General features: G+C 32.6%; 1 protein-coding gene and 1 pseudogene across 2 annotated transcripts; one reads left to right on the forward strand and one right to left on the reverse strand.

Annotated features, from left to right (window-relative positions):
- The first annotated feature begins 5,170 nt into the window (after window positions 1-5,170).
- On the forward strand, window positions 5,171-7,574 carry LOC120177118 (gluconokinase). 2 transcript variants are annotated; one of them, XM_039183352.1, is made up of 4 exons: window positions 5,171-5,298; window positions 5,384-5,426; window positions 6,926-7,005; window positions 7,135-7,574. In XM_039183352.1, the coding sequence occupies exons 1-4, from the start codon at window positions 5,280-5,282 to the stop codon at window positions 7,557-7,559; spliced, it is 567 nt and encodes a 188-aa protein (XP_039039283.1). In that variant the 5' UTR covers window positions 5,171-5,279; the 3' UTR covers window positions 7,560-7,574. The 2 variants fall into 2 exon arrangements, with proteins under 2 accessions (XP_039039283.1, XP_039039282.1); XM_039183351.1 differs by having other exon boundaries at window positions 5,197-5,298; window positions 7,105-7,574.
- A 2,464-nt stretch (window positions 7,575-10,038) lies between these two features.
- On the reverse strand, window positions 10,039-56,388 carry LOC120177117 (annotated as a pseudogene).
- Between the last annotated feature and the right edge of the window lie 15,701 nt (window positions 56,389-72,089).

Below are 72,089 nucleotides of genomic sequence, written 5' to 3' on the forward strand. Positions count from 1 at the left end.
CTTTTCATTTTTGTAGGTTTTCTTTATCCCGATTTCCTAAAAATGTCCAAACATCCTTCACTTCCCGAGCTCAACCTTCCCGAGCACCTCATTCTTCCATTCCTAATCCTAACCCAAATCTGGACCTTCATGAACTAACTATCCAAAACTCATGTTTTAACGAATCAAGTCGCCCATAATATTTTTCAGCGTTATTCCGAAGATTTTGAGTCTTATCCCCTTGGGGGTAAGCGTATGCCCACTTTCTCCGCAATGCCTGCCCTCAAATTCAAATATCTTCTTTTATTAGAAAGTGAAAATTAGACAACACTTTTAAAATTAAACCCATTGTCTATCAACAGTTGATACACATTTTCTATTCTAATGCGACCTGTCTCTAGAATGAAGCTAGAACCCATACCAAGAGTATTCGCTCTTATATTATGAGGTAATTCATCACCATTGATGTTTTTACCATAGCTAGAGACCTTGGTCTAGGCCTTATAGGGATTGATAATGAGCGTAAAATCGTTACCTCTTTCCTTCAAACTAACTTGAGTGCTAGTCTCCTTGACATTCATGAACGTTTCCATCATTTGTTTATCTCTTGGTGGTTTCAACCATCTGGAGGTAAATATTCTACCATCTGCAACATTGACATTTGGTGGCTTTATTGTTTCCAAAATAATAAGTGGATAAACTTTGCTCAGATTTTATTTGGGGAACTTGTTGGCACCGTCAACAATATTCCTTCAAAGTGAGTTGAATCCCTTGTCTATGGTTACCTTTTGAACCATATGCTTATCAAAGCTAATATCGATGTTTCCCTTGATCATGTGATTCCCTTAACCTCCTTCACTGACCTTAAATCTCTTCGAAAATCGAGATGGGAAGAAGTCAGAAACAAGTGAAAATGAAAAGAGAAGTAAGCTATTGGTTCTTCCTCTAGAGCAACCCAACCTCAGGATGACAATCTGATACACGATGTAGATGATCCGGTAAATCGTGTTCCTGTCGATCCCCCTTGAGTCGGTGGTGAGGATACGAGTGATGTTCTTCCTTACTTCTAGACATTCATGGAGATGATGAATATGATGTTTTCCACCATAGAGTCTCACTTCACAGCTTTGGGGACTCAGGTTTCTGATATTGGTGCTAGACAGTTATCTTTGGAGGCGATGTATGTGGATTCCCGAAGTGACTTTCATGCTAGATTTGACAAGATGACAGATAGGATCGACGCTGTTTCTTGCGACTTTGCTTCCTTCCATGCTCCTTCTTCGGATTATGATCCTCCTTTGTTGGATGCCTGATTGCTTTTCCTTGATTGAATGTTTTCTATTTGCTCATGCTCGGTCTTGCATTTTGACTATTTAGATTCCTTTACGCTTTTGGATAATATGCTTTGATACTTTGATGCTCGAATATTTGGATGATTTTGGATTTGGATGTTATTTTTCCTACTTTGCTTTTGGATTTGGATGTTATTTTTTCTACTTTGCTTTTGGATTTTAATATTTTATGTACATAAATGATTTTTATTTAATATTTATGTTATTTTGGATTTTTATTATGGTTTATAATGTTTGATGTTTGAGACATGTTTTACTTTATGACCATTATAATTGCGTAAGAATATTATTTGTGTTGAATAATCTCTTTTGGCATATTTAATCTTCACCGCTTGTGTTTATATTCTGTTTAAACTTTTTGATTTAACAAAAAGGGGGAGAAATGTTAGAGTAAGGGGGAGTACATTTTAAAAATCTTAAAATTTTTCAAAGGTTTTGTTATATAAAAAAAAGGGAAGATTATTGAACCATGCTTTGAAATTTTGATATACCAAAAGTAAATAAGTTTAAAGAAATTTTAAGATTATTTTTAAATTCAAATTTTCAAGCTTATATTTGATTTAACCATTCGAATATAAAAATTCCTTTTAAAGTCAAGAACTTCATCTTTACTCCTTACTTTTTTTTTTTTGAAAAACTCAAGTCATATACTGTAAATAATTTTCAAACATTTTACAAAGGGTTTCGGATCTTAATCGAGTCAAAAATCAATTTTTAACTCTAGAGTACCGATACTAATATGTAAAATGTAATATAGTATTGATACTGGTGCCGATACCAATGTGTAAAATTACACCTAAGTATCGATACTGGTACCGATAATTCCTTTATGGTTTTGAAAAACATGATTCCAATAGACTATTTTCGTACTAATACTCTCGGAGTATCGTTACTCTAAGTGGGTATTGATACTCTGCTCTCACCAATAACTAGATTTTTGTAATTAATGCAGGTAGTACCGATACTCCAAGCCCAATTATCGGCGTTCAAGGCGTATGGGCAACATCTATTGCGGGAAAATTTATCCCAAACGACTCTATTAACTACCAAAACAACCCACACTACTAGAATTGAATGAAGGGGGTATAAAAACAAGATTCCAAGTCATACGTGAAGACAAAATATCATAGAGAAAGGCAAACCAATCATATTGGGCCAAAATCAAGTCAACATTCTTTAATATTCTTTTTACTTTCAAAGAACAATTTTGTACTCATTTGTTTCATTTTGTCGAGTGTTCTTATTTGTTCTTGAATTGTGCAAACACATTCCTAGTGAGGTTTTTATAAATTTGTTATTTGTAATTTATTCTTAGGAAGGTTTGTGCACTTGAGACTTTGGGGTATAAGACTAGGTGTGTTGTAAGGTTACACATTGTCCTAAAAGGTTTGAACAAATTAGTGAATTTGTTCAAATCCTTAGTGTGAAAGCTAAGGTAGTGGATGTAAACTTCATTGAAGAAGTTGAAGCACTCTAAAATTGCTTGTGTCACTTTTCTTAATTTTCTTGCAAAAAGCTTCCATCAAATTTTATTTGCCAATTCACCCCCATCTTGGCTATTTCATTGGTTTGATTGACTCAACAAATATCCTTGTGTTTTTGTGGTGGGTTTACTTATCGTTAGATTAAAATTCGTAATTGTGGTCATATATGTATAATATATAATATTATCATAAAATATGACATAAAATTAAATCATTAATTATGTTATATGTATCATAAGTATTAAAGTGTAGATATAATAAATTGTATTTGTAATTTGATGATGGATATAATAATAAATACTAAATAGAATGATCTAATATCCATTATTTATAAAGAGGTAGTGTTCCCCAAAAAATAAGTTAACTTGCATTACTCTTATCTCCGTCAAAGAATTTAACGGTAAGTAGGGCCGACCCTGGACCAAGGCAGGAGGGGTGCCTGCCCAGAGTCCATAAATTAAAAAATTCTTAGTATAATATTTTCTCTTATTTTCTAATAATAAATTTAAAAAACTATAAATAAAATATTGTGCTTATAAGTTTATTAAAATTTCAATTTTTCATTATTGAATTCTTATATTAATGTTAATAAAATGTTGAACTTCTCATAAAACTCTAATTTAATATTTCTTTTCTAAAATAAAAAAAAATCAATTGAATCTCTTTAATTTTGATTTTTTTTCAAATTCCCACTATTAATTAACCAAATCTCTTTCCCGATTTTATATATCAATAGTAAAATTTTATTAACGCTGTTTTTTTCTCTTAAAAACTCATTGAGTGGAGAAAATAAGTATGATTAGCACGATTCTTTTCTCTTCCATATTTCACAATTCATCTAAAAAAATTATTATTCTTACTTTTTAATTTTTCATATTTCTTACAAACACAAAGTCACAATTGTTTATCATCAATTGTGGTCCTTGAATCATGTTAAAGAATATTCTTAAAATTCTAGGTAAGATCATGTTTTTAAATTCGTCTTTTGATTTTTTATATATTTTCAAATTCTAGATATCATCTTTCTTTTATTTTCAAATGTTATGTATTAAGAAAAATATGTTGGAAATCATTGATGTTGACACTATCATCAATTATTTTGCATCAAAAATACTTAAACGTAATGTTTTTTTATAAGTATTTATATGCTTAAATATATTTTTGACATTTTTTATATTATAATAAATTACTATTTGTTTAATTTAATAAAATATTATGATAGAAATTTTATATTACATATTTTTTAAATTTCTTTTGAATTATGTGTCCATTTTTTATTTTCGTCCCAAGACAAAAAATAGTCAAGATCGACCCTGACGGCAAGAGCAAATTTATCTTCTTGGAATAACACAACCAAAGAGATACTCAAGAATTTCAACCTATCGATTAATTAAGATATGTTTTCACATCAATTTTTTATTTTTAACAATTTGAATTGATTTGATCATAATTATTTTCATATTTTCTGTAACCTGATTCTAAAATTTATATGTTAGTATGAAGGACTTAACATTAAGGATTTTTTTTTATGGATTTGTGTTTATGCCCTTTTCTTTTTTAGCATGCATCTTCTAGTATCTCAATTGATTGATTTAAAATAATAATTACCAACCCCTCGGGCACTCTCATTTGTGAGCATGACAATTTTTAAAGGTACAATGTTAAAAAATATTCATATCATTTAACTAAATAATAATTTTAATATTTATTATTTTTAGATTATATTAGTTTAACATTTTATTTTAAATTAGAAAGATCTCTAACGTTTGATTAAATATTTACCATAATATTTGTATTCTTTTTGGAGTAATTTGACGTCTTAACGTTTCATTTTAAGACAAAAATCCTAATGTTAAAGCGTTAGTCGTTTGTTGACTATTAATTTTCTTTTATAAAATTATTTTTATCTCAAAATAAAACATTAAAACTAAAATACTCTAATAAAAAACAAAAACAACTATATAATCAGACCTTAAAAATATTTATTTATCAGTATGCCTTTCTTAATTAAAATTTCCATCCTTTCTCCCCAATAACGTCCTCTGTTTCTTAAAATTTTGTTTCTCTAACTGGGCTTTAGTTGAAGAGTACTGCAAGACCAACTCCCATATTTTTTGGGTATTAGGAGGCCTGCTTCCAGTCGTGGTGGATCGCAATGGGGAGTTGACTTGGATTCAAATGCATGTGTGACGCTATTGGAATTTCGAACCCTCGTGGGCTACTTTTCTTGTGCCGACCTCGGTTGTTAGCTCGTGATCCGTTACACATGTCTCCAACCAACCTTGTTTTTCACGACTACTGCATTATACCTGTTTTCTTCTATTAGTATTCTTCCCCACCTTTTCATCGTCAAACTGTGTTTGGGTTTATTTTGAATTTTCTTTTCCGACTCAAAAAATAGTTTAATTCATCCCCTCTTGCAGATAGCATTGAAGGCCAGATCGTATCTTATCTTTGACTTAATATGGCTATTGATCGCAAAGGTAATCCCTCTCGGATTCGCCTTCTAGTTTCCATTGTTTTCTTTTTAGCCTTCATTAGCGGTTTATATTTCCTGTCTTTTTGTAGGAAGAGCTGTCGTGATTATGGGAGTTAGTGGCGCTGGCAAAACGTAAGCCCCCCTTGTTTTCGCTTTGTAATTTCTCATTCATGATTGAAAGCTGAATCTAGGAATTATTCTTTTTTTTCTTCTTTTCTTTTCAAGTATATGTGGAATAGAAAAGGTTATATATTGATTTAGTCCATTTTTATCTTCAATTTTTTTTGGTGGAATAGCATCTTAACTCTGTTAATTTAAATATTAGTCAAAGAAGTCCATTCTCATCTAATTTTCAGATTTAGATACTTAATAAACCTCTCAATAATTGATCCTAACTTCATCTCGGTTCTTATGCACTGTTTTCCTGTCTTAGCTTTCCGGTAAATTTAGGAAAGGCAAGAAATACCATCGTTTTTATGATACATCTTGTTTTACTTGTTTATAACTTTTCATCTCTTCACCAGATCAAAAGAACCCTCTATACTCTTCACCCAATTTCACATCATTTCCCCTACAGGTGTACCTTTTTATCAACTTAGAAGAGGTATGAATAGAGTGCATTATAGGTGAAGTAGACATACATTCTTGTACCAGGACGGACGCAGTATCTTATTTTAGGGGATGAAGTTCTAAAATTTTAAGAGGGAGCAAATTTATAAAATTCTAGAAGAGCGAAAACACATTATCAATTAGAAATTCAAAACATATCTAAAATATATATTAATTTAGAATTTTCAGGGACAACTACCCCGATCCATCTATGCTCTTGTTAATTATTCACGGCTATGTCCGATTAGCTTGTTTCTTCAAAAAAAAAAAAAGCATCTCTTGAGATAATAATTAACCATTATGAGGCGAACAATTGTCTATTTCCATCTTTGATAAAAAGCTCAAGAGAATGTATTGTATTGAGCATCTTAAGGTGCAGATCTGGAATGGCATTAATGTTGCCCGTCATTCTATCACCATATTATTATTTTCATTTATGGGGTTTTAAGATGTTCATGTTAGCAATCATTGGTCTAACTGTTGTTTGAATTGATCATGTGGAGTTGATAGTTTTATTATTGATGGAGAATGGCATTACCATGTTATGCAGTAAAAAGGTTTTGCTTTGATTCAGTCTTTCAACTAGAACTTTTCCAAAAGTTTGATTATTTCTTGGTATTGCTCTTATTTTAACTTGATTCCCCTATGCCATTTTTGATGATGTTGTAGTTCATGTAATATACATATACATATACATATACATATACATATACATATACATATACATATACATATACATATACATATACATATACATATACATACATATACATATACATATACATATACATATACATATACATATACATATACATATACATATACATATACATATACATATACATATACATACATATACATATACATATACATATACATATACATATACATATACATATACATATACATATACATTTTGATGTTGATTTTAGTGGAATCTCTCACACCTATGTCCGAGTAGCATAGATACTTTGTACAGGTAACAATATGATCAACCTCTTCTACTTCGTGTGTATAACCAGCACAATAGGTGACATGTTGGCCAAAGTTTTGAACTGTAGCTTTCTTGATGCTGATGATTTCCATCCACTGTCAAACAAAGGTAAGTTTAGACATGGCTATTGAGCATGAATCACAGTTTTTCTCTTCATATATTAAATTTGTTACTGCCTTTAACATTTATATCCATTTAAATACACAGAAAAGATGAGGCAAGGTATTCCCCTCTCAGATGAGGATCGAATTCCTTGGCTAGAAATGCTACGGGATGTCCTAAAAGATAAATTAGAAGATGGAAAAACTGTGATACTTGGGTGTTCTTCACTGCAGAAACATTACAGAGAAATTCTAAGATCCGCCGATGCGGATTACGTTCTTGGGAGCTATGCTGGTAGGGTGCAGTTTGTTCTATTGGATGCGCAGGCCAATGTTCTTGCTGCTCGGCTCGAGAAACGAGCCGCGGAAGGGAAACATTTCATGCCGGCAGCACTTCTGCAATCACAACTAGAGTTGCTTAACATAGATGAAGGTGAAGGGATATTCAAAGTCGACGCCACCTTAAGCCCTCTGGTGATCGTAAGCAAAATACAAGCATTTTTGCACTCTAATTCTGATCAAATCATCGATGAACAGTCCACCGGGAATAAGGATTTTTAAAGAAGTTGAGAATTTCTTGAGTTGCAATTGCATCATAATTCACAGTGCAATAACAAATGTAATTTATTAAAAATACTATAGTTACTATTATCCATTTTTTTTCATGTTACCAAATGTTAAATAATTAAAAATGTAATGTCTGGAATTTTTATTAAAGAAAAATTAATATTAAACTAAAATAATTAATAAAATACTTTACTATTATAAATAATTTATTCTGTTTTCCTCAAGTTTCTTTTCACGCAATATTATAAATTTGATATAAACTAAAATAAATTTGATAAAAATATTATAATTATTTCATTAAATAAAAAATTAGAAACACTCCCTCCCCTTCTTCAACATTTAAACTTACTTTAAAAACCATCAATTGAAATTTTAATGTTTCAATTTATCACCAATCGAACATTTTAGGATGGATTTGAGCACTGGAAATGCTGTTAAATGTCAATTAAATTAGTTATACTAGCCCCGAGTATTTTGTTTCATCCTCGATTTAACGATGTTGATCGTATCATAATAATTATGAAGATCCATTCCAACGATACCAACCAGTAAATTGATGAAAAATCCAGTTTTGTTTGACAGAAAGAGCAAACACGGTTCCACTGTCATCATCTCTGATCAAAATCTAGAAAACTTATTAGTTTCTATAATTTTCTACTCTCCTTTAGATATATATATATAATTCATTTTTTATTAGAAAAATAAAGATCTAATTAAAAAAATTTAACATAAAAGCAAATATTATTATATTTATCCTTAAATATATAAAAAATAGTCATAATATTATGTCGGGTTAGATTGAGTTAGATTTTTTTCATCCTAAACTCGATCCAAACTAGAATTTGCCATATGCTCCATCTCAACTAGACAGGTAAACGAGCTGAACGTTCAACGAACTGTTCGATGAGAAGTTCGTTTATTTATTAAATGAACAAACATGAACAATATTTTATGTTTGTTTAATTAAATAAACGAATCCAAACAAAGGGCTTGTTCGTTCATTTATATTCGTGAATGTTCGATAATTCATTCGTTTATTTTTGTTCATTTACGATCGTAAGCGTTCAATAATTCGTTTGTTTATATTCATTCATTTATATTCTTTTATATTCGTTTATTTAAGTTCATTTATGTTCGCTCATTTATATTTAGCTCAATCTTTAGACATGTTTAAACTATTAAAACATAATAAATTTTAACCTTAAATCCATTAATATTTTAAAACTTAATTAACTTTAAACCCAAATAAAAAAAATACTCAAACCTAGTCAGGAAAATATAAATCCTAAAATTATTTGGAAAAAAATATCTTCTCAAATATAAACCCAATTAATTTTATGTTAGTTCGTTTATGTTCGTTCGTTTGTGTTCGCTTATGTTTGTTTATCATTTTAACGAACAAACATGAATAAACAAGAACAATGACAGATCCATTGAGAGTTGAGGGTGGGCATGTGCCCACCTTAAAATCTGAATTTTCTTTGATTAGTTACATATTTTACTGATGGTGCCTGCTTTGAAATTTTATTGTACCCACCCTGAAATCTGAATTTTCTTATTAGTGACTTATTTTATTGATAGTGTCAACACTGAAATTTTATTTATACCTAGCTCATTTAAAAATTTTATATTGTTAACATGTTTGTGTCCACCCTCAAAAATATTTTTGGATCCCCCACTGAACACGAATAAGCTACATTTATTAATGAATGGACATGAACAAGAAATTTTATTCGTTTAGTTGTTCGTGTCGTTCGTTTATTCGATTGAAATTAAACAAATGAACATACCCTCATTCGTGTTCGCTCGTCCACAGACAATCTCAATGTTAAATGTTCTCTATTTTAATGCATTATTATTTTTTCACCATAGAGTATTTTACATTTTCTTCATATTATATAACTGTATCTAATATTTTCAACCCTTACAGAACTAATGAAATCTTAGAAATATCTGCTAGGAAACTCGATCTTATTCTTCCACAAATTTATCCTTCTTCCTCAATTTGAGCATTACCCATTCAATCTGTCTGCAAAGATTTTATAGGAAAGCTTAATTATAATGAAATGTGCAGAGATTCCTACCCTACCTGGACCTGGTTTACATAGTAATTGGGGGAAACAGATAATAAAAGAAAGAACTGAGAACATGTGCCAACTTTGTATATGATTTCATACAAGAAAATGTGTTATAAACACAAAAGGGAAATGGTTTGGTTTTAGTCAGTGTAATGAAAATAATACAAGTTTCTGTTGGTTGTGTAATCATGTAAGGTTTAGATGATTCATATTTCATAAGGCACCGCAACAGCAATACCATACCTGTCCCAAACACATGCGCTTCCACTGCTGCTTTGAAGCAGAGCACAATGTCCCCATCTGCTCTTCCTGTGATATGAAAATGTCCGCCAACGGTTATTGTGAAATCTTCTCCATAAACTACGCCATTGATTCATATCAGTAAGCAAAAATAGTTAGCATTACCTCTTGTGAACACAGTTTTGCGACTTCCTCTACTCACACTTGATACAGCGGTAAATGTGACGAACAAAAAACAGAGATGCAAGGAAGCCAATGGCACCAAGCACGAGGAAGAAGCCATAGCAAATGCAAGCCATGTAGCCAAAGAAGAATGAGGTTTGCATGAAGCCTGACATGTCTGATCGCTCATAGTAGTAAAATAAACGGTAGGCATATATGAACAACCCAATTGACCCACCACAAAGGAAGGACCTAAAATACCAACGAAAATGTAAGTTTAAGACCAGCCGATTAATGAAAAAGGTGGTGTGCCATACACGGTACATGAATGTCAATTAATGATAAAAAAATTCATATTAATAATTCTACAAATGACACAAGATTGACAGAAAATGATAACTTGTTGTTTGTAACATTATTTGCACGTGTCTTTGCATAAAATACATGTTGAAAACAGTGGCGGATCTAGAAATTAAAAAATAGGGGTCCAAAATTTTAATGCTCATATTCTAAAAATTTTGGGTATGCAATTTTTTTTTATTTTTTTCTATTTTCATTAACAAATTAAATTAAATTTAACACTTTTATCAAAATAATAGGTGTGCAATGGCTCCCTAGGGAGCCATATACATCCGCCCCTGGTTGGAAAGAACTCGGATTCCAGAAACAAACTCCTGTGAAGTTATGACGAGCGTGATAATCAAGCAGCCAGAACATTTCGTTGATTCAAAGTAGGATGCCACATTTTAGAAATAACCACTGTGATTCATACACAAGAAGCGAGGACAGTGGAAAACTGAAATAGTTGTTCGGTGACTAACTGATTCTAGAGTTGGGTACATCTATCACAAGCTTGGCAAGCATGATATCCATGTTCTATCATTAATGGGAGTGATAAATCAAGTATGGCATAAGCCCTTATGAACCTACTCATATTAATGCTTCACTAATTTATGTACTTGTTTTTCTAACATAAATCCAGTAGAACCACAAAGGTATATTTTCTCAAGTCCCATTGCCTCAGTCTCTCGGGTACAACCCCTTCTCTCCCTTAAGTATGAATCTATTTGGGTGCATGCATGCAAATGTGCACTTATGTTTGCAACAATTGCATGCAACAATGTGCACCTATGTGTGGGTGAGAGAGTGAGGAGGAGAGAACAAGCTAACAGGGAGAGCTTCGACATTGTTGCCTGACATAAGAGGTTTTCTAAGGCATATTGTTATGCCAACCATATTAGTATTTTTGTTCTTCCAAATTGGGCTTCAAACAAGTGGTGTGGTTTAAGGAGAACACCAAGAAGAGTTTTACCTTAGAAAATCCATTGAACTAGGAGTTCACTGAACCAGAAATTTCTAATCAAAATTTGGCTTAACAATTTGTATCAAAAGAATAAAATTTTTTGGCTTAACAAATTCTACTTGCCTATTAGCAGATCATACACCTAACTTCAATTAAACGGCTTAAACCCTTTCAAGAAAAAAGTATATAAAATTCATACTAAATAAACATGGATTTGCTCAAGGAAAGCTTTAAAAGGAAAGAATCTAATTCATATTCTTAAACTTTTCATTACATTATCAGAAAGTAGCTTGCTATATCTGTATCATACTTAGTATGATAGTATCAGTACTCTGGAGACCAATTGCATATGTACAAAAAGCTTATCAACTACATAGTAGACAATTGCATCACTTAAACTCTTGCAACTTCAGTTGGGTTTCTTATACATTGTTTCAAATTGTACAAATGGGAAAAAAAGGTCAATTATTAAAAGGGTATCAACATTGGCCCATATATCACAAGAAATTATGCATGCAATAGATGAAACACAAATATGGCACACATGCATCAACAAACAAACCAAGAATACTTGAGCTCATCAGAGCAACAATATGGAAATAAAATATTCTTCAACCAACCATGCATATATATTCATATATTATTTTTGTGCCCACTTGTGAATGCATGAATTTTTTTATATATGCAATGTTAGAACCCAAAAACAACATACCTCCCCCACCATTCATGGTCTTCAGTAGCAAGTTGAAAATAAGTTAAAGCCACAGTAATAAAAGCAATGACAATCAAGAGAATGATAAAGAAAATAAGCAGGATGTTGTAAATGGTGTAGATTCTATGTCCCCACACGCTTAATACATAATAAAGCTCAAAATAGATGGCACTGAAAGACAAGAACCCTGCCATTGCCATCTGAGGAAGAGTTCTCCTGTACCAAGGCAACTGTGGGATCTCTCTAGGACACCTTATGGTGTGACACGGGGCTTCAAACTCTGCCTTGCTATTCTTTCCAACAATACCTCATAATACTAATAAAGGACATGTAGCCAGACCCCATATAAGAAAAATCACTACAATGGTTCCAAATGGCAATGCTGCAGTGACTTTATAAGCAATTACGACGGTGTTAATGTTGGGAAATAAACCTAGTACAAGTAATTTCCTTATAACTAGATTAATGAGAATGTGAAATAAAAGCGGAAAAATAATACCCGAAATTGATAACGGAGTTCAGCCAATTGTGCTTACGTCTCCGGACTGCTGTAGATATTTTACTAAGAGAGAAAATTTACAGGTGTTTACAAAACACTCACTACTCACAAGAAAGCTCTCTAGTATTGGGAGAAAGAAATGATTTTTGGGATGGATTTGAAGCTAAATGAGCTAGGGTATTTAAAGTTGAAACTTAAGGACTTAATCTTGTAAATACCCTAAAGTCTAGGGATTAATTGTGATTATCCCATTATCATTTTTCAACAAACATCTACCAAACTTTAAAAAACTATTTTTCAAAGAAACATTTACCAAACTTTGAAAACCATTTTCAAATAAACATTTACCAAACTTTGAAAACCAATTTTTCAAAGTTGGTTGCCAAACTTGAAAACCATTTTTAACAATACTTTCAACAATCTCCCACTTGAAGACTGATTTTTATCTGTCTTCACACCTTGATCAATGCAGCAGCATTTCTGGTCTTGTTAGTCTAGCATACCAAGTGAAGCTGAACATAACTTCAGTTTGTCTGTGGTTACCGTCTTTGTCAACATGTCTGTCGGATTTTGAGCTCCACTAATCTTTTCAAGTTTCAAAATCCCATCTTCTAGAAGAGACCGGATAAAATGATATCGCAATTGTATGTGCTTCATTCTGGAATGAAAAGACGGATTCTTTGCTATATGGATAGCACTTTGACTGTCACAATACAAGACATTGTTTTCTTGTTTCTTGCCTAACTCTTCCAAGAAACTTTGGAGCCAAACCATCTCCTTACTAGCTTCCGTAACAGCGACATATTCTGCTTCAGTTGTGGAGAGAGCAACTATCTTCTGTAGTTGAGAAACCCAACTCACTGCAGTACCTCCTAGAGTATAGACATACCCTGTAGTGCTCCTTCTGATGTCAACATTTCCAGCTAAGTCAGCATCTACATAACCTGTCAGTATCGTATCTCCACCTTTGAAACAAAGTGCTTTGTTTGTAGTACCGCACATATATCTAAGGATCCATTTGACTGCTTCCCAGTGTACCTTGCCTGGATTATTCATGTACCTGCTAACAACTCCCACTGCATGAGCAATATCTGGTCTGGTACAAACCATGGCATACATTAGACTTCCAATTGCTGAGGCATACAACACCTTCACCATGTGTGCACGTTCTTCCTCCGTCTTTGGTGACTGTTCTTTGGAGAGTCTAAAATGAACACTTAAAGGTGTACTTACTGGTTTAGCATCTTGCATGTTGAACCTGGAGAGTACTTTGTTGATGTGCTCAGCCTGTGATAACATCAAAGTCCCCGACTTTGTGTCTCTCTTAATCTTCATCCCAAGAATCTGCTTTGCATCACCCAGATCCTTCATAGCAAACTGCTTCGACAATTTTTGCTTCAAGTTTATAATCTCTTGCATGTCTGAGCCTGCAATGAGCATGTCATCAACGTACAATAATAAAATAATGAAGCTATTGTCGAACCTCTTGATGTAGCAACAATGATCTGCTTGGCATCTGGTAAAACCACTGCTACTCATGAAGCTATCGAACTTCTTGTACCATTGTCTAGGAGCTTGTTTTAAACCATACAAGCTCTTCTTCAACCTGCATACCAGGTTTTTCTTGCTTGTCTCTATGAAGCCTTCTGGCTGCCTCATATAGATTTCTTTCTCCAAATCACCATGAAGGAAAGCTGTCTTTACATTTAACTGCTCAAGATGTAAATTCTCTGCAGCTACAATTTTCAACACCAGTCTGATTGTGAACAGTTTTACAACTGGAGAGAAAATTTCATTGTAGTCAATACCTTCTTTTTGCTGAAAACCTTTGACATCCAATATTGCTTTGTAGCGTTTACTCTCATCATGCTCTTCTTTGATCCTGTAAATCCACTTGTTGTGGAGCGCTTTCTTGCCTGGTGATAATTCAGCTAATTCCCACGTCTGATTTGACATAAGTGAGTCCATCTCATCTTTCATGGAAGACTCCCACTTGACTGAATCCTCCATTTGCATTGCTACATCATAGCACTCTGGTTCACCATTTTCAGTCAGCAACAAGTAGTAAAAAAAAGGAGAATACCGTTGGGTTGGTTTAGGAATTCTGGAGGAGCGTCTTAGTTCCGGTGTGCCTGGTTCTTCTTGAACTTCTTCAAGATTGATCTGAACATCATTTCCAGAAATCTCCTCGAGCTCAGTAAATTCCTTTGTTTCATCTTCGATGTTTGAGCTACTTGATTCTATGGTTGATCTGTTTTTGTACATCACATTCTCATTGAAAATGACATCTCTGCTTCTGATAATCTTCCGATTTTCGTAGTCCCAAAACCGGTAACCGAACTCATCACCACCATAACCAACAAAGACACATTTGTTGGACTTGGCATCAAGTTTACTTCTTTCAGCAGAGTTTATGTGTATATAAGAAATACAACCAAACACTCTTAAGTGTGAAAGGTTTATTTCTTTCTTGCTCCAAACTTCCTCTGGTATTCTACCATCCAAAGGAACCGAGGGCCCATGGTTGATCAAGTAAGCTGCAGTGTTGATAGCTTCAGCCCATAGAAATTTGGGTAATCCGACATATATCCTCATGCTTCTGGCACGTTCATTCAAAGTTTTGTTCATGCGCTCTGCTACGCCATTCTGCTGCGGTGTCATGGGGACTGTTGTCTCAATCTTGATCTCATTGTTTGCGTAGAAATCTCTGAATCTACGATTTATGTACTCTCCTCCATTGTCAGACCTCAACCGCTTGACTTTCAAACCAGTCTCATTTTCCACCATGGCCTTCCATTTTCTGAAGGTATCAAAGACTTCTGAATTCTTCTTCAGAAAATAAACCCACACCTTCCTTGTAGAATCATCGATGAAGGTGACATAATATAATGAGCCTGCAAGAGATGGAACTGGAGATGGTCCCCATACATCAGTATGAACCAACTCTAACTTTTCAGCCTTGGGTGTCTTACCAATCTTTGCAAAGCTGACTTTCTTTTGTTTGCCAAAGATGCAATCCTCGCATAGTCCGACATCTACATTCTTTAGATCCGGCAACTTCCCCTTTGAAAAAAAGTGTCTTCATCCCTTTCTCGCTCATATGGCCAAGCCTTTGGTGACATAGGTTTGATTTTCCATCAGCATCTGCTACTGTAATGATATTCTCTAAATTTGAGGTTATATAGAGAGTACCAGTTTTCTTACCACGAGAAATGACGAGTGCTCCTTTGGTAATCTTCCATTCACAGCCTGAAAAGGTTGTACTATATCCTTCTCCATCAAGCTGTCCTACAGAAATCAAATTCCTTTTGAGGCCAGGAATATGTCTCACTCCTGTCAGCTTCCAGGTGGTCTAGTTTGGCAGCTTTAATCGGATGTCTCCTTTTCCGACGATCTTCAAGGTTTCATCATCAGCTAGATAAACCCTCCCAAAATCACCACTGACATAGTTCTCCATGATTTCTCGGCATGGGGTGGAGTGGAAAGATGCTCCTGAATCCAAGATCCATGATTCAATCGGACTGTTGATGCTTAGAATCATGGCATCACCTGTATCCTCTATCACGTTGGCAGATTCCTGTGCGCCGATATTTTTCTTCGGTGCTCGGTAATACTTTTTAAAGTGGCCCTTCTTGCCGCAGTTATAACAGGTAAAATATTTCTTTCCCGTTCTTGATTTTCCCGTTCTGGATTTGGATCTTCCACGATTTGAGTTTCTTTCTGATGTTCTCCCTCTGGACTCCGTGTGCAAGGCTGAGGAGGTTGATACTTCACCCGATTCTCTCCGTCGAATTTCTTCACTCAATACCAGATCCCGAACATCGTCGAATTTTAATTTGCTATTTCTTGACGAGTTGCTGACTGCTGTAACAATATCATTCCAACTGTCTGGTAGAGACGATAAGAGAATTAAAGCTAGAACTTCATCATCGAATTCAATTTCCACGGAACTCAGTTGGGTTGTGATTGTGTTGAGCTCATTTAGGTGTTGAGCCACTGATGCCCCTTCCGCCATCCGCAAATTGAATAATCGCCTCATCAAATGAACTTTGTTTGAGGCCGATGGTTTCTCATACATACTGGAGAGAGCCGCCATAAGACCCGCCGTGGTCTTTTCCTTTGCTATGTTGAAAGCAACATTTCGGGACAACGTCAGTCGGATAACTCCGAGGTCTTGTCTGTCGAGAAGAGCCTAGTCTTTATTCTTCATGCCCTCTGGTTGTTTTCCTGAGAGGGGTTGATATAGATTTTTCTGGTACAAAAAATCTTCAATATGCATCTTCCAAAAGCCAAAGTCCGCACCATCAAACTTTTCAATTTTCACATTCCCTTCGTCTGCAGCCATCGCTCCCACTCAAATCTGGCTTCGTTTTGATCTTTTCTGACAATTCTTGCGAACCACCGTGTATTAGAACACCTCCGTCGACAAATTCGTATCGCCGAAAAAAATTTTTACTATTCACTATTTACGTAAATAGTAATGAATAGTAACATCGCAAAAAAAATTGACAAAATTCACAACCAAAAGCTTTGATGCCATTTGTAGGGAAATAAACCGAGTACAAGTAATTTCCCTATAACCAGATTAGTGAGAATGCGAAATAAAAGCGGAAAAATAATACCCGAAATTGATAACGGAGTTCAGCCAACTGTGCTTACGTCTCCGGACTGCTGCAGATCTTTTACTAAGAGAGAAAATTTACAGGTGTTTACAAAACACTCACTACTCACAAGAAAGCTCTCTAGTATTGGGAGAAAGAAATGATTTTTGTGATGGATTTGAAGCTAAATGAGCTAGGGTATTTATAGTTGAAACTTAAGGACTTAATCTTGTAAATACCCTAAAGTCTAGGGATTAATTGTGAAATTCTCATTATCATTTTTCAACAAACATCTACCAAACTTTGAAAAACTATTTTTCAAAGAAACATTTACCAAACTTTGAAAACCATTTTCAAAGAAACATTTACCAAACTTTGAAAACTAATTTTTCAAAGTTGGTTGCCAAACTTGAAAACCATTTTTAACAATACTTTCAACAGTTAAGAAAGCAAAATGTAACAAAAAGAGGTCCACAAAACAAGCTTCCCGTCAGTAATAAGTTTCTCACCTGCCATGAGAAAAGGGTAAAATAATTATAATTGACCAATAATATATAAACATTTTAGTTACCATTTTCTGCTTTGGTTCTAAGTTCCCACATTTTTTCATTGAGACTTGGCAGGCAAGAATGCATAGGGTTAAGATGTGGGAAGCTGCTGTGATTAAAAAGTTATTAGAAAAGGAGTTTTTGTTTATCTTAAAGTATAATTCCAATGGTAATTTACTTATACTTTATGATTAGATTTTATCTTTTTAGAAGATAAGATTTTTAGGAGATAAATGTCAGGAAAAAAATACCTAGTTAAACTTTACTTTTGCAATTCTCAGCCTATAAAAGCAGGTTGATTTTTATTTTTTCCAGCAACAATTCAAACAGAACTTATGTTCTTTCTTCATTCGAATTTTCACTTTCTTTCTTCTTAGAATATTTACATAAGATAAAGACTCAAGCTATCCCACCCAAAGTCAGTATTCCTAAGGAGGAAAATTGGAAAAGTTATATCTCCATTTTGGGAAGATAACAGTGTTTCGAAATATCCTAAAATTGTAACATGGACATTCCATTTGGAAGAAAAGTTATATTCTCACCTCTTTCTCTCTTCTCAAAACTACTAAACACTTCATACATCAGAAACAGGAACAGAGATCAGTATTACATACCCAACTTGTTCCTTCTAGCTGACAATAGAAAGAAGCTGCAGTGTAGCCAGCAATTCCAGATGTAAGGGCATACATGACCCCAAACACATGGTAAAATGAAAATTGTACTGGAAAACAACGCAAATAAGAAAGTCACCAGATTGCTCATGAATATAAGCAAAAAATAACTTAAATCGAAGGCCAATACTCACATGGTAAAGAGTTGGGTGCCAGAGCCAAGAGCTGCCAAATAAAGACTTATGCTTTGGGTACCTGAACGCATCACCATAAATGAATTCATATTTTTGGCTATGACTGATATTTTAGTGGATTAGTTGAAATAAAATCTCGCAAAAGTAACATCTTCTGTGTAAACTGATTTATTTAAAATAGCAAAATGATTATGTGTTTATTGTGATTCATGCATTTATTAATTGGCATAAAAGAAAGTTAATATTTGGTCAGATTACAAGAGACACTTGTGGTAATAACATGTGACATTATAATGTTTTTATTTTATTTTATGTGAGCCTTACATTAGTACAAAGATTAGCCTTTTGTTCAGTATAACTTATTGTCAATGTTTGATTACTACAATAAGAGTATTGTTTATTGTTAATATTATTGACCAAAGACTTGATATTGATGTAGTGTTTGATATCTTGTGATGGGAATTAGTCATTATTTTGAATTTATTATTTGCTTATGTGAGCTTGTTATTTATTTATTCATCTAGTTCTTTATTGTCATAGTTTCTGCTAATATCAATTTTATTCTCATGATTAATGAGACGAATTTCAAGTACTAGAAAAATTATTAGGATTTATGGTGTTCCATCATTCAACTAAAGAAGTGCTAAGAGGGGGTGAATTGGTTAAATAAATTTTGGGAGTACGAATAGAAAAGATAGGAAAATTGCATAACAATTTATAGTCGCTCAACTTCCTTAATGAAGTTTACATCCACTACCTTAGATCCACACTAAGGATTTCTAGCAAATTCACTATTTTCTTTTTTCTTTTTCTAAGCTTAAGAGTAGCCTTTTGCAACTCTCTAGTTTTTAATGGCTAAACTAGAACCATACTCCTTTTACCAAAGGATAAAAAGAATGTAAACAACAAACCTGTCACGCTCCAAAATCGAGGTTAATATTTTTATCTTCATAGTTTAGGATTTATATTGGCTTTAATTTCGATTTTGGAACTAAATTGAATAAGTGTTAGTTTTAAAGAATTTTCTGAAAATCTTAAGTTTAAGGGCTTGCTTGATAATTTAACCAACGAGATCTTAACAATTTCATATTCTCCCTATTATTGGATTTAATATTTGATTTTAAAAGAGTTTTAACTTATATTGGCATCTAATTATATTACTTGAACTATCTATTCTAAAATGGAATATTGGATAACGTTTTTTTTTTAATTTCTTAGTTTAATTGGAGTATATCATCTTATAAAACATTATTTATAATCCTAAACCTAAGATTCTGCCAACAAATCCCTCAAATTTTGTTGTTGTTCAATATTTTGATTTCTTGGAGCTTTCCCTTGCGCTTCTTCAGGCCTTTGGCCCTAAGTTTTAATCCATTCAAATTTTGAATCATCGGAGGCAAGAAAGATAATTGAATATGGCTTAGTGGTTATGGGTTTGGTTCATGTCAATTGAGTTTTGCAGTATTTGGTCGTAGTTAATCACAGGTTCAGTAAATCATTTAATTCGAATCGTTATATTAGTGCGTATCTTATCATGCTACAATCGTTTTAAATTATGTTTGTTAATTAAATATGATCGATGTCATAGGTTGTATTTGAATCGGTGTGTCTTTAACTGTTTCATTGTGATTTGTGTTCAGAATTGCATAATTTATTGATTGGTTATCAAATATATTTTTGAATTATCTGTGAGATGTTCGAACCGTTTATTTCTGAATTATCTGTGAGATGTTCGAACCGTTTATTTCTGAATTATTCATGAGATGTTCAAACATACTTCTAAATAACTATGGGAGATATGAACAATATGTTTCCTGAACTATTACTGTCTGAGCAATTTGTTTTATGAACTGTGACTGTCTGAACGATATTTTTTTACTATGACTGTTCGTATTTGTGAGTGCTTTTGAAAGTAATCTGAGTTTTATATCACATGTATGGTGTTGTCATGTAATTTTTATAAGCATGCCACTTGTCTAGTTTTATTGGTTGGGATGTGAAGGAGGAAGTTTAGTAGTCCACCGCTCCTGTTTTAGCAGTTTATTGCTCCTGGTGGTGTAACTATTATACAGTTCCCACAAATTGTTTTCTGTATTTTAGCGGTTACCACTCTTGTTTATGCCATTCATCGCATCATGTTTGGCATTCAGTTGATTACGGGTTTTGGGGAACTCGTCCTGTGAAGCTTAGTGGATGATTGGGTAGTTAGGAGCTTACTAGCTCGTGTCTGCATTCTGGGTTGTCTATGTTAATGAATCTGTTGTATATACTCGTTTGAATTTCTAAATATTTTGTTAGTCCGCACATTTTGACCGCACTGAGCTCTATAGCTTACTCCATTTATTTTCCCCTTTCAAATATTTCAGGACGCCAGGATCGGATCGACAACTTGGAGAACGGAATATTGATTTTTAATTTACTTTTTATTAAATTATTTTCTGTTAACATGATAAAAGTTGAATAAATTATTTGAAAACTTGATTTTATGACTACTAAAACTTTTTAATTGATTTTTGGATCACTCAGTGATCAATGTAATCTATGGGACTCGGTCGTAACGTATAGGTCGGGTCTAAGGGTTACAAAACCTCTCAAAGGAAGGTGCTTACACAATTAAGCTCACTGAAACACTCTATTTACAAGAGAAAACAAATACTAAAGAATGAAAGATTTTCTCTTGATGATCGATGCATGGATATGTGTTGAGTAACTTCTTCAAGTGTCCTCAACTTATTTTTTATATGTTATAATGAGTTTCTAGTTGTTTCTAGTCGTTCAGGACTTGAAAGCTGCAAAATAAAATTGCCTAGACCAGGGAGTATCGATACTCGGGCTTGGAGTATCAGTAACGCAGTAATAAAAACTAGTTGTATTTTGACCGTTAGGCTGGGAGTATCGATACTAGGGTTTACGATATCGATAAAGTAGTGTCGATAATCCTTTCACTATCGGTACCAAAAAAGCCTACTATAGAACACCTTTAAAAACAATAGGCAATATCTGTACTGTCACATGAGTATCTATACTTCTCTTGCCTCCGGTATCGATACTACTAGAACAATATCGGTACTTTTCATATCGTATTGATACTACAAGAACAATATCAGTACTGCTTTGCTAGAAAATTGTTCTTGTGTTCAAATTTATGTTTCATGGACTTTGATTTTTTTTTGAAAGCATTGAATAAATTCAATCAAGTCTAAAAATATTTTGCCCTAAATTTGTTATATCAAAATAGGTTCAACAATCTCCCCTTTTTGATATAACAAAACATTTGAAAAATGACTGGCAAAACTCCCCCTTAATATAACATTTAATGAAAAAGAAAGTATTTTGGAAAATATTTAAGCTCCCCTTTTCATTCTTGAAATTGAATTTTTCAAACATATACTTCTCCCATTTTTGTTATATAAAAAATAATTCAAACTTTTAAGTTCAAAGCAACAATGGATAATAAGTAGAAATTTTATCATAAAAATCATTTGAAAAATAAAAAATCTCACCCTTTACAAATGCATTAACAAAATTACTTTAAAAGCTTGACACTTAAAAAATGTTGAATTTCAACAAAGATAAACAAACATGTTAATAACACATGAAATTCAATAAATTTAAGTTTAGTCTACTTTACGAAATATTAACATGGGACATTAAAGTTCATATGCATAAATGTCAAAAATGGCACTTTGGGGGAAAAGTCGACTAATTGCAACGATGTGGTTTTTTAAATATTTTTGAAATGAAAAGTTTCGAGTCACCACTAAATCATGTTTAAAGTGCGACTAGAACACCAAAAAATCAGGTAATTTTAATAAAACATTTTATTTTATCAAAAATATCAAGTTTAAGTATACGAAAACTATAATCAGGTTCGGGAGTCGGTTACGCGTGGGGAAGTGTCAGCATCCCCATAGCGCCCAGAAATTTGTACCAATAATATTCACCTTAAAGCATTTAGGCGAAAGCTCAATTATTAACCCCAACAAACAAACATTGCCTTAAAGATTAAGAAATTGTGACATGGGGTTTTGAAAAAGGATGTCGATTTACTTCAGGAATTACCAGTGGTCACCCCAGATCATGACGCAGAGGATACACCATTAACTCATTGATAAATGAACATTGCATTGTTATTTCGAAATCGAAATACAATCATACAACCTTTCAAAGGCCTAATTATGCTGGGTGGGTTAATTAAGACTTTCCTAACTTAAAGTGTCAAATTATAAAAATTAAATAACTTAATGGACTAAACCTGAAAATGGAGTCTCTAATATTGATCCTAACTTATTTTAACTCATTATTTAATTGAATAATCGATTTAAACAATTGGGCATCTAAATGCGAAAGCCCAAATCACATTATTCCTAAATTAAAGGACTAGGGTGAAATTAAATAAAAAATGGAGGCACTAATTATTAACCTAATCAATTATGTTGAAAGAATATCTAATTTAAAAATTTAAGGACTAAATTGAAAGGAATCTAAAGTTGAGGCTCTAATTATTAACCTAATTAATTAACCAATTATGGAATCGAAAAATCGATTTGAATAATCAAGCATCTTAATGCGAAAGTCCAAATCGAATTATTTCCTAAATTTAAAGACTAAATGTGGGAAGTCTAAATCTAATATTAATCCTAAAAAAAACTTATAACTTTTAAACTCAAGGAAAATAAAGAACAACCATGCATTAGAAAAATTCACATTACACAAAGTTAATAAATTAATTACTTACAAATTCCACATTAATTATTGGACAAGAATTAATTTTAAGTCTACTTAACAAAATACTAATCTAAGGATCAAATTAAAACAAACAGAATAAGCCAAGGACCAATTTGAAACTAATTATTTCCCTGACGAACAGCCCCCTAAAGCGATCTTTATAGCTCTGGTGAACACTCAAACTGACTATGGTAAACCCTATATACCTCTTCTTTACTTTTAGTTTTGAAAATATGGGAAACACGCTCATATCGAGAAGGAAAACCCAGAAAAATACTTTGAAAATTATTGGTTTCTATTGATTTGTGAATGTTACCCGTTAGGGTTTTACAATTTTTACTTTGGGTTATATATCCCTTTTTTGTTACAGAGAATTACTCTAGTAAAATGAAGAAAAAATAACCAGCTTTCCTTTATTTCTTATCTCATGTGATGACTAGATGAGAACAGATTAATGACTGGGCGTACAGATGTGGATGAGTTACTGGCACAGTTGGCTCCTTCGGGAAGATTCTGGAAGGAAGACGGCGGTTGGCTTGGTGGTAATTGGGGTCGAAACCCTAATACCCTTTTGGAGTGATCTGGACCTTTGATGGGTCCTGATCTAAGGGTTCAACCTTGCCGGCGCAAAACCCTAGCACCTGTTTGCTGATTTGAACCTAGATCGTTGGATTGGTTCAGGTCCACAGTTCTGGTTTGGTGGCGACAGGGAATGATTAGAAACCCTAGAAAATATGTAATTGTGATTGTTGATCAATCCTGGATCTAACGGTGCAGCGACTGCGGCGCGAGATGTGGTTTGTATAACCCTAATTTCTAATGAATCTGCTCCGTCCAATACTTTTCATCTCACGGTCTATGCCTGGCGGCGCCCACAAAATGCTAAACCCTAACTTGAAACGTGCAGGCCTACACGTTTGATCTTTGTGGCTCATTGGGCTCGAAATGAAAATCTATTGGACTTGAACTTTAACCTGGACTGTAATGGACTTATTATGAAAATAAAAAAAATATATGAAATAATAATAATATCAATCAGAATAATAAAATAAAATAAAAATAATATATAATAAAAGAAAAGAAGAAGAAAAAAAACATAATACTAATATATGATACATACTAGTACTTACTATTATTATTATTTATAATCTATTATTGTTTTTTTAAAAACTATATATATAATATAACATTTTCAAAACTATATAATATAGTATGATATTTTTAAAACTATATATATAATATAATATTTTCAAAACTATATAATATAGTATGATATTTTTAAAACTACATAATATAATATTTTTAAAACTATATACATATAATGTACTATTTTTAAAACTACATAATATAATATTTTCAAAACTATATAATATAATATAATATTTTATAATGTACTGCTTTTAAATCTATATAATATAATAAATATTTAATATATGTAATACTGTGTACAAGGCAAATAATAAATCAAGGCAACCCGAACGAAAAAGGGTGTCTATACAAAAGCTTTTAAAAAGAATGTTATGCATTTTAAAAACTTGATATCAATTGTTAGATAGATATCATTTTCAATCAAAAACATATGCATAAACATTTAAATTGAAAGTCAAAAATAAAATTTTGTACAAACAAAACATTAAAAGTAAATTTTACCAAAAATCATTATGAAGAACTAAAAATTCAATAAAAATCATTAAAACTTTAAAATGTTCACCATAACACATTTTAACATACATGATAAAAAGTTATCATTTATGCTTAAAACTCATGCATGCATAATTCAAAATAGGCAACCAATATATAGAAACAAAAACATTAAGTCTAGAGGTTACCCATTCATTTCTTTGTGTGGCTAGAGCTTTTGAATTTCTTCACTTATGTCACCATTGCTCACACACACCTATAAGAGACATTTATTTAGATTTTGGTATCCAAATTGCTTTGGATCCTTGAATGTTAGTACAAAAGTCTCTTGTTTCTAAGTTTTAAAGGACAAGTATGTTCCATGTGACCATGGAAATGACAATGTAAGCATTTTGCCATTTTTAAACATGATGAATTGTTTGAGAAATTATTTCTTTATTTTTTTTGTTAAGCATTCAAGCTTAACTTTTAAATTAAGATTTTCTTTTTCAAAATCATTTTTCAAAATTTCATTTTGTTTTCAAAATTCATTTTTGATTTCAAATGAAAATCATTTTCAACTTTAAATTTTGAAATTAATTTCTCATATTCAAATTCCAAATACAATTCATCATAGACATCTTGTAACTCTTTAAATGAATAAGAATTTAAATCACAAGAGTTAGAAGTTACCATTGAATATTCTTCGATGGCCATGAGACATAGGTTGGCAACTTCATCTTTATCATTGGAGTATTCTTCATCACTCCAAACCGTCATAAATGTCTTCTTTTTGTTTGATCCCTTATTCTTTAATAGAGGACATTCATATTTGACATGTCCCGTTCTTTGGCACTCAAAGCACACCAGGGGATCATTCGTCTTACTTGGTTCATGCTTCACTTCCTTTCCTTTGGAAGACATGAATCTTGTGGATCTTTTGAAGAGTTTGGTCATCTAGTCATCTTCATCCACCTCTTCATTTGAGTCTTGATTACTTCATTGATGGATTTGAAGGCGATTCCCACATCTTTCTTTTTCTTGTTGTTCTCTTTTTCTTCTTCCATATTCTTTTGGAATTTCACCTCATGAGTGAGTAGAGAACCAATAATCTCATCAAGGGTGTACAACTCCAAGTCCTTGGCTTATTCAATGACGATTTCTTTTCCTTCCAAGAAATAGGCAATGAGGCAAACATCTTTCTCACTATTTAGTCATTGGGATAAACCTTCCCAAAATTCTTCAATTCGTTTAAGATTGAAGTGAACCGATCGTACATCATTTTTATGTCTTCATCGGGCTTCATCTTGAAGTTCTTGTAATTGAGAGTGAGAATGCCAATCTTGGACTTCTTCACTTGGCTTGTTCCTTCATGAGTCACTTCCAACTTATCCCAAATCTCCTTAGCATTAGAGTATGAAGACACTCCACTATATGCGTTTGGGCCAATAGCATAAAAGAGAATGTGCATGGCTTTGGAATTGAATTGGGCAAGCTTCTTATCTTTACTTGTATATTCCAATTGATTCCTTAGAGGAACGGGAGAACTATCGACAATGACATTCCAAACTGTAAGCTTGGTGGCTTGGATGAACATCATCCTATTCTTCCAATAGAAATCATTTGATCCATTGAAGTAGGAAGACCTATGGATGGAGTGAGAGTCCTCAAGGTAGTACGTGTGGGATGTGAATGTCATCTTCTCGGTAGTGTCGGGAATTGATAGAGAGCTTCAAAGATCTTTACAAGGTTGTTAAATTATCGATTTGTGACCCGCTCTGATACCGATTGTTAGGATTTATGATGCTCCATTAATCAATTGAAAAGTACCAAGAGGGGGTGGATTGTCCAAATAAATTTTAGGAATATGAAGAGAAAAGATAGGAAAAATTACACAATGATTTATAGTGGTTCAATTTTCTTAATAAAGTTTAATCTTCTACCTTAGCTCAACACTAAGGATTTCTAACAAATTCACTAATTTGTTCTTTATTTTTCTAGGCTCAAGAGTAACTTTTTACAATTCCCTAGTTTTTAATGGCTAAACTAAAACCAAACCCCTTTTACAAAAAGATAAAAAGAATGAAAACTTCTCTTGATGATCAATGCTTGGATAGGTGTTGTGTAACTTTCTTCAAGTGTCATCAACTTGTTTTTATATTTTTTTAATAAGTTTCTAGCCATTTCTAGTCGTTGGGAACTTAAAAGTTGCAAAATAGAACTTCCTAGATCATGGAGTATCGATACTCATGCTTGGAGTATCGATACCACACTAATAAAAACAATTTTTTTGAATGTTGGGCTAGGAGTATCAATATTAGGGTTTACGGTATCAATACTACTATACAAAGTAGTATTGATACTCTTTTGAGTATCGGTACCAAAAAAGCCTATTGTAATCTAAACAACCTTAAAAACAATAGCCAATATCGATACTACCACATGAGTATCGATACTTGTCTTGCCTTTGGTATCGATATTACTAGAACAATATTGGTGTTGTTCATGTGGTATCGATACTACCAGAACAATATCGATATTGTTCATGTGGTATCGATACTACAAGAACAATATCGGTATTGCTTTGCCAGAAAAATGTTCTTGTGTTCAAATTCATGTTTCATGGACTTTGAATTATTTTTTAAAGCATTGAATAAATTCAATCAAATACAAAAACATTTTGCCCTAAATTTGTTATATCAAAATAGGTTCAACAGAAATGCACTTACTATGGTTTTGGTTCTATGAACATAAACTTTGCGTCAAAGAAAGAATAATTTCCACCTCTCATGAGGATATCATCCTTAATTGGTATAAGAGATTTTGCTAGGTGAATTTTTTTTTTCAAATTACATGAGTCTAATGGTCATAAAGCACAATATTTTAGAAGCCTTTAGGGGCACATAATCTAAAAAGATTACTTAGGTCAATGGTTTGCTTGACGAATTTGAGAATTTTTTTTTTCAAAAACAATAAGATTTAAATGACATCATTTTTTATTTCTTTGATGTCTATAAAGTATAAGGGTAAAGGAAATGTGATGGAGTGAATTATGTGTTAGTTATAGATTATATTAGTTAGAGATCACAAAATAGTAGTTTGCTAGTTTTAGTGTTTTAAATTTTAAATTAACTTGTTAGAGTTATCTGTTGTAGAGTCCTATAGTAAGAATAATCTTTACTTTGTAAAAGGAGTGAAAAGAGAATAAAATTCTAAAGTCAGTTTAGTTTCTCTAAAACTCACATGGTATCAGTCTAGGATTATCGTTCCTATATCTCTTCGATGGCTCCATCCTCTTCCTCGAAAATTAATTCTAGCAGCGACAGTCTTCCTAGAAGCGATGTCCTTGCTGATTCTTCTACCTCTATAACAGTACACAAATTGTTGGGCCATAATTACCTTCAATGGTCCCAATCAGTGAAGATGTACATCACTTGGAGAGGCAAACTTGGCTACATCGCAGGCGGCATTACAAAACCTATTGAATCCGATCCTGGTTATGAAAATGGCTTCAAGAAAACAATTTGGTTATGTCCTAGTTAATCAATACAATGTCTCTTGGAATTGGCGAAATATTTTTACTCTATCACACTGCTCGTGAAATCTGGAGTGTTGTCAAAAAGACATATTCTAGTGCAAATAATATTTTTGAGTTATTTGGTATTGAAAGTAAAGTCTTTGACTTGAAGCAAGAATATCTTAGTGTTACTCACTATTATAACACGTTGAACAGGTATTAAAAACAAATCGATTTGTATGAAGCTCATGCGTGGACTTGGTGACCAATGTTGCCCCTCTACAAGACGATAAACCAAAATGTATTTTTCAGTTTATCAAGGGATTGCATAAGAGTTTGGATGTTGTTCGAGGTCGAATTCTCAGTACCAAACCTCTCACTTCCATTGGTGAGGTGTTTTCCGAGGTTCGTAGTGAAAAAAGTCGTCAGACACTAAGGATGATCGAATCTTCTCCAATAGAAGCTTTTGCTCTGCTCACACATTCTGCCACTTCCAGAAAACAAAAAAATGGTAAGTAGTGTTGTGATCATTATCGCTGGATGGGCCATCTAAAGGAGAATTGCTGGAAACTACATGGTCGACCTACTTATTGGAAACCTCAAAGCCAACGGCCAAAGCAGACTCTTTTTACCAATGTTGCGCAATAAGACCCACCTCTCAATTTCAATCAGCAATAGCTTGAAGAATTAAACGAGCTGATTTGACGAAATTTTTCTTGTGTTGACCAAACTCATGCAACCATGAATCCATCTGGTAGTGCTTTCTTCTTAACCAATACTTCTTTGTTTCCTTGGATTGTGGACTCGGGTGATATTGATCATATTAAAGGAAATCGAAACTTGTTCGTCGATTTCAAGCAACCTACGGTTCAACCATTTGTTAAGACTGTTGATGGCTCCTTTACAGCTGTGGAAGGCACTGGCACAGTGGTCGTGACCAAGAATAATGTGCTCCCATATGTTTTATATGTTCCTAAACTGCATTGCAACCTATTGTTTGTTAATAAATTGTACGCTGATTTGAATTGCCTCACTAATTTCAGTTCTCATGGCTGTGATTTGTAGGAAATGGACTCGGAAAGGGTGATTGGCAGTGTTGAACTGTGTAGTGGTCTATATATTCTTGAAGGTTGTTCTTATCCTTTATGACAAGCTCAATCAGATTGTGCTTCCACTTCTTCCTCTGTTTTTTCTCTTCCACTTTACCATCTTTAAATTCGAATAACATTATGCTATGGCATTTTTGCCTTGGTCACCCGAACTTTCATTTCATGCAAAAGTTGTTCCCTTCATTATTTATTAATAAAAAATAGCTTCTTTTACTTGTGATGTCTTCCAACTTGTAAAACATAAATGATCTTTTTCATCTTTAATTTATCAACCGTCCCAACCTTTCTCACTTATTCATACTGATATTTGGGGTCCCTCGCCTGTTCCTAACGTAGCAGGGGTTATATGGTTTGTGTTCTTCATTGATGATCAAACTCGAACAACTTGGACATATTTAATGAAAACCAAATTTGAAACTGAATGCATTTTTCAAACCTTTTATCATATGGTTTGAACCCAATTTGATAGCCCCATCAAAATCCTTAAGAGTGACAATGGCAGTGAGTTTTTTTACCAACACCTTGGGTTCCTTTCTTCATGAAAAAAGGCATTATTCACATTAGCTATTGTTTTGATACTTCCCAAAAAAAATGGGGTGGCAGAGAGGAAAAACAAGCACCTTCTAGAGGGTGCACTACGGAATTGATTATCAAGAAACTTTTGTACAAGTTACAAAACTCGACACCGTTCGCATATTGTTGTCTCTTGTAGCAAATTTAGATTGGCCACTTCATTATCTTGATGTTAAACACACTTTTCTCAATGGTACTTTGGAGGAGGAATTGTATATGCAAAAAAACCTAGCTTATATTCGACTTCTAATATGGGATAAGTTTGCAATACTGCCTAAAGCAATTGCCACGTGCTTGGTTCAAGAGGTTTACCAAAGATGTTTTACACTTCGATTGTCTTCAGTGTTAGGCTGATCACACTCTGTTTGTTAAAACCACTTTCTAAAACAAGAAGGTCGTTCTAATAGTCTTTGTTGATGATATAATCATCACTGGTGATGATTCTTTTGAAATTTTGAGGTTGAAGAATTTCTTGACAAAGAAATTTGAAAATAAGGACCTTGGTTCCTTAAGGTATTTCCTAGGTATGTAAGTGGCTTGAACTAGTAGTGGCATTGTGATAAATCAAAGGAAGTATGTTTTGGATTTGTTATCTGAAATTAGTATGATGGACTGCAAGCCTTTTAAGACACCCATGGAGAACAACCTAAATTTTAGAACTGATGGTGGTGATCTTCTAGTTGACAAGGGACACAATCAGTGATTAGTAGGTAAGATCATTTATTTATCTCTTACAAGGTCAGATATTGCTTTCTCGGTGAGCATCGTAAGCCAATTTATGAGTGACCGTAAGGAGGAACATCTAGAGGCAGTAATCAGGATCTTAAAATACTTAAAAATAACACTTGTTCATGGAATTTTCTTGTGAAAACTCAAGCATAAGGATTGAAGTCTTCACAGATGCAAGCTAGGCTGGTGAACTTACATCCATGAGGTCAACAATTGGGTATTGTGCTCGTGTTTGAGGCAATTTCGTGACATGGAGGAGTAAAAAACATATTGTTGTCTCAAGAAGTAGTGCAGAAGCTGAGTTTAGAGCCTTGGTATAAGGGCTTTGTAAAGGAATTTGGATACAATGATTGTTAGGAGAATTAGGGTTGAATCATGGCACTAGTTTTGACCTCAATTATGATAATCAATCAACAAGAAGTATTGCAAAGAATATGGTGCATTGTGATAGGACGAAGCATGTGGAGATAGATCGTCATTTCATTTTAGAGAAGGTTACAAATGAGACATCTAAACTTAACTACATTTATACTCCCCAACAACTAGTTGACATACTCACTAAGGCACTTCCAAGAACTAACTTTGATGAGCTTACATCCAACCTGGGGCTCTACAATGTATACTCCCCAGCTTAAGGGGGAGTGTTAGTTATATATTATATCAGTTAGAGATCCTTAAATAGTAAGCTATTAGTTTCAGTTTTTTAAATTTTAAAATAATTTATCAGAGTTATATGTTGCAGTGTCTTATAGGTCAGAATAGTCTTTACTTTGTAAAAGGAGCGAAAAGAAAATAAATTCTAAAGTCATTTTAGTTTCTCTAAAACTCACATTATGGATATATTTCATATTGTTTAAAAAATTAAGACACTTAATATTGTGTTTTTCTGAAGAATTACGTGTTCTTGTGATTTTAGTATCGCTTCTAATAGTGTTTAATCAACTAAAAGGGATAAATGAACTCTAAATGTGCTCATTTTTCATTCTGTGCAAGAGTAAGAAAGATTATAGCATAATAAGTTTGAAAGTGCTCATTTGAAAAATAGATATAAAGATAAGGGCAAAAATAAAATCAGAATATAGTTGTTAAAGGTCTAATTCGAAAGAAAAAACAATATGACACAAAAGATTGTTATCTTTTGTAATAAGTTAGGACATACGAGGAGAAATTGAATTCTAAAATAGAAATGAACGATTTTTTGTTATATTGGGTGATCCAAGGGTTATAAGTTTTATGATATCATAATTAGGAATATTTTTAAGATGACATCTATAACATTACTTTTTAGGATGTTGAGTTTCGAGGGAGAAATAAGATTTAAGGAATTATTTTTAAGGGGGAATTGAATTATGACTAAATTTTCTATTATCACTTTTGATGATATCCATGTGTCCATACATGTTGTTAATCAAGAAGTGATTCTAGAATCTCAGCAAGGTTATTTTAAACAACTCTCCATTTAAGATGAGAAATTGTTACGGAAGAACAAACTCAGTAACCTCAAAGAACAAATATCACTAGGAAGATCCCCGAGATGAGAGAAATATTATTTTAGATTATTATGTTTCTACAAAAAAATAAGGATAATAGTAGAATGATGGAAGATAATCTAATCAACTTCGACATGTCATAAAAGTTATGACTCTCGAAAATGGATTAATGTCATGTAAGAAGAGTATAAGTTTTATACAAGATAATAAAGTTTGATGATTTATCCCATTACCTGAAGGTGCAAAGTTGATTGGTTATAAATGTATATTTATAATCAAGATGGATGCAAATGGTGATGTTGACAAGTATAAGACATGTGTTGTATATAAAAGATATACTCAGAAAATAGACATCAATTTTGTAGAGACTTTCTCTTTGGTTTCATTGAAAGACTCTTTCAGGATAATTATGATAATTGTTGTTCATATTTAATCTTGAGTTATACAAGTTGGATTTCAAAATTATGTTTCTCAATGGTAACATTGATGAGATGTTTCATACGGTGCAATTAGAAAATTTTGTCTAATGATAAAAAATTAATGACATGCAAATTAGGAAAATCCATTTTGAGTTTAAGTACGAGTCTCATAAATATATAAAAAATTTCATCAAGTGATTATCTCGTTTAGTTTTTAGATAAATTTGATTGACAATTGTATATACATAAGGTGTGGGAGTAAATCAAATAATACCCCTTATTTCTAAAGGAAATAAGTTTAGTCTTGATTGATGCCCTAAGAATTATTTTGAAACTAAGGAAATATCAAAGTTCTTATGCTTCAAAAAAAATAAATAATTTAATGTATACTTGGATTTATATGCATTTAGACATAGCGTATGGTTTTAGGATATTAAACAGTTATTTGAGGAATTTGGGTTTGGATCATTTGATAGATGTCAAATTGATTCATACAATATATTTAAGAATAAAAAATGGTACATGCTCACATATTGGAGGTTTAGTATATAACACCCATCCCCGTGTACACTTCCGTACACGATATACATATGTCACATTACTTTTAAAATAGTTCTTTTTTGAAAATCCCGAAAATAATATTTTTTCTTTATTTCTTTTTGAAAACATAACATTTTAATATAAGACAGAACATTGATTGCAAACTGTTATAAGTTATACTTAATTAAAATTAAAAACATTTAAATATTGTGATTATGCCACGAAGTTTTCCCAAAATAAACTAGATTGTCTTGGTGGTACGGATAAGTCCACCTAAGTTGACGATCACCACAGCTACAAAAGGCACAACTTACTCAGTTAATCTTTGCTTTTACCTACACGTGAGAAACAACACACATTAAGCAATTACTTAATGAAATATAACATAGTAAAGAACATTAAAAGATACATAAGTATCTCATAGTTATTTGACTTCAAACTAAGTTATAACATCCATAGGAATTAGTGAAGTCCTTCTTATCATAACCACACCTTGGTCATTTTATCCTCATAACCAATTTTAGTATGTCCAACATACTTCTTGTTAGTTCATTAACTTCAATTTTTGTCTCTTTTCACGTATTAACACATCCATTTATTCATTTAAATTATGGCATCCTTCATTCCTTAATTCATCCTTTCAGCATTTAATTATGACATCCTTTCATGCCTTATGCATCCTTTCATGCATTTTAATTATGGCATCCTTACATGCCTTAATGCATCATTTCATGCATTTTAATTATGGCATCCTTTCATGTCATAATACATCCTTTCATGCATTTTAATTATGGCATTCTTTCATGGCTTAATACATCCTTTCATGCATTTTAATTATGGCATCTTTTCATGCCTTAATGCATCCTTTCATGCATTTTAATTATGATATCCCTTCATGCCTTACTGCATCCTTTCATGCATTTTAATTATGGCATCCTTTCATGCCTTAATACATCCTTTCATGCATTTAACTATGGCATCCTTTCATGCCTTAATGCATCATTTCATGCTTTTTTTACATACTCTAAAACTCATTTATAATATTCTTTCCATTATAAAGATATAATAATCACCATTATATATATATATATATTTAAGAATACTAAATTGAATATTCATCATATCGCATACTTATATTAAAGTACTCACCTGATAGTCCTCGCTAATAAAGTGTAGAGACTTCTGACTAATCAACACTTTATCTTTATCCTTTTTCTTGCTAGATTCAGGAGCTTGGTTCTGATCTACACATATCCATTAAGTACACATAACAAACCAATGTTAGTATACTCCTTAACTTTGTACTTTAAGAATATTTAAAATATCATTATCTCAATTTCTATATCAATTTTAACCTAATTGGTCGTTCCAAGCTTAATAGTATCGATACTACTACCCTGGTACCGATACTTCTATACTATGGTACCGATACCCCTTCGGTATTGATACGAATTTTAAATTTGATGTTCTTGGTATCGATACCTTATCATGGTATCGATACTATCCTACTATGGTACCGATACCCCCTTATAGTATCGATACTGATTTTGGGATTCGATATTGCCTATCGATACCCTTACCATGGTATCGATACTACCTCATAGATATCGATACTGATTGAATTAGTATCGATAATACACTACTAATTCATCCTATTTTAGCCTATAGTATCGGTATTGTTCTATTAGTACGATACCCTTGCCCAAATTTCCAGTTTTCAGCTCGATTATTTTAAATGGGGTCAAATTTACTTGTATTTACACCATACAATAATCTAACTCTCTTTAACTATCCATGCTAACATTCCTTCATTTTAGTCCTTAAAACATCTAGTATCCCTAAAGATCATTGGATTCCAAGAATCACACCAAAATTTCTAACTTGTTTATAAACTCAACCAATGCTTCTAATCTCATATTTACTACTTTGACAAGTCAAAACTACTAATAATCATCAATAAACACCAATTTACTAACATATGATTTGAAAACCCATTTTCTAAAATCTCCATTATTTCCACCGTTTCATAGTTTAATCTCAATTAATCCTTCCTTAAGCTTCTATCATACTTAAATCTTCAATAACCAACCTAAAATGAAGGATAAATCATCAAATTGAAATCTCACCTTTAGCTAGGATTGAAGGCTTCTTACGTGAAAGATGAAGAAGAATAAGAGAGTGTTGACTTTTTTTCCTTTTCTCCTTATTTCTCTACTTAATATACCATAAAATGAATTTTAAATTCATTTATTACAAATACCCAAAATGCCCTTTTAATCCTTCATCACTACAATTTAGTCTAACTACTATTCCCAACTCATTCTCATCTTATCAATTAATCAATTTAGCCCTCCAAGTTTTAATTCCATTTAATTTAATCATTTACCTATTATTTGGGTAGTACAATTCTTTCCTCTTTTAGAAAATTCATCTTCGAATTTAAAAGAAATATCTGACATGAAGAGGTGTGGAAACTATTTTCTCATATCTTCATCCTTCCAAGTATCTTCCCCATCCTTATGATTCTGCCAAAGCACTTTAACCAATGGAACCCTTTTGTTACGTAATTCTTTAGTTTCCTTAGCCAAATTTGCATTGGTTCCTCCTCATAAGTTAAATCTGGTCGGATCACCATTTCTTCTGGCCTGATAACATGAGACGAATCCGATCTGTGCCTTCTAATCATCGATTCATGGAAAACATTGTGGATCTTGTCTATATCTGGAGGCAAAGCTAATTGATAAGCTACGGGTCCAACCCGTTTCAATATCTCATACGGTCCAATAAACCTCAGGCTCAATTTTCCTTTCTGTCCAAAACGTAATACCTTCTTCCATGGTGATACTTTCAAAAATACTTTGTCTCCGTCTTTCATCAAATCCGGGCGATCAAGTCTTGATCTTTCAGTTCAACCAATTTAATGGTGTTCTGTATTTTCTCCCATACAGAGCTTCATACGGGGCTATCTTAATACTTGATTGATAACTATTAATATATGCGAATTCAACTAAAGGAAATATTATCCCTATATCCTTTAAACTCGATCACGCATGCCCTTAGCATATCTTTCAATATCTAGATAATTCTATCTGATTGTCCATCTGTCTGCGGATAAAAAGTTGTACTGAAGTTCAATTGAGTACCCAATGAATCATGCAAAGACTTCCAAAATCTAAAAGAAATCTTGGGTCTCGATCGGACACTATTGATATTAGCACTCCATGCAGTCTAACTATCTCCTTTATATACAACTCTATAAACTTATTCATCGAGTAATCTACTCGAACTGGGATAAAATGAGTCATCTTGGTCAATCGGTCTACTATTACCCATATCGAGTCCTTTTTACCCGATGACAAAGATAGCTCGAAACGAAATCCATTGTAACCCGCTCCCATTTCCACTCAGGAGTGGTTATTGGCTGAAGTAACCCGATGTCACTTGATGTTCAGCTTTCACTTGCTGACACATCATACATTTAACAACGAACTCGTTACAACTCTTTTCATGTCAGGCCACCAGTAACGACTCTTCAAGTCTTGTTACAGCTCTGAAGTAACGACTCATACAGAATATCATTCCTCAAATCATCATCATCGGGAATACAAAGTCTTCCCTTATAGTATAGACATCCATCCACTCTTATTTCGAAGTCTTTGATTTCATTCTTTTCGACCTGTGCCATTCTTGTCAAGCATTTCTCATCTTGATTTTGTAGCTCTTTAATCCGATCAAAAAACATCGACTTTAACTTAAGCTCAACAATTAAAACATCATCATCATTTAATGACATATGTGCATCCAAGACCTGTAAGATACAAAAATCTTCTGGCTTAATGCATCTGCTATAACATTCGTCTTTCCCGAATGATAATCGATAATTAGATCGTAATCCTTTAGAAGATCAATCCATCTTCTTTGCCTCAAGTTCAATTCTTTGAGTCAATAAATACTTTACTTGTGATTTGTATAAATATGGCACTACTCACCATACAGATAATGACACTAGATTTTCAGTGCAAACACAACTGCCGCCAATTAAATCGTGCGTTATATAATTTTCTCATGGTTTTTACACTATCTTGAAGCATAACCTACAACCTTTTCATCTTGCATCAGCACACACCCAGTCTATTTTGGGATGCTCACTAAACATGACATAGTCTTTTCTTAACTCCGGTTATACAAGTATAGGGGCCTCTGTTACTATTCTCTTGAGCCTTTCAAAGTTTTCTGACATTTCTCCGTTCAGAAAAATGGCATATCATTTCGTAACAATTTAGTTAGCGGCAAACTAACATCAAGAAGTTCTTCACAAACCGTCTATAATAACCAGCAAGTCCTAAGAAAATCTGAACCTCAAAAATATTTTTTGGAGGTTGCCAATCTACTATAGCTTGAATCTTTCTTGGATCTACTCTTATGCCTTCGGTAGAGGCTATATGACCCAGGAAATAACTTCGGGTAACCAAAATTCGCACTTTGTCAATTTGGCATACAACTTCTTCTCGCGAAGTGTCTGAAGAACTACTCGAAGATGAGCATCATGCTCTCCTCTTGACTTGGAATATACTAAGATATCATATATAAATATCACCATAAATTGGTCCAGATATGGTTAGAATACTCGGTTCATCAAATCCATGAATGTCGCTGGTGCATTAGTCAAACCAATGGCATCACTACAAATTTATAGTGCCCATACCGAGTCTGGAAAGTTGTCTTTGAGATATAATCTTCTTTAATCTTTAATTGATGATACCCCGACCTTAGATCTATCTTAGAAAACATCGCTACTCCTTTCAATTGATTGAACAAATCATCAATCCTCGAAAGAGGATACTTGTTCTTTATTGTGACATTATTTAACTGACGGTAATCAACATAATCGCATAGACCCGTCCTATTTTTTACAAACAACACCAGTGCTCCCCAAGGAGAAACTTGGGTCTTACAAACCCCTTATCGAGTAGTTCTTGCAGTTGGACTTTTAATTCCCTCAATTCAGTCGGAGCCATTCTATATGGAGCCATCGAAATAGGTCTGGTACCCGGGTAAATCTCAATCCTGAACTCTACCTCATGATTTGGAGGCAATCCTGGTAACTCATCGGGAAAAACGTCCAGAAATTCTCTAACAGTGGGAATATCATTTACTTTAACTTTCGGAACTCGAGTGTCTATCACATTGGCGAAAAGCTATACATCCTTTTAACATCATCTTTGGCAGTCATGGCTGATATCACATTTGATGGTAATTTCATTATGTCACCGATCACTATGATTTCTGAATCTTTGGCATCATTTAAAAACAAGCGTTTCTTTCTACAATCAACCCATCCATAATGTGAAGACAACCAATCCATGCCCAGAATAATTTCAAATTCATCAAATGGCAACTCCATCAAGTTTGTCGGAAATATAATCTCTTGGATCTTTATAAGGCATTTTCTACATATTGTAGTAAATCTTGCACTGTGATCCATGGGGTTTACCGCTATCATCTCACTCACAATTGGTTCTAAAGGGATCCCCCTAATTTTAGCCAATTTGGTAATAATATGAGTGTGTAGAACTAGGATCAACTAAAACCAATATAGGCTCATTAAAAAGATAAAAAATATATGTTAATTTCAGGGTCATCCAGATCCTCATTAGTCTTAATATTGTAAATTCTAGCGACTCCCCGAGTCTCTTGTCTCTGTACTGAATTCGTTTGTCCCTAGGTCTACCCTTTCATCTTCTTTTAATTGAGGCTGCTACTGATCTTTTAGATTTCTTAGGACAGTTTCGAGCGAAGTGACCAGACTCGCCACATTGGAAACAAGCTCCACTGAGTAGTCTGCATGCTCCACTGTGCAACTTACCACATGTCTGACATGGAATTCTCTTTCCTGTTGTTCTACCCAGCTCACAGTAAAAGACTGAGATTGTCTATTTTTCTGTGAAGCTTCTTTAAAACTATCTCTATCTGAAAATCTGGAACTCGAACCCTTGCCTCTTTTAACATGATGGGGAGTGGAAGGCATTCCCACTCTTTTCCCTGTCTGAACACTTTGCTCTACAACTAACGTCTCCTCTTGAGCTCTTTCAATAGCTTTAGCTCTGTTTATGACTTCTTGTAGACTCGACAAGTTCAAGGCCCATCATCTCTTTCAGCTTAGGCCTCTATGAACCAATCACGTCTTGCATTGTCATTTGGAACGACTTCAATAACAAAACGTAACTTATTGTACTCAGCCTCGAATTCATGTATAGCTCGATCACCTTGCTTTAGATTAAGAAACTTAGCAACATTTCCCTTTTGAATTATTCCCCCACGTACTTGTTCTTGATTTTCTCCAGGAAAAATTGCCAAGTCACTTGCTCCGGTGGTGCATACATCGTAGTATTTGCCTACCATACTCGAGCTGATCCTCTAAGTAAAGAGACAGATCCTCCCAACTTTTCTGTATCCATCCATTGAAGACTCTCAAGCATTAATAGAACATCATTCAACCACAAGTCAGCCTCCATGAGATCCTCCATCTCTTCTCCATGAAACTTTGGAGCTCCCAAGCTCTTTAGCTCCTTTGGGATTAACATTCTCGGTGTCAGAGGAGCAGGGGGAGGTTGAAACCGAGTCAGTATGATGTCAAGGGCTTGCATAAAAGTTCCAAAATCAGGCACCTGAATCCCTTGAGGTGTAGGTGCACTAGTATTTTCAGAGGGGATAGGTTGTTCACTATTTGCCTTATGCTCTCACTATCAGTTCATTCTTGCATCTCATGTCCCCCAGTTCTTCGTGAATTCAAAGATTCTGACATCTATAATAACATACAAAATAATAACATTTCGATTAGTAAGGAGTGTCATCAATTTTGCTAAAATGACACCATACTAGTAACATTGACAATATATAGCATGTAATCCCTTTTTTACTTTAAAATTAATACTGGTTTTGGCCAAGGGATCAGCTAAACCTATAGCACTGATACCAATAAATGTAACACCCATCCCCGTATACCCTCCCGTACACGAGATATAGATGTCACATTACTTTTAAAATAGTTCTTTTGAAAATCCCGAAAATATTTTTTCTCTTTGTTTTTTTAAACATAACATTTTAGTATAAGACAAAACATTGATTGCAAACTGTTATAAGTTCTACTTAATTAAAATTAAAAACATTTAAATATTGTGATTACATGCGAATGAAGTTTTTCCAAAATAAACTAGAATTTCTTAGTGTTACGGATAAGTCCACCATAGTTGATGATCACCACAGCTACAAAAGGCACTCCTTACTCAGTTAATCTTGCTTTTACCTACGCATGAGAAACAACACGTTAAGCAACTACTTAGTGAGATATAACATAGTAAAGAACATTAAAGATACATAGTATCTCATAGTTATTTGATTTCAAACTAAGTTATACATCATAGAAATTATGAAGTCCTTCTTATCATAACCACACCTTGGTCATTTTATCCTCATAACCAATTTTAGTATGTCCAACATACTTCTCTAGTTAAACTTCAATTTTTGTCTCTTTCCACGTATTAATACATCCATATACATTTAAATTATGGCATCCTTTCATGCCTTAATGCATCATTTCATGCATTTTAATTATGGCATCCTTTCATGCCTTAATGCATCCTTTCATGAATTTTATTATGGCATCCTTTCATGCCTTAATACATCCTTTCATGTATTTTAATTGTGGCATACTTCATGCCTTAATACATCATTTCATGCATTTTTAATTATGTCATCCTTTCATGCCTTAATACATCCTTTCATGCATTTTAATTATGGCATCCCTTCATTCCTTAATGCATCCTTTCATGCATTTTAATTATGGCATCCCTTCATGCCTTAATGATCATTTCATGCATTTTATTATGGCATCCTTTCATGCCTTAATAAATCCTTTCATGCCTTAATACATCCTTTAATGCCTTAATGCATCATTTCATGCATTTTAATTATGGGATCCTTTCATGCCTTAATGCATCCTTTCATGCATTTTAATGGCATCCTTTCATGCCTTAATGCATCCTTCATGCATTTTAATTATGGCATCATTTCATGCATTTTTACATACTTTAAAACTCATTTATAATATTCTTTCCATACATATGAAGATATCATAATCACCATTATAAACATATATATATATATATATATATATTATTTAAGCATACTAAATTGAATATTCATCATATCACATACTTATATTAAAGTACTCACCTGATAGTCCTCGCTAATAAGTATAGAGACTTCTGACTAATCGACAACTTTATCTTTATCCCTTTTCTTGCTAGATTCAAAACTTGGTTCCGATCTACACAATTATCCATTAAGTACACCTAACATACCATTATCTCAATTTCTATATCAATTTTAACCTAATTGGTCGTTCTAAGCTTAATAGTATCAATCTACTACCCTGGTACCAATAATTATATTATGGTACTGATACCCCCTTCTAGTATCGATACCAATTTTAAATTCGATGTTTCCTGGTATCGATACCCTTATCATGGTATCATACTATCCTACTATGGTACCGATACCCGCTTACAATATCGATACTGATTTTAGATTCGATGTTGTCTGGTATCGATACCCTTACATGGTATCGATACTACCTCGTAGGTATCGATACTGATTGAATCAGTATCGATACTACACTACTATTCATCCCATTTTAACCTATAGTATCGATACTGTTCTATCAGTACCAATACCCTTGCCCAGATTTTCCAGTTTTTTAACCCATTATTCATAAATGGGATAAATTTACTTGTATTTACACCATACAATACTATCCAACTCTCTTTAACTATCCATGCTAACATTCCTTCATTTTAGTACTTAAACATCTGTACCCCTCAAGATCATTAGATTCCAAAATCACACCAAAATTTCTAACTTGTTTTTTAAACTCAACCAATGCTTCTAATCTCTTATTTACTACTTTGACAAGTCAAAACTACTAATAATCATCAATAAACACCAATATACTAGCATATGATTTCAAAACCTATTTTATAAAATCTCCATTATTTCCACCATTCTTAGTTTATATCATTTAATCCTTCCTTAATCTTCTATTATACTCCAATCTTCAATAACCAACCTAAATAAAATGATACCATCAATTGAAATCTCACCTTTAGCTAGGGTTGAAGGCTTCTTACGTGAAAGATGAATAAGAAGAGATTGCTGACTTTCTTTTCTTTTTTCCTTTTCTCCTTATTTCTCTACTTAATATACCATATAAATTAATTTTAAATTCATTTTATTCTAAATACCCAAAAATGCCCTTTTTAATCTTCATCACTACAATTTAGTCTAATTACTATTCCCAACTCATTCTCATCTTTATCAATTAATCATTTAGTCTTCCAAGTTTTTAATTCCCTTCAATTTAATCACTTACCTATTATTTGGGTATTACATAGTAAGTAAGAGATCATCATGTTTATGGACTCCGACTTATTGGAATATGAATGCAAAATTTTGTCGCATAAACTGCTAATTATGGATCGATAAGAAATACCACTTAGATTATTATGTGACAACCAGTGCATTCCCTTATCCATATATAATAGAAACATCTTAAGTCTAAACACATAGGCATTATGGTTTTTGTTGTTAAAGAAAATTCAAAGTGATTATGTTCATAGCATATTATACAAACCATTATTATGTGCTTACTAATGAACTATCACCCTAGGTATTTCATGAGCACACTACTCATATGGGTCTAATATTATTTAAGGATATTTAGTTTTAGTAGGAGATTGTAATTTTAATGTTCGTTTGTTATAACACAATTTAGTTACTTTAGTTAGGGATGTTTATGATAAAGTTATTTTCTATAGAAAGAAAGTTTACTTTGGTTTATCCACACTCTGATTTTGGTAAAATTTGATCTCACAAATGTTTAAAGAGGATCAATTTAAAATAGACCTGTATGGTTCACATTGCATGTAATTCATGCTACGCTGCATGATTGATCTATGTCATTTGACTATGTTTGTATATGTGACCATTGATGGTTCTAATCATGATTGATGGTAAATGTATCTTTAATCCTATATGGATATAATTGATGGACAAGATTGTTATAGAATATCTATTGCATGATAACAATTTTGAACTCATAAGATTATACAATTATTACTAAACATATGTTGCCCAGTAGGAGATTGTTGGATTAAATATATAGTATTGACACATTATAATGTATATTATTATCAAAGTGACAAATTATGTTATAAGTCATAAATTAAAGTGTCATGAAAATAAAAATGTAAATGCTATTAAGTTTTATTTATATTTAATAAGAAACAAAATTATAAATAAATACATAAATGATTCGTAAATTAACTATAAAGGAGTTGTGGTCCTCAAGAAATAAATAATTTCGTACTTTTCTTAAATTGTCAAAGATTTACGTTCATAAGAATTATATCTTCTTAAAATATCACAACCAAAGAAGATTTAAAATTTCAACTTATTAATTAATTCAAGTATGCTTTCGTGTTATTTTTTATTCTTCTTAATTTGATATGATTAAATCCTGATTAATTTTTCATATGTATGATTTGATTCTAACAGTATCATTCTGTTATTGACTTACAGAATGATATAATTATGTAAAGCTAAATTCAATCATAATTGATAAAGTTAAAGTTCAATAACGTAAACGACCGTGGAAAAATTTAATGCTATCTGAAGTGGTTTTCCTTGAAAAGAAATGAAACTGTACATCTTACATTCAAATGCCAATCATTTCAACAATGGACAAGTGTCCATTTTTCAAAAAATATTAATTTTTTATTTTTCTAGTTTTCAATTCTATCAACCAATGCATGAAAGAAAACACGTTATTGTCAACCAGGCTGACAATATATATATTATATTAAACCTATCTTTTATTAAAATAATCTTTCCAACTTATGAAACAAAGCATAAGAAGAGCAATCCATTAATATTATCAGGCTGACGAGACAGCTTTTTTTGTTCATGCCTAATGACTCATGTCCAAGTGATTTGTTGGATTCCTCTAGCATTATCCGTAAGAAAACTTTACTCTACTAGATTCATACTAATCTGGAGAGAACAAATTTGTAAGGAACAAAACAAGAAAATGCTTTAGTTTTTAGTCAGTATAATGAGAAAAAAAAATACAAGTTTCTATTAGTTGTGGTAATCTGTAGGTTTAGAAGATCCATATTTCATTAAGACTTTGCAATAGTCATACAATACCTATCCCAGCAACATTTGCACTTTCTGTGCTGCTTTGAAGCAGTGCACAATGTCCCAATCAGCTCCCTCTGTGATATGAAAATAGCCACCGACAATTATAGTGAAATCTCTCCATAAAACTATACCTCGCTTCCTATTATTGCGCAAAATAATAAGCATTACCTCTTTTGACAGGCAAACATTGTGACTTCCTTTACTCGCACTTAATAGAGTGGTAATGTGACGAACAAAGAACAGATGCATGGAAGCCAATAGTCCCAAGCATGAGGAAGAAGCCATAGCAACACAAGCCATGTACCCAAAGAAGAATGAGGTTTGCATGAAGCCTGACTGTCCGATCGTGCATTGTAGTAATACAAACAGTAGGCATATATGAACAATCCAGTTGACCCGCCACAAAGGAAGGACCTAACATATCAATGAGAAAGTTAAGACACTGATTGATGTGGCGTGCCTGAGATGCTATATTAATGACAGTGGTCATCAAATAATTCATACTAATAATTTACAAACGAGATCCATGAGTGACCAGAAATTGATAACTTGGTTCTGTGATATTATTTTGAACATGCGAGAATCTTGCACAAATAGTGAAATACTTGTCGAAATGAGTTCAGATTCCAGAAACAAACTCCTACAAACCTTTGAAGCATGAGATAATCATGCAGACAATTTTTCCATATCGAAGTGGTTGCCACATATTTTAAAAATAACATTGTGATTCATACACACGCAACGTTGTCAGTGAGCAAGGTATATAGTTTGTTTGGTAACTTATTCTAGGGTCAGGCATATCAGTTACAAGTTATGCAACATCATGCCTGCTCTATCTTGAAAGGGAATATTAAAATCAGGTATAGGATAAGCACAAAGATTTATTTTCAAGTCCATTACCTCAATCTCCCAGGCTCTATCCCATTCTCTCAATCCATTACTGACTGAAGTTATGTCAGTTATTTCAGTATTTAAATTGTGAACTGAACCGACCGACAAATCAACCTATATATTATTTCAAATATATGATAAATGTATTATATAATTAATAATTTAAATTACCCGAACTCAACCCAAAACCCAATTAGTTCAGTTAACTGACCAAACCGACTGAAGTTATGTTGCTTCGGTTTCTTTTAGATTATAGTCGGTTAAGTCAGTTTAAAAAAATGGACCGAACCAGCCGTTTAAACCGTTTACTCACCCCTAATCTACAAATGGATAAGAAAAGGACAATTGTGAAAAGGATATCAACAATTGAGCAATATATCACAATAATTATGCAAACTATAGCTGAAAATCAAATACCACATGCACCAACAATCAAACAAATAGTACTCAAGCTCATCAGAAGACATATGAGAATTTTAAAATATTCTTCAAGTAACCATGCACTTGTATTCATAGAATTTTGCTTGTGCCCAGTTATGAATGCATGAATATACACGCATACCAGAAGCTACAAATAACATACCTCCACCACCACTCATGGTCTTCAGCAGCAAGTTGAAAATAAGTCAAAGCCACGGTAAAAAAGGCGGTGACAATCAAGAGAATGATAAACACAATAAACAGGATGTTGTATATGGTGTAGATTCTATGTCCCCACACACTGGCAAATTAGTAGTAAAGTTCAATATAGATAGCACTGAATGGCAAGAATCCTGCCATTGCCATCTGAGGAAGAGTTTTCCGGTACCAAGGCAATGGGGGGATCTCTAGGATATTTTGTGGTGCGACAAGGGGCTTGGAACTCCGCCTTGCTATTCTTTCCAGCAACACCTCCTAATATAAAGGAGATGTGACCAGAGCCCATATGAGAAAACACCACAATGGTTCCAAATGGCAATGCTGCAGTGGCTTTATAAGCAATTGCGACAGTGTTAGAAAGCAAAATGTGACAAAAAGAGGTCCACAAAACAAGCTTCCCGTCAGTAATAAGTTTCTCACCTGTCATGAAAAAGGGGTAGAAATAAACATTATAATTGACCAAAAAGATATTCACAAATTAGTCACCATTCTAAAATGAGGATAGCATGCTTTGGTAAGGTAAAGGCCAAAGTTACCCCACCCAAAGTTAGCATCTGCAGAATTCTGCTACATAAAAAATCTCATCATTGGGATAATGAACAACCTACTTACAACAAAATTTTAATGGTCTACACCCCAACTATTACAAACGTAAGTATTGAGACTATCTAATCTATTTATATTCATTCCTTTTAATTAGATACATACAATCTCCTTAATTGAACTCATAATTTCGTTCCCACTTCTTATGCTTCCTCGGTACAATCTTCTATTTCTTTCCTCCCATAGGGAATAGATTAAAGTGCACCAAGCAAGTTTCAAGATAGTAGTGAGGAGAGACTTACCTTTCCAAGCACCACCGGCCCAGTCTATCATGCTCATCCAAGGTAAAGTAAGGGTGCTTAACCGGAGAGATTCAAAACAACCTTCCATAAGGAAACTACCATAGAGCATTCACTAAATAGGTGGTCCCTAGTCTCCGTAGCTTCATTGCAGATTATGTAGGAACCATCGGTAACGATTCCCATTTTTCGGAGCTAGTTGAGAGTCTATCCAGGAGCGTCATCCATGTTATAATGCTATACTTGGGGATGTGTAGAGGAAACCATATCAATTTATGCCATGCGACTTTATCTCCTTTTACCCGTAGTTCTTTCCAGAAATCTTTTGTCTTCATAGCTCCTGTAGATAAAACAGGGATTGCAACTGCCCTTAGTTTAAGTAAAAGCCTGATACACCAGCTGGAATTTGCTATATCATCCACTAATAACGTAGCTTTTGATCCAAGCTACCCACAATGATCCCTCTCCCGCAAGGATGTTCCTGATGAGTTGTATCATACATGCTTTGTTCCATGTTTTAATATCTTTTAATCCGAGTCCTTCAGATTTCGCTACGCAGATTTTCTGTTAACTGACTCCGACTCCAGTGGCGGCTTTATCAGTACCTTTCCAGAAAAATCTAGAGCAAGTTGTTCAATCCTATTAACAATAGCCTGAGGTAGAAATAACTGCATGCACTAGAAGTTTGCAATACTAAAGAGAACAACTCTAATAAGTTCTAATCTGCCGACGTAGCTCAAGTGCTTTCCCGACCAGTGATGTAGCTCGGATTTGATCTTTTCAATAAGAGCGACACAGTCCTTTTCAGTGAGTTTCCTTGTGACTAAAGGAACCCCTAAGTATCTCACTGACAAAATATGCTCAAGATTTCTGAAATTGATTCCAGCAATTTAAAGTTTACATTTGGTAACATTAAGTTTAAGACCAGGCATTCCTTTACAGAAGATAAGTAGGTCATCTGCAAAAGAAAGGTGAGTGAGGCCAATCTTCTTACATTTTGGGTGGTATCCGAACAAGCCTTTAGTTGCCGGAACAATTGGAGGAATTGAATTAATGCAGCAATCGGGTTCACATTCTGGCAATGTCCAAGACGAACATCAAATTATCCAAAGTGAAATTGGGAAAGGAGTCTGCCTGGAATCAAAAGCCAAACAGTTCAACACTGTTGCAACTTGTAGTCCAACCAATTTGGACTTTTCATCTTTGAAAGGGGCCAAATACGTGGAATTTTCATGAAGGAGCCAATCAAGGTGTCAAATTAGCAGACCAACCAAGCGCACTAACCTTTTTAATAATTGAAAATTTTCAACCCACTATCGAACCGGTTGTTTCATCAACGTAAGGAGATAAAGTATCCGACCAATCAACCGCACCCACCGATTCAATTATTGAAAAAGAGCTACCCACTATCAAACCAGCTGTTCCAACCGTAGAAATAATTGCTGCCAACCACTCAATTCAAAAACGGGACAGAGGAAGGCCAGCTAAGTCAAAAGCAGCTTTCACTGGATCCAAAAACAAATTTGCTGTCTTTAAAATAATAGACGAAAATTCTCCAATAATAGAAGATCAAGATGGGAAAATTCGGTCGGCATCTCTAGCTGTAGCAGGTTTGGCTAATGTAGGTTATGCAATAGATAAGCTAGTATTTTAATATAACACTAACTCTTAGAAAGTTAGATAGATAAGGATAACTACTAAGTATTTTACTTCTAATAGAAAACTTACTCCTAACTTTTCCTATAAAAAGATGTATTTTCACCATTCACAATATATAATAAAAAGAATTCCTTTTCTTCTCCACTATGTTGTTTACTCTTTATCAACATGGTATCAGCTAGGTGATCGATCCTTCACCTAAATCTAGCCGATTTTTTTTTCTTTTTTACCCTAAATCTAGCCGTCGATCATGAATTCCACTTCTTCATTGGAGGTCACTTCGGAATTCCTCATTAATTCACCCCATTCTGATGTTTCTTCAGCCTCTATCACCTATCACCGATTGAATGGTGACAATTATATCCCTCACTCTCAAACTACTACTCGGCCAAAGAAGGGGAGACCTTGGTGTGACTATTGTAAGAAGGTTGGCCATATGCGGGATTCCTGTTGGAAATTACATGGCAAGCCTACTGATGGGAAGTCTTCTAAACAGCATCAACAACGTGATACTCAAGAAAACTGTGCTGTGAATACTGATTTACAAGGAAGTTCGTTTACTAAAAAACAAATGGAAGAGTTGCAGCAGTTTTTTAGTCAGTTAAACACTCATTTCCAATCAGTACCTGCAGGTAGAATTCCTTCTGCTACTTTGGATAATACATCCACCACTCCTACTTGGGTTGTGGATTCTGGTGCAAGTGATCATATGACAGGTGATCTTCGGCTCTTTCACACTTTTCATGCCGACTCGTCTATCTCTCATATTCGAACAGTTGATGGTTCTCTATCTGGTGTTGCTGGTCATGGGTCTATTCGAATAAATCAGGACATTTTGATATCTCATGTTCTTTATGTTCCCAATCTCATTTGCAATCTTATCTCCATTAGCAAGTTGTCTGCCGATTTATGTTGTATCACTAAATTTAACTCTGATTTTTGTGAATTTCAGGATTCTAGCTCGGGGAAAGTGATTGGCAGTGCTAGGCTTTGTGGGGGTCTTTACCTACTTCCAGCAACTTTATTTTCCCACCCATCAATTTCCTACCATGTTATACAACAATTTCCTTTACTTGAACCTTCAACCGATGTTATGTTATTGCATTTTCGTTTAGGACATCCCAATTTCTTTTATCTTGCAAAATTGTTTCCACATTTGTTTGTCAATAAGAGTCCAAAAATTTTTTCTTGTGATATTTGTCCACTTGCTAAACAAACTAGGAGTGTTTATCTACCTTCTTCATATAAACCGTCCAAACCATTTACCATGATCCATAGTGATATTTGGGGACCATCTCGGGTCGCATCTTTACATGGGTTTTGGTGGTTTATTTCATTTATTGATGATCACATTCGTACTACCTGGACCTTTCTCATGAAAACCAAATCTGAAGCTTGTGAAATATTTAAACGGTTCCATAAGATGGTTGAAACCCAATTTCAGTGTTCAATCCAAATGTTTCATTCTAACAATGGTAGTGAGTATTTTGCCAATGGTTTGAGTTCTTTCTTTCAGGAAACCGGGATTATTCATCTTACTTCGTGTGTCAATTCTCCTCAACAAAATAGAATTACTGAGCGAAAAAACATGCATCTTCTTGAGGTTACTCGGTCTCTACTTTTTTCCACAAATGTTCCTAACTATTTTTGGGGGGAAGCCCTTTTAACTGCCACTTATTTGATTAACCGTCTCCCTAGTAAACCGTTACAATTTAAGTGTCCGAGAGATGTTTTTCTTCAGTTTTTTCCCAATTTTAAACCGATGACTTCATTGTTACCCCTTAGAGTTTTTTGTTGTACTGTGTTTGTTCATAACAATGTTCCTTTCAGGTCCAAATTAGATCCTCGAGCATTTTGGTGTGTGTTTCTGGGTTATTCATCGACTCAAAAGGGCTTTCGGTGTTATTATCCTCGTACAAAGAAATTCTTTATTACTATGGACGTTTCTTTGAAAAAAACACATTTTTTTCCTTAAAACTGCTATTCAGGGGGAGTCATATAATGAATATCAGTTTATTGACTCACAACAATCGTCACTTGATTTGCAGCCAGCTCTTTTTGATCAACCAGCACCGTAAAACCAATTAAACCAGTCGAATAAGCCTACAAAATCGCTACAGCCAGACCAAACAACACTACCGAACCCACAAAATGTATCCTTGCCAAACCAGTCCACCGAAACACATTTACCTCGGCATGATCAACATATCACTTCGCCTCAAATACCTCAATCCGAGTTACAGATTTACAAGAGACGACAAAAACCAATTTCTAAATCAATCCCTGAACCTAATCCCGAGTCTCCCACACAGCATGGACACTGTCATGAACCGGAACCGAACGAGAATCCTTTGGAGAATGAAGAAGGTAATCAGAGTTATTCCACTGAATTAAATGCTTTAATTGATGATAATGACTTGTCGATTGCTCAAAGGAAGGAGTAAGAAAATGCAGAAATTATCCAATTGAGAGATTTGTTGCATATGGAAAGCTAACGCCTTGTTTTAAGAACTTTACAGCAAGTGTAGATAGCATTACTGTTCCAGAAACGGTAGAAGAAGCATTGAAAGATCCCAAGTGGAAAAAGGCAGTAGAAGAGGAATTAAAAGCACTGGAAAACAATACTTGGATTATAGTTGATCTTCCGAAAGATAAAAAACCAGTCGGCTGCAAATGGGTATTCACGGTAAAATACAAAGCTGATGGTAGCATTGAAAGATATAAGGCGAGATTAATGGCGAAAGGATTGAGTTGATTATAATGAAACGTTTGCTCCGGTAGCAAAACTAAACACTGTGAGAGTGTTACTGTCATTAGCAGTTAATGAGAATTGGGTGCTTCATCAGTTAGACATAAAAAACGCATTTCTAAACGAAAACTTGGAGGAGGAAGTATATATGCGAATTCCACTGGGTGTGAAGAGTAATACAGGAAAAGCATGTAGATTACTAAAGTCCTTGTATGGACTTAAGCAATCCCCAAGAGCCTGGTTTGACAGATTTACAAAGGTGATTATTCAAGATGGTTACAAGCAATGTCAATCAGATCACACTTTATTTGTCAAAACATCTTCAAACAACAAAAAGACAATTTTGATTGTCTATGTGGATGATATCATTCTAACAGGTGATGATTGTATGGAGATAGAAAGATTGAAAAAGCTACTGGCGAAGGAGTTCGAAACCAAAGACTTGGGAACTTTACGATATTTTTTAGGCATGGAGATTGCAAGGTCAAAAGAAGAAATAGTGATCAACCAAAGGAAATATATCCTTGATCTACTATCAGAAACTGGAATGAAGGGATGTAAGCCGGCTGAAACACCCATGGAAGCAAATTTGAAGCTAAGAAGAGAAGAATTGGGAAGTCCTGTGAACAAAGAACAGTATCAAAGGCTAGTAGGTAAACTAATTTATCTATCACTTACTAAACCTGATATTGCATTCCCTGTCAGTATATTGAGTCAATATACGAATGATCCAAGAGAACATTTAGAAGCTGTGAATAGAATTCTAAGATACTTGAAAATGACATCAAGACATGGATTAATTTTTAGAAAGAGTGATGATAGAACAGTAAGAATTTTTTCGGATTCAAGCTGGGCAGGTGAATTAACGGATAGAAGATCTACAACTGGTTATTGTTCATTTGTTTGGGTAAATCTGGTTACTTGGAGAAGTAAAAATAGGCAGTGGTTTCTCGAAGTAGTGCAGAAGTAGAATTTAGAGCAATGGCACTTGGAATTTGCGAAGGAATTTGGCTTCAAAGAATGTTAACTGAGCTGGGTTATGTGCCAACAAATGGTTTGAACTTCAAAGTGACAGTAAATCTGCAATAAGTATTGCAAAGAATCCAGTTCATCATGACCGAACGAAGCATGTGGAGATTGACAAACATTTCATCTCTGAAAAGGTGAATGGTGGAACGGTGAAGCTCAATTATATTTCAACGAAGAATCAGTTAGCATATATTCTCACCAAAGCACTTCCAAAAATTACCTTTGATGAGATTATATCCAAGTTGGGTCTTTTTCAACATTTACTCCCCAACTTGAGGGGGAGTGTAGGTTATGCAATAGATAAGTTAGTATTTTAATATAACACTAACTCTTAGAAAGTTAGATAGATAAGGATAACTACTAAATAGTTTACTTCTAATAGAAAACTTACTCCTAACTTTTCCTATAAAAAGATGTATTTTCACCATTTGCAATATATAATAAAAAGAGTTCCTTTTCTTCTCCACTATGTTGTTTACTCTTTATCAACAGCTAATGACCTCAAATCAAAAAAGAAAATTCACCTAGACAATGCAAAAAGTCCAACATGTTGTATGGGGGTACAATAAGCCATCATTCTCTATGATTATTAGCTTCTGGAATATCAGATGATTTAACAATCCTCTAAAACAAAGAAATTAGGATGAAGAGTCCAGAAATTGAAAAATTTGAATGGTTTAGGTCAATTCGCTTGAGCCTCCCTGTTGATCCAAACCAAAGTCATACAGTGATCAGATGGGCCAGGTGCAAGAAATTCCACAAATGAGTTATGGAAAGTATTTACCCATGTGGGATTAATAAGCACCCTATCAAGCTTCTTTGAAATAAAAGATTGTTGTTGCTTGTTGCTCCATCTGAATGAAAGACCAAAGAAAGTGGTCTTGGAGATGAAGATCATGAGTGACATCCTGGAAGTCCTTCATGTCTGGAGTTAATATTGGACCAGTGAGCTCGTAATCTGAATTTTCCTTCGAATGCAAGATAATGTTGTAGTCTCCTCCTAATATCCAAGGTAAAGAACCGAAATATGTTTCCAAGTCGCGTAGATGTTGCCAGAGTTGTCTTCTAGTTACACCATCATTACTGGCATAGATAGCTGTAATAATGAGGGGAACACTCTTAAAAGTGCATTTGATAGTAACTGATTGAGCAGCAGCTTGACAAAGGGAGATGTCTAAACCTTTTTCCAAAGGATCCAGATCCTCCCATTTGAAGCAAAGTCATAATTTGAACAGGTATACCATTCTGTAAATTTGGAATTAAATATTTCCGCTGAATTCTCTAATTTGACACGGGTCTTGAGTAAACAGAGAATGTCAACTTTATTTTAAATAGCCTTTTGCAGGACTTTTTCTTATTTTAGATGATTGTTAAATCCTCTGATATTCCAGAAGCTAATAATCATAGAAAAGGATGGCTCATTGCACCCCCCATTACATGTTGGACTTTTTGCATTGTCTAGGTGAATTTTCTTTTTTTGATTTGAGGTCATTAACCAAACCTGCTATAGCTAGAGATGCCGACCGAATTTTCCCATCTTGATATTCTATTATTGGAGGATTTTTGTCTATTATTTTAAGGACATCAAATCTGTTTTTGGATCTGGTGAAAGTTGCTTTTGACTTAGCTGGCCTTCCTCTGCCCCGTTTTTGAATTGAGTGGTTGGCAGCAATTATTTCCACGGTTAGAACAGCTGGTTCGATAGTAGGTAGCTCTTTTTCAATATTTGAATCGGTGGGTGCGGTTGATTGGTCGGATACTTTGTCTCCTTGCGATGATGAAACAACTGGTTCGGTAATGGGTTGAAAATTTTCAATTATTGAAACGGTTAGTGCGCTTGGTTGGTCTGCTAATTTGACACCTTGATTGACTCCTAATGACAATGAAAATTCTACGTAATTGGCCCCTTTCAAAGATGAAGAAAAGTCCATATTGGTTGGACTACACGTTGCAACAGTGTTGAACTATTCGACTTTCGATTCCAGGTGGTCTCCTATCCCAATTTCACTTTGGATAATTTGATGTTCGTCTTGGACATTCCCTTTTTTTTCATTTTAGAAAGAGGACAATATTTTGAAATATTCTAAACAGTCATATGGACATTCGATTGAAAAAGGGCAGTGTACTTTATGAGTTAAATGCCATTCATGTAGAGTTATGTTATTTAGGCTGTTATGTATTTATTACTATTTTGCTTATTTGGTAATTTTGTCTATTTAGGGTTTAGCTAATAATAAATATATAGCTTTTTTACATTTGTATTGGATTTTGGAAAATGAATGAGAAATTTTCACCCTTAATTCATTCCTTATGGTTTTCTCCCCTATTTCTTAAGTTTCCCGTTGAATTCTCCCTAATGGCTTACATCTTCTCAATATATGGAAAAAGGAAAAAGAAAACACACAAATAAACAAATATAGAACAGAAACAATTTAGTAGGTTTGACCAACATAGACAATTCATATGTAGTCAATAGGATGAAGATTACCATAAACCAGAAAAGGATTCTTGAAAATCTAAAATCTCAATCACATCTCTAAACTACTAAAAAATTATAGATTGGGAATCAGGAAGAGAGACGAGAATTACATACCCAGTTTTTTCCTTCTAGTTGACAATAGAAAGAGGATGCGGTGTATCCAGCAATTCCAGATGTAAGGGCATAAATGACAACCAGAGCAGTGAACAAAGCTCCTCGATTATATGGATAAAATACCCCAACTAGAGCAAGGATAAAAATGAAAATTGTACTGGAAATGACTTAAATAAGTCAGTCACCAACTCATAAGCAATAACCCAAAAGACTAAACATTAAATAGAAGACCAAAACTCACAGAGTAAAAAGCTGGGTGCCAGAACCAAGAGCTGCTGCCAATAAAGACTTATGCTTTGGAAACCTGAACACATCCCCATGAATGTACTTCCACCCAGTCTCCTCCTCATCTGCTGATTCCTCATCATGTGCATACCTATTAAACAAGAAACAAAACCATGTAATTTGAATTAATGAATGCGGATTTTCATGCATTTAAACGGAGGAAAATTGATTCTTACTTAATGAAATCATTCTTAAGGACTCGCATTAGAATGGTGGCAAGGAAACCAGTCAATAAAAGAACGGTAACACATGAATTAATGATTGAAAACCAGTGGATCTCCAAATGGTGTGGCAAGGAAGATGACATCGAGTACTTTTCCATCCGTTTCTCAAAAGGAGTGTCTGTTTCCTTCCATTTAACAGTATACATGAAATCCACGTCGATCGGTTCATCACCAGTTAGATCGACAATAGCGTTGGGATCAGATTGAACATTAATCTCGATAACACGATTCTTATTGTAAAGGATCTCAAATACGAGATGCTTAAAGAGATAATACTTGTAGTTTCTAGGATCCGCCTGTCCTTCCTTATCAACTTTGCCAAAGAAGCCCCAGATCGGAAGGTCGTCGTAGTACATTTGGAAATAATAGTCCTGAGAAACGGCGGTTCTGAATTTGGCAATTTCTTCCTTTGTGAGTTTCTTTTTGCAAGCAATTTCGGCATCTTTCTCACTCAAGAAGTCGATTTTGTAAGGGGCGTCCACAAGCCGATCGCCATTCAACACTTCTCCCAAAGCTTCCTTCTTCTCCTTCACGGGAGCTGCATAGCATTATATCAATTCAACTTAAACTCTCAAAAAGGAAAAAAGAAGACTAAAAAAAGAAAAACAATTAAACGAACCCGAGGAGCAGAATGGAAAATCAAAGTAACGGTATGTCTCACTGTTAATCAAAGAAAAACATTACGTTAGGGAAAATATAAATTGGGAAATTAAGAGGTAAAAGGGAAAGAAGAGAAAACCTGGGATTGTGGAAGGGACCGACTTTATTAGCGTAGAGAGGAACTTCATCTCCAGCTTTGTAACGATGATTAGAGGCACTGGATCTAACCGGGGCTACGCAGCATAGGCTCGCAAGAGCCAAGGCAATCAAACAAGCCCTTATTCTCTCCATTTCTCCCTCTCTGCAAAAACTTTGAGAAAAGGAAACCTACTTTGTTTATCTTCAAAAGAGTAGACCAAGTCCTAAGCAAAAGACATGAGGTGAGGTGAGGTGAGGTGAGGTGATAATGAGTGTACAACCAGTTTCCTAGAAAGAGAAATTGTGTCGGTGATATATTTTGTTTTATTATAATATATAGATCTTATGTTTATTTTGACATTGAAATTATAAGAGACGAAGAAGTATCTCAATAATCATTTATCCAATGAAAAACTTATTATAAAAAATTCTCAATCTATACCTTTTTTTTTATTTTGGTACTTAAAAATTTCTCAGTAAATTTAGATATTTAGTATTTTTAATATTATTATTTAAATATTTATATTATAACAACGGTTAAAAATCAGTCAATTTCTTTAAACTTTTAAAAGTAAAATTCATAATTTTTTTAAAAAATCAACATTTTTAATTATTACAAATAAATTTTAACAATCTTTGACTCACCAGTAGAATATCTGTCAATTACTCATTCACCGATTAAGATGAATGTATGTTGAAATTTAGAGATTCGTTTGGTTCTAGAAAATATTTTTTTATTTTTTGTTTTTGTTTTCAAAAACTATATTTTCATTTTAATGTATTTGAAAATTAGAAAACTCGTTTGGTTAATATAAACGAAAATTTGAATCCAAAAATAAAATAATAAAAATGTATTTGATATCTAACTTCCATAAATGAACAATTAATTTTTAAAAATTAAAGTAAACTATAATTATTAAAAAAATTATTACATGAATTTAACATGTGAGTTATATAAATAAATAATAATAAAATTGATGAGAAATTTCATAACATAAAATTTATTTTAGTTTACAATAAGAATATATTATTATTGTATATTACATATCAATTAAATTTTAAAATACATAAAATATTGTTATAAGTAAGAGAATACAAAAATGTCATTAAAATAAAAATATTTTTAATGATAATTGAGACCCTCAAACTTTTGAGAAAAATAATTAGTGTAGCCCCCGAACATTGTTTGGATTGAAACACATTAATTTAACCCTTTGAAGAATGGAATCAAACGTTGACTGTCACGACATTTACATGACAGTTCATAAATTTGCATTGCAATCTAGAATATTAATGTGACAGTTTAAAATATTGTTTTGACAGTACACGTTGAACGTTAATGTGGTAGATAGACTTAATTGATTTTTTAGCTAAGTTTGATGGTGTAATTGATTTTTAGAAAGTTTGAGAACTTATTTATTTTTAGAAAACTATTTAAAATCAAAATATAAAAATATAAACAATTATTAAGATATTCAATACATTAAATATAAAAATACTATAAAAATCAATCTAAGGACTAAATTGAGTGTAAAAACGTTTAATGACCATATTCATTTTTGTAAAAGTTTGAGAGTTTTAGATATCATTATGTCAAAAAAAATTATTGTTAGTTTTTCAAATTTTCAGAATAATTTTAATTAAAATACATTCTGAAAATATCTTTTTATGTTTTCATATTTTTTTTTTGTTTTCATTTTCTCGAAATCATTTTTCAATTTTACAATCAAACATGTTTATTCAACGTTTTCTATTTTCTAAGAAAATGAAAATAACATTTATTTTCTAAAATCAAACGGACCCTTAAGATTTTTATTTAGAAATTTGAGCTTAAAGATTTTAGGAGTTTAAAGCTACACTCATATTTCCTTATTTTTCAAATTTTCAGAATAATTTTAATGAAAATACTGAAAACATCTTTTTATGTTTTCATCTTCTTGTTTATTTTTGTTTTCATTTTCTAGAAATCATTTTCTAATTTTACAATCAAACATGTTTATTCAACGTTTTCTATTTTCTAAGAAAATGAAAATAACCTTTATTTTATAAAATCAAACGGACACTTAAGATTTTTATTTAGAAATTTGAGCTTAAAGATTTTAGGAGTTTAAAGCTACAATTAACGGTAGAAGATTGGTGGATAAGAGACAACGGGTAGTTTACTGATAGGTGAAGGCGACAACAACGGTGACCAACTAAGATGTAGGATGATTGCTTTGAGATTAAGAATTTGATATTTTTTTATATTTTAAAAATATTTTAAGTTCTTAAAGTAATAATATTTAAAAAAAACTAAAATTTATAAACATATCATGTGTCGCATTTTGTGTGATTGATAGAATTTTTTAATGTCTATCATGATCGAGATACCTAAATGAGTAAAGCGATATAATTTAAGTATTTTTATATTAACTTTTAAAAAAATATGATGTTAAAAATACTTAAAAGTTTTAATTAGTTATTATAATTTTTATTTTTTTAATATTTTAAATTTGAAAAAAAAAACTCTATAAAAACCTTAATCAATCGATGGTTAGTAGTTTGAGATGATGTATCAAATTTATGTGGCATTAAACTATGTCTTATTGATGGGATTATTGAAGAGGCTTAATGGACAACCGAAAAAGTGCAAAGGGTTTAATTGATAGAACTGAATTTAGGGAGTAAGGAGAACAAAAAGATAAGACAATTTGGCACAAGGATTAAAGTGGTTCGACTAATCAACCAAGTCTACATCCATTACCTTAGCTCCTCACTAAGGATTTTCTAACAAATTCACTAATTTGTTCTTTCTTTTTCAAGGATAAAGAGATAATCTTTACAACTCTCTATCTTTTCAAATTGGCTAAGATAGAACCAAAACTCTTTACAAAAGGAAAAAGAATGTAAACAAATAAAACCTCTAAACAAGGAAGATGTTTATAAAATTTAGCTCACAAGAACAAAATATTTACAAGAGAATTGGAATAAAGAGTGAAAAGCTCTTCTCTTGTGTTTGATTGCCTGGATAGGTGTTTTAACCCTTCTTCTTCAAGTGTCTTGAACTTGTATTTATATGTTGGAATGTTGTTGTGGTTGTTTCTAGCCGCTGGGGATCAAATTTCGTGCAAAATAAAGATGCCCAGAACAGAGGGTATCGGTACTACCTTTGTTATGTTTAAATCAACTAGACGTTACTAGTCGTTGGGGCATGATGGTATCGATACTATGCCTATGGTATCAATACTAATATAAAGAGTAGTATCGATACCCCTTTGGGTATCAGTACCATTTTTGCATTCTGGAATTTGAGCAAAGCTAGTAGTATCGATACTACCAAGTGCATATAGATACTTCCCTTACCTTTGGTATCAGTACCATATGAACAGTATCGGTACTTGTTCAATTGGTATCGATATTGTAAGAACAATATCGGTACTACTTGACCAGAAAAACGTTTTGTGCTCAATTCCAAGCTTTTAAGGACTTTGAATTATTTTTGAAAACTTTTGAATAAATTCAATTCAAGTCCAAAAACATTTTTGCCTTAAATTGTTATATCAAAATATAGTTCAACAATCTCCCTCTTTTTTATATAAAAAAACATTTGAAAAATTGTTTTTGGCAAAACTTCCCCTTAGTAAAATGTTTAATGAAAAAGATACCAATTGTTGGAAAATATGTGAAAATGTTTAGCTCCCCTCTTTTTTCATTGAGAAATTGAATTTTTCAAACTATACTTCTCCTCCTTTTTGTTAAATCAAAAAGAATTCAACTTTAAAGTTCAAACATAACATTGGAGAGTAAATGGTGAATTTGACATAAAAAGCATTTGAAAAATTAAAAGCTCCCCTCAAAAAGTGCATTCCAAACAAAAATTAGTTTTAAAAGCTTGACACTTAAACAAAATTGAATTTCAAAAAACAGTAATAAAAATGTTAGTAACACATGAAATTCAATATATCCAATTCTAAAAATACTTTATGTAATACCAATAATTGAAATTAAGTACCTTTGCATAAAGCTTTTCAAAAATGTTATGCATTTGAAAATTTTGATATCAATTGTTAGAGAGAGATATTTAACATTTAAAAAAAAATTAAAACACATGCATATACATTTAAATTTAGGTCAAAAATTTAAAATTTGTAAAATCAAAGCACTTGAAAAGTTTATATCAATTGTTAGAGAGATATTATTTGCATTGAAAATCAAGTTTGACCAAAATTAATTATGATGAACTAAAAAAATATGAAAAATAATTAAAAATTTAAAATGTTCATCATAAAACTTTTTCAACATACATGAGATAAAAAATCAAAACATAGGCATTTAAGATCAAAACTCATGCATGCTAAAGAAACAAATGAGCAACCAATTATGCAAAATTAAAAAAAAAAACTTTTAAGCTTAGAGGTTACCCATTCTTTTTTGAGTGTGACTAGAGCATCTTAATTTCTTTATCTTTATTATCATTGCTCCCACACACCTACAATAGACATTTAAGTAGATTTTGGTATCAAATTGCTTTAGATCCTTGGATGTTAGTTACAATGCACTTTGTTCCCTGAGGAACCCATACTTATCTAATTTTAAAATATTTTCCTTTCTTCAAAGGACAAGTATGTTCTTTGTGACCATTATAATGACAATGTGAGCATTTTGATGGAACTAGATGAATTATTTAAAATGATTTCTTTTTCTTTTGTTAAGCATTCAAGCTTAACTTTTAAATCAAAACATTATTTTTCAAAACTTTCAATTTTCATTCTTGAAAGCTCTAAATCCTTTTTCAAAATTTCATTTTGATTTTAAAATCCATTTTAGCTTTCAAAAGAAAATCATTTTCAACTTTAAATTTAGAAATCAATTTCTTGTATTTGGAGTTCATGGTCTCAAACTCCGACAATAATTCATCGTATGCATCTTGTAACTCATTAAAAGAATATGAATTTAAATCATTTGAGTTAGAAGATAGCTCAGGCTCTTCACGAGCCATTAAGGACACCACCTTTGTTGGTTCTTCTTTCTTGTTTCCATGAAGCTTTTCGAGCTTATTCTAAAGCTCATTGGCACTTGAACAAGAAGAAACTCCTTTATTAACTTCCGGACCAAATGCACAAAACAACATGTGCATGTCATTGGCATTAAGTTTAGCTTTCTTCCATTCTTGGGCACTCCACTCCTTCTTCTTTGGAGAAGAGTAGTTGTTCTCGATCATCTCCATGTATCAAGATCATTGGATTGGATGAATAGCTTCATTAATTTCTTCCAATTATGGTAGTTGGCTCCATTGAAGTATGAAGGCTTGTTGATCGGTTGGGAGTCTTCCATGTGGAACGAGCCGGAGGTGAAAACCATCTTCTCAGTTGATTTGGGAATTGGTAGACTTCTTCTAAGAACGTCTCAAGGTGGTTAAACCTTCTAAAGAGTTAGGCTCTGATACTAATTATTGGGATTATTGAAGAGGCTTAATGGATAACCGAAAAAGTTCAAAGGGGTTTAATTGATAGAATTGAATTTAGGGAGTAAGGATAACAAAAAGATAAGACATTGGCACAAGGATTTAAAGTGGTTCGACTTATCAACCAAGTCTACATCCACTACCTTAGCTCCCCACTAAGGATTTTCTAACAAATTCACTAATTTGTTCTTTCTTTTTCAAGGATAAAGAGATAACCTTTACAACTCCTTATCTTTTCAAATTGGCTAAGATAAAACCAAAACCCTTTACAAAAGAAAAAAGAATGCAAAGAAATAAAACCTCTAAACAAGGAAGGTATTTACAAAATTTAGCTCACAAGAATAAAATATTTATAAGAGAATTAGAATAAAGAGTGAAAAGTTCTTCTCTTATGTTTGATTGCTTTGATAGGTGTTCTAACCCTTCTTCAAGTGTCTTGAACTTGTATTTATATGTTGGAATGTTGTTGTGACCGTTTCTAGCCGTTGGTGTTGGTTTGGAGCTGTTGGGGATCAATTTTCGTGCAAAATAAAGATGCCCAGAATAGAGAGTACCGATACTCCTAAAGGGAGTATCGGTACTACCTTTGTTATATTTAAATCAACTAGCCATTACTAGCCGTTGGGGCTTGATGGTATCAATATTATGCCTATGGTATCGATACTACTATACACAATAGTATCGGTACCCCTTTGGGTATCGATACCATTTTTGCATTCTGGAATTTGAGCAAAGTTGGTAGTATCGGTACTACCTAGTGAGTATCGATACTTCCCTTACCATTGGTATCGGTACCATATGAACAATATCGGTACTTGTTCAATTGGTATCGATAATGTAAGAACAGTATTGGTACTACTTAACCAGAAAAATGTTTTGTGCTTAATTCCAATCTTTTAAGGACTTGAATTATTTTTGAAAACTTTTGAATAAATTTAATTCAAGTCCAAAAACATTTTCCTTAAATTGTTATATCAAAATATAGTTCAACACTTATATAAGACTCAAACCCATGCAAATTGAGTGAAATGACTGCTCATCTAACCTCTAGATCAAATTATTAACTTGTTACTTTTTATAATATATTATAATAATATTTTGAATAAATAATTGATATAATATATATAATATTTTTAATCAAATACATTAATTTTAATAATTTTATTTATCAAAATTGTAAAAAAATATTTTAATAATATCAACATAAATATATTATTTTAACATTTTAAAAAAATAATAATACTAATTTTTTTATAATAATTAATATTATTTATTGTATTCCATATTTATAATAAATAATTTATAGAAAATTTATCAATCAGTGAAAATTTCTTTACTCACTATCATCCAAACACTGTAAAACTATTTCCATAAATTATTTGTAAAAAATATAATCATTTTGGGAAATTTATTTTTAATGAAACAAATGGACCTATATACTTATGGTATTATCATGTCCACATGAGATGTCATGTAAATATTTTATTTCATCTTAAGATATTGATTGTTATTTAATTAACAATTTTCCTCCATGAAAAAGAATATTTAACCCAAAATGAAATCTTAAGAATTAAAGTATTTCAGGGAAAAAAACAATGACGAAAGTACTTATATTATCATGTTATGTCATATAGGTTTGCCATCGTATGATAAGAATCAATGGCAACGACATCATCAAAGAAGCAGGTCATCTCCATGACTCAACTCATCTTTTGCATATGCCTTTAGAGATGAAGGTGACATATAAAATCGAGAGCCATTAATCTTCATCATTACTAATTGTACACCATCAACATTTTCATTATCACTTTTTTTAACTCTTCCATGTTCCTTAAAAACTTGTAGCAGTTACCAAATTTTCAATTGCGACGGTCAGGGGCGGGACTGAGCCGGCGTAAACTACGCGACGGCGCAGGCCCCCAAAAAAGGGAACCCAAAAAAGTATATCTATAGTGGCGTTTTTCAATAAACGCCACTATAGATGGACGTATTGCGGCGTTTTTCAAAAAAATGTCACTATTGTTGCGGTTTTATTGAAAAAAACGCCACTATAGATGGACCTATTGCAGCGTTTGTAAAAAAAACGCCACTATTATTACCCTAAAATCGAATATATCTAGAAAATATAGGCCCCTTTATAAGAATTTGTACAGGGCCCCTGAAAACCTAGCCACGGACCTGGCGACGATCATGACTTATTGATAAAATATTATGATGTCGAACAACAATAAGTTGTAGTTGAAGTTGGTGGTGATGGTAACAAGGATGAGGGTTTAAGGTTAGAGAAGATGTATTTCTTTAGGAGAAAAATATATTTCTGGTTCTTTTAAGATGGTGAAAAAAATAAACCTTTGAAAGTTTATGGGTTAATTTTAAAACTAACATTTTTTAGTGTGTCATGTCATCGAATTAACGGAAGTTAATGGTCTAATGATTAAAATGTAATAAATTGATAATGTAGTGACTAAAACTAAACTTTTTTAAAATTTTTGACTGAAATTGAACATGCTGAAATATATTTTTAATATTACTTTTAAAAAAGAAATTATTTTTAGGAAAAAACATCGATGAAAGAATTGATGAGTATAAATAAATTGTAAAAATATTTGTAGTTAGATGACAAAATTAAGTGAAATGTAAAGTTAAGAGATTAAATTGAAAAAAGAGAAAATTGTTGTTAAAAATATAATTGAAATTACATCGGTAATCAACAGTTTTAGAGTAGCATGCAATTAAAATCTAATCAAAATAGACTTAAAAAACGGAGAAATGAAGAAATTATGTAAAGTCAAGGTTAAATTACAAAAAGATGAAGTTTTTTCTAAATAAAGTAATTGAAGCTACATAGATATTATATTATGGTTTAGGAGCACACGATTCAAATTTGATAAAAAATTATACTTAAAATGAAGAATGTCAGAATTGTTCTTAAGCTTTTTGGAGTTAATCTTGGATTGAACCAACTTAATTTTAAAAGATTAGGTTTTGAAAAAAAATGATTTAGAGTCTCCATCTATCTTTAGCTTAGGTAGGTCGAATACCTAAAAGATACCTTTATTTTTTTAGAAAAATTAAGTTAAAAGATAAAATTAAACCAGAAACTCATTTTGAAAGGGTTTGAGAGTCGATTACGCATGAGGAATGATGAACATCCCCACAACGAATAAAATCGATACCTAAACGATTATATGTCCTTTTTATGTTTGAAAATTGTGTTAGGATTGATGAAGCTCAATTGAACAACCGAAAATGTGACAAGAGGGGGTGAATTGACTTTTGATAAAAATTTAGGAAGTAAGGAGAATTAAATGATGAGAAAAATAATGCATAGTGATTTATAGTGGTTCAACTCCCTCAATGAAGTCTACATCCACTATCTAAGCTCTTCACTTAGGATTTTCCAACAAATTCACGAATTTGTTCTTTCTTTTTCAAGGATCAAGAGTAACCTTTACAACTCCCTATCTTCTCAATTGTCTAAGATAGAACCAAAACCCATTTTACAGAAGGAAAAGAAAGTAAACAAAGAAACCTCTAAAATATAGGTGTTTACAAAATTAAAGCTCACACAAACACAAATATTTACAAGAGAAAGAAAAAATAAGAGTGAAAAACTCTTCTCTTGTGTTTGATTGTTTGGATAGGTGTTGGTAATCTTCTTCAAGTGTCTTGGACTTGTATTTATAAGTTGGAATGTGTTTGTGGTCGTTTCTAGCCGTTGGGGATGTTTTCTCTGCAAAATAAAACTGCTCAGGATAGGGAGTATCGATACTCCTTTAATGAGTATCAGTACTTCCTTTATATTTTTAAATACACTAGTCGTTAAAGACCATTGGGCTTGCCAGTATCGATACTATGACCATAGTATGATACTACTACTTGAAGTAGTATCGGTACCCCGTTGGGTATGGATACCTATTTTGCATTATGGAATTTGAGTAAGTTGGTAGAATTGATACTACCTTGAGAGTATCGATACTTCTCTTACCTTTGGTATCGGTACCACATGAACAATATCGGTACTGTTCATATAATATCGATACTATAAGACCAGTATAGGTACTTTGTACTTTGAAAAACATTTTGTGCTCAAATTCAATTTTAATGGACTTTGAATTATTTTTGAAAACTTTTAACAAATTCAATTAAAGTTCAAAAACATTTTGCCTTAATTTGTTATATCAAAACATTATAAAACATGGTTCAACAAATTGTAAGTTTGAATGATATTTAAATTATGATCATTTTATACAAGCAATCATCGTAAACACTTTCTTTATCAGTTAAGACGTGTTTCCATAGATCTCTCATACAAAATAACATAGCCCTGATTTTTAACAAATTATGTAAAACAATCACTCGAACAAAAATGATAATACATCGTACGAACAATCCTTGTGATTTTTAACATTGTCCTCGATTGTCCCAAGCATGTCTCGTTAGATTCAGTCAAAAACTCTAACAACATTATGATAATCTGTAACACCCATAGCCCATAAATGACTTGATATACGAGCTATAGATGTTACATCAACTTGACAATTATTTGCTGAGCATAAAGACTTAAGTTCACGTTTCTTTTTAAACTTTCATTGTTTCAACATAAAAAAATTACCAAATTCATATAAAATCATAAAAGAATATTTAATCATTGCAAACAAATCCAATTTCAATCAATAAGTAGGCAGTTCAGAGCTAATCATAACTATATCTCATTGCCTAAATACTGATTAATTTAAAATCCATTTTAAAATATAAAATTTATATTATTCATTCAAAAATACAATTAAATACTAAAATTAGTCAAAACTAAAGAAAATAATCATAGTTACTATTACAAACCCTTTTAAAATAAATTCAATAAACCATACCATCCGGTGTAATGTACATGCCACTAATAAGTCAAAGATATGATGTCTATTGATTCTGTAGGTAGGTTTGCCTTCCATAAGATGCTCAAATAACTCCTTACTTCATGCTTTTTTCTTTACTTGAACCTACGCATAAAAATTTTCAAGCGCTAAGTAAAACTTAGTGAGGCAATAATATAGCTAAAATGAGATAAACATAAATTTCATAAAATATTATAAACATAAATCTATAATTTAAATAAAACCATTAAAACTTTTAAACCAGACTATTCATGTTGTTTTCATCTTGAACACCTGAAAAATCATTATCTCATGATTTTATCAAAAATCATGTAAGTCAATTTCAAATATCATAAACAACTTATGTTTTTTTCATTCAAACATATTTCAGAACTTTTTTTTCAATTCCATGTCTATTTCTTTCATATTATGTCATAACTTTCACATTTACTTTTATAGTCCAATGTATATCTAATAGAATACAAGGTACCTGAGTCAGACGAGTGTGTGTAGTAAGTATTTCAGTGCTATCATCTCAATCAGAACATATTAGCCCACACAGTGCTATCATATCATAATCATAATATGGACACAAAGTGCAATCACATCTAAAATATACTAGTGTACCTATAGATAACACCATAGTATATCATAAGCACACACAATGCTATCACATCAGAATCATAATATGCCCACAAAGTGCAATCATATCGAAAATATAGTTGTTTACCCACCAGTAACACCGCATTATATTAATCACTCTACCTCATGGCATGCCAATTGTACCTACGACTCTCAATGCAATATACAATGGGCTTTATTTTAAGTTCATATCATTTATAACTCAACGTTTCCAATCAATAGCATTTTTCCAATATCATTCTTATAAAAATCATAATTTGGCAAATCATACCCTAGACATTCATAAAACATTCATGTGAACATTATATAAATAATTTGCATTTAAAATAGAAAACATACTTTAAAATAATATGAGGTTGACTTATCACAAGTCGTCCTCAAGCAAATTAATCAAATAAACTAATGCACTCATTTTACACTTTACTTATAAATCAAAATATAATCCTCACTAAGATTTAGGCTTAATCCTTTGCTTTAAATTACTTTAATTACACAATTTATCAAAATTTCATATTATGGTAGTTTGCACTACCTTCAAAGAAAAATTATTTTGTATTAAACTACATACTGAAAAATTATTTTGTTTGTACCAATGAAAACTATACTCGATTATGAAACTAACCATATAAGGGATTCCATCTATTTCCACTTGTATAATTTATAGAGAATTTTCAAAGTTGACCAACAGAAGCTGTTTTGGGCAGAATCTGCAGTCCTGTTTTCTGACCTATCATCGACTAAAAATTCAGATATTTTTTATACTCTTCGAAATCAGTTACCATTTTTTATAAACGAAACTATACTGATATACAAATCCAATGATATAAGATTCATCCTTGACTTATTTTTGTAGAATTTCTGGTGATTTTCTAAACTTACTGTTCAGAACATAATTTCTAGGCAGATTTCACCAACTTGCTTCCTTAACTTATTCACTAATTCCATTAGCTTACCAATTGAACATACAGGCTTGAATCATACTTCGTATACACTAGGAGTCACTTCTTAACATAACTCTGACACTGGCTCATCGCAAACTAATGTTTGTTCGACAACATAAATACAAGATAAATGCACTCTCTTTTGTCTCGCTATTGAACCTTCTCTACGATATTCTTCTCGATCCCACACTTTTTACTCCCTTTTCAAGCGACTTGAATCACTAGATTTATCGTGGTTTGACGATGTTATATAATAACGTAAAATATTCATCCTATACGTTAGTATTAAACTAACATAATCTAAAATTAAATATAAAATTAAATAGAAATAAATTCGATACTTAAATCGATATAAAACTAAATCGTACTTCCATCGAAATTTTCAAACTTCTCAAAATTCTTATTCAATCACATGTATATTTATTTCCATTATCAAATCAACCCTTTAATTTTTTTGTCAATTACAATATCAAGCCATAAATTATGAATTATTTTTAGAATTCATATTAACTTTGCCATTTAATTCATAATGGCCCTTCACCATTATGATCATTTTACATTAATCACACAAAATTTCCAACACCTTACTAAAATTTTCAAATCAACACTTAAACATTCAAAAGATTAAAATTAGCATACTAAATAAAATTTCCATTATTGCAATAATTACCCAAACGACACTTCTACATTTAATAAACTTGAAATCAAGTCCCTAAAATATTGAGACTTTTCAAATTCCACCCTCAACTTTACCAAACTTACAAATTTGGTTCCAATCAAGTTCCTAACTTAAATTTCCAGCATTTCATCTATCAAAAAGCAGCATTGAACCCTTCAAATATTACATTCTTGTAATAATATCCCATAATTTTCAAAACTTGTATATTAACCCTTTTTTCGTATTCAAGCTTCCAAATTGGTCCAAATTGATCTCCAAGTCACATGAAACACTTCTAATATTAATTCAAGACCATAGGAATTATTTCAACATTTCCTCGCTAAATTTCCCTAATGGTTGAGTACCCTAAGTGAATTAGGGCTTTATTTCCATTCAATTTAAAGCATGAATTCAACCTCCTAATATTAAATTCATGCATTTCTAATCATCCTAACATCAAATTAAATCAAAATCCATTCAATCTCCATAAACCATAATTTGGTCAAGCATGACATAAGAATTTACACTTGATTTTAATCATCATACATGCTTTAGGATTAATCACTAACATAAAAAACATAACCATCCTTCATCAATTCTTCAAAATCCATAAACCATATATAAACTCTAACTTTTAATCTCAACACATAATCATCCTCACTATGAAATATTGGTATCAAATGTAGATAATTTCATGTAGGTTAATTCTCTAACTAATAACTTAATCCAAAAATCAAAATAAAATTATTACCTTGGTGAGCTTGGTGGTTTCGTCCAAATGAAAGAAAATGGCTGAAAAATTGTTATCTCTTGATTATTATAGTATTAATTCATAATACACAGGGCATTTAAACTAATTAAATTGAATTTAAAATTCAATTCTTGAGAAATTCCATTTTACCATTAATGAACCTTAATAATTACATTGTCTTCCATTAAAATATTCCATAGCCAAAGATGTACAAACTTGGTTTTGACTTTCTATTTTGGCCATGGAATTTTCAAAAATTATATTTTAGTCACTAAAATTCCACAATTCAACCAAATATGAAAAATTACGTTGATATGAGTTAAATTTCTCTGACCTAAAATATATAAATAATATTTCCAACCATTTTCTAACATCCTTCAAATTTTCGTAAAATTCCAGTTTGACCCGATTATTCGATTTCAATACCGAACTTTATCGCTTTATATCTTTTAATATAAATCCTATATCAAAAATTTGATTCCCACATAAATCTTTGTTTTAAGTCAAACTGTTCATTTACATACTAAACTATATAACTTTTTAAAATTACATTTTTTATCCCTAACTTTTACAAAGTATATACTTTGGCCTCTAAACTTTCAAAACTTTCATTTTAGTCACTAGCCAAAATTTGAGATATAAAAATTCCTCCCCTTAAAGAAAATTTGTCCTTGAAATTTCCATATGTATTTACATGTCTGATGTAAAAAGATGAAGAAATTACTTTTTCATGTCTTTCTGTAATTCTCATATCGCTTCCTCAACTTTAAGGTTATGTTAAAAGACTTTTACTAACAGAATCGTCTTATTTCTCTGTTCTTTGATTCCATATGCCAAAATCTTTATTGATTCCTCTTCATATAACAAATCTGACTAGATCTCAATTTCCTCTGTGTAATCACATGTAAAATATTTAATTTATACTTTCGAAGAATTTATACATGAAACACATTATAAATTTATCCATCTCCAGAGATAATGCCAACTGGTAAATTACCGAACCAACTCTCTCTTTGCAATCTCATATAGCTGATAATTCTCTAACTTATCTTTCTTTTATGCTCGAATCTCATAATCATTTTTCTAAGGTAAAACTTTGAGAAATACTTTATCATCTCCTTTACCTTAAATAGTGGTGCCATATTTTCAAAGAAAACACCACATCCGCAAAATTTGATTCCTAAGTCGAATAATTTTGGTCATGCATCTTTAGCTGTCTCGAAGTATAAACTACCACTTTACTTTCTTGCATCAAAACACATCCCAAACCATTATGGGACACATCATTGCAAATCACATAATCTTTATCTGATTCTGGTTGCACTAGAATTGATGCGAGTAACCCAACCCGATCCAAAGTAACACATTAGGGCCACAAGGGTGACCCACAGTAAAAATCAAGGAGAAATTAAAATTTTTGTAAAAACATGTAAAATCATAAAACAATTTATAAATAAAATACAAGTTCAAAAAGCCATTCATATATTACAAACATAATTAAAATCATACAAGTTTCAGACTTAGTATAAAATTCAAATATGACCTACATGCCCCTAATTGCACTTGTATCGTACTTTGCAAGTAAAGCCGAAGGAATTCCATTTACTGAAGTCGATAGTTGCACTCAATCGATCTTTTAACCTAAAATGGTGAGTAAAAGAGTGAGCTTTGGGAAGTTGAGTAATACAGAACTACCAAATGAGGCTGAAGGGCTTGCAGATAAATGACAAGAATAAAATTTTTCTTATTGGTTCAGACATCTACAGGTTTTCATGATGAGCTAAGGTTCCACTGATATTTTTTAGGTAACATCAAGTAGCTTATAGCTCAGAGGAAACATTCAGAATATCAGGTTCAGAGATTGAAACAGACGTCTAGTGTGTTTCCTCAAAATCATAATAAAATGAAATCTTAGTTTATAAACAATAATAATCAACTTCAGTAAAACAAGTTTTTAAAATCATTGTAATGCCCTCCATCCAAATACTCTGTGTGAAATTTTCTAGGACATCATCCATAAGGACTTACCCTAGACCCCTAGGATCTAGGAGTGTAATATGAATTATCAGAAAAGAAAGGATTTACCAGCTAGTTGAACCTCAGAGACTCCAGAATCCTACCCAATCAATACCCCAATAAAATAGTTTCAGATAGAACCAGTAATATCATAAAATAGAAATCAGAAGTTGGGTTTTTATTTAAAATACAAACTTTCCCTCCAACCGTACACCAAATGTAGTACCCCATAACAAACATCCATAAGGACTTACCCTAGACCTCTAGGACAAGGAGTCCAATATGAATGATAAGAACAAAAAGGATTTACCAGCTAGTTGAACCTCAAAGTCTCCAAACACCTACCCAAATAGTACCTTAATAAAACATATCATATAACATACATAAATATTAGAAATCAGGAGCTAATTGTACCTTATGTCAGAAATCAGAAACCAGATATAAAAAATTGTACTTTTTATATAAATCAGAGAAAATAATTTTGTCAATAGGGAACACACTAGAAGATCCAGATATTTTTCGAATGCACTTGGAAAATATCAAGAATAGAAGGTATGAACTTATGCAAAATTGATTGTATTTCAGGATCGAGGTCCCTATTAAAAGGGTTTAATTGCTAAC

The sequence above is a fragment of the Hibiscus syriacus genome, unplaced genomic scaffold, assembly GCF_006381635.1.
Source record: "Hibiscus syriacus cultivar Baekdansim isolate YM2019G1 unplaced genomic scaffold, ASM638163v2 tig00112281_pilon, whole genome shotgun sequence".
Classification (NCBI taxonomy): Eukaryota; Viridiplantae; Streptophyta; class Magnoliopsida; order Malvales; family Malvaceae; genus Hibiscus; species Hibiscus syriacus.

What these genes read in the sequence shown, in the direction of transcription:
- LOC120177118 (XM_039183351.1), top strand. An exon ending in GTTAGTGGCGCTGGCAAAAC is followed by an intron (nt 5,427 to 6,925) that starts GTAAGCCCCCCT and finishes GTGTATAACCAG; the next exon opens with CACAATAGGTGACATGTTGG. An exon ending in CCATCCACTGTCAAACAAAG is followed by an intron (nt 7,006 to 7,104) that starts GTAAGTTTAGAC and finishes TTAAATACACAG; the next exon opens with AAAAGATGAGGCAAGGTATT.